This window comes from Ochotona princeps, chromosome 22 (assembly GCF_030435755.1).
Source record: "Ochotona princeps isolate mOchPri1 chromosome 22, mOchPri1.hap1, whole genome shotgun sequence".
Classification (NCBI taxonomy): Eukaryota; Metazoa; Chordata; class Mammalia; order Lagomorpha; family Ochotonidae; genus Ochotona; species Ochotona princeps.
The window spans coordinates 36,152,288-36,210,685 of NC_080853.1; the positions used below are offsets into that span (position 1 = coordinate 36,152,288).

At 56.4% G+C, this 58,398-nt stretch overlaps 1 protein-coding gene across 2 annotated transcripts; it reads left to right on the forward strand.

Moving 5' to 3' along the window:
* Positions 1–17,017: 17,017 nt before the first annotated feature.
* On the forward strand, positions 17,018–45,971 carry SMOX (spermine oxidase). 2 transcript variants are annotated; one of them, XM_058679486.1, is made up of 7 exons: positions 17,018–17,205; positions 36,793–37,026; positions 38,911–39,137; positions 42,540–42,713; positions 42,866–43,637; positions 44,063–44,223; positions 45,509–45,971. In XM_058679486.1, the coding sequence occupies exons 2-7, from the start codon at positions 36,819–36,821 to the stop codon at positions 45,644–45,646; spliced, it is 1,680 nt and encodes a 559-aa protein (XP_058535469.1). In that variant the 5' UTR covers positions 17,018–17,205; positions 36,793–36,818; the 3' UTR covers positions 45,647–45,971. The 2 variants fall into 2 exon arrangements, with proteins under 2 accessions (XP_058535469.1, XP_058535470.1); XM_058679487.1 differs by lacking the exon at positions 42,866–43,637.
* The last annotated feature ends 12,427 nt before the right edge of the window (positions 45,972–58,398 follow it).

Genomic DNA, 58,398 nt, shown 5'->3' on the forward strand with positions numbered 1-58,398 from the left:
CATCTCAAAAGTCAGACATTCTAGGAACAGACAGGGCACTCATCTAGCCGCAAGGTGGAGACAGGTGAGTGTCCCACACAAAGCTCACAGGAGAGCGTGGCCTCAGACCAGAGGGCTGAGTGCCACTCCTGCAGGATTGTTCATGGAGGTGAGAGGAAAGCCAGCAGCTGGTGCCAAAGACACCGAGTTCACATCTAAGGAAGCAGGAAATGGTGACCGAGCAGAGCGAGCAGGCAAGGCAGGGCAGACGAGGACGCACAAAGGTCCACGGAGGATGTGGCTGTGATAGCGCAGTTCCACTGGTGTGGCAAAGGCAAGTGCGGCCTAGAGAGACAAGCAGAGCCCCAGGCTGGGGCCACTGGTCCAGGCTGGCAACAGAAAGGTGTTGGTGATGGTGGGGTGGGTGGATGGAGGATGGAGGAAGAGGGTCTCCCGCTGTCTGGTGTCACTCAGGATCCAGCTATAGAGTGGGAGAGCTGCGAGGGGACGAGGGCCGGAGGAGGAATGTGGCAACTGCCAAACAAACACCCCATCCCGGGAAGCCGGCCAAGTGGTTGGGCCCAGAATATCTGGAGCGGAACCCATCTTTCTTCAGCAGCAGGAAGTGGATCGGGAGTTGAGTTGACTGTGGAATTTCCGAGCTTGGAGGATGTTCCGTGGCGTTTTATGCCTATTTATTTATTTATTTTTTCATTCATGAAGAAAGAGTTGGAATCAAGTGACTCTGACCCCCCACACACCAACTAAACATTCCCTCCCACAGAGGAAGTGCTTAATTTAGCCTGATGTTCCCTCTTAAGAAAATATCCGTGAGGTTTGAAGCTTTCTCCTGTTTGTCAGCCTTGAATACGGCAGGATGTTCAGACTCCACTCTTTGTGTTTTGATTTCAGCTGGGAGGAGCGAAGGGAACAGGTGGCAACATCTCGATCCCAGGACCAAGGGGACATCCTCTTGCAACACCCATGGGGGTTGTAGAAAGAGCGGCCCAAGCCAGCTTTGGGGGTGGGGGGGTGGAGCTGAGCTGTAGAAGACCATGTTCCTTGGCTCATCAAGGAGGTTGTTGAGGTAGAGAGAAAGGAGTTGGAAATTAAGAGTGTTGTCTAGGAAGCACTTGTGTGATGGGTCTTGGGATGACATCTCATCTGCTTGGGAAGCTTGCTCTGAGCACCGGGAGCTGGTAGGACATGACATCTGGTTCTCTCAAGAATTCGTAAGGACCGTGGCTGGAACTGACAGGAGAGAGGACCCCTGTGTGTATGGGGGTGGGTCACAGAGCCCCTGAAGTGGAGGCAGGGGTTGTCTTTTTTGTAACAGATACGGCCACACATGGGCGACAACAGGGATCGCCCAGAACCTTCCCCAGAGTGAGTGCAAGAAGAGACACCCTAAGCAGGAGGTGGTGCTGCACCCCCAAGTCTTCTCAGGACTGGCAGGAAGGTAGAGTGCATGGCCAGAAGCCAAGGTCCGGATCCAGCTGTCACCTTCACGTCCAAGCCTGTCATTTTTACGTGCTCTGAAGAAGCTGTCGTCAGCTCATGGAGGGAGAGCATCCCAGGATACAGGCCAAGGAGCAAATGTGACGGGTGCTTCTAGTGTAAAATGGGTGATGTCACTTTAACAGCAAATTGAGCATGAACAAGTAAAGGTGAGGCCTTTTCAGGGATCAAAGGCCCTGGCTTGCAGAAGCCACTCCAAGCCTGGGCTGCTCTCCTTAAAGCCAGCCCTGGTCCAACACCTGTGTAAGATTGAGTTCATGTTCAGAACCAGGAGTCCACACAGAATAAAGTTCAACTTAAAACAAGCTTTATTGGGAGTGCTCCCAGGTGAGGTTTACTGGTCTGGTACAGCCAGCCAGCCAGGGAACTTGTGCCTGGGGAACTGTAAAGGTGGGGGTTGGGAGACAAAGGAATGTGCCTTACAGGGTGCTAGAATTTTTATTTTTTTTTTTGAAAGATTTATTCATTTTATACAGAGGAGGAGAGACAGACGGGAAGATCTTCCGTCCGATGTTTCACTCCCCAAGTGAGCCGCAACGGCCGGTGCGCGCCGATCTGATGCGGGGAACCAGGAACCTCTTCCGGGTCTCCCACGTGGGTGCAGGGTCCCAAAGCTTTGGGCCGTCCTCGACTGTTTTCCCAGGCCACAAGCAGGGAGCTGGATGGGAAGTGGAGCTGCCGGGATTAGAACCGGCACCCATACGGGATCCCGGCGCATTCAAGGCCAGGACTTTAGCCGCTAGGCCACGCTGTGCCGGGCCCCCAGGGTGCTAGAATGTTACAGTCTCCCTTTGACCCTGACGAATCTGTATGTCACTGCTGGATGAGGAGGGGGCTGCCTTCTCCTGGTGCGGCCTTATAAGCCACCCTTCTCAGCCTCCTCCTAGACTGCTTACAACCTGCACCAGCAGGGAGTCAACTGGGCAAGAATGTAGCATGGGCACACGCTTCCAAACTGCCTTCACATTGAATCCAGCACAGGCATGCATTCCAAAGCCCCCCCTTCACATCTTTAGGAATTCATCTGGTGGGAAATGCCAAGGCTGAAGAGAAAATGTGCAGAGGGAGGTGGGTCAGCCCTGAGTCAGGGAAGAGAGGTTCGTAACTGCTGCCCACCCAGGGGAACTGGACTATGGCTGTGGGTTTCCATCCACCCATCTGTCAAATGAGGCCAGGACCATGTTTGTACTCTGGCACTGTGCACATCAATGAATCACACGGGGAAGTTTATCCAACCCTGATGGAGGCAGCTGCACATCCACTATAAATCCTGGACTTTGACTGGACCATTCACGGGACAGGAGGAAGCAAGGGTTTTCCTACGTAGGAGCAGAAGGCTTTGCATGGCCAAAGTGGTGAGCTGTTAGGAAGGTTACTGAATTCCACACCATCTTCTGCAGTTCCCTTTCATTCTATAGCAATAGGAGCTTTGGGCCTGGGTTTTACCCCAGCTGTTATCCAACATCCCAGCTTCCCTTGCAGCTAGCCATGGCCTTGGGTCTGGATCAGTGAGACAGGGATGGGAAGTGATGGTTACAATTCCCAGATAGGATCTTTCAAATGACATTTGCTTGCATTTATTCTACCTCAGTCTTCATTTCTGCAATGAATTTTAAAATTTTATTTCAGATTTTAAAGACTTACTTGTTGGGGAGGGGCAAGGAAAACCCAGAGCCTATGGAACTACATTGCAAAATAATAATAATGATAATAATAATAATAAATACAATAAAAACTTATTTATTTTTCTTGAAAATGCAGATTTATGGAGAGAAGGGAAGACAGAGAGAAAGGTTTTCCATCCACTGGTAGCCACAGTTTTCCATCCCCCCAATGTATCCACAGCCACCAGAGTGGAGCCAATCTGACTCCAGGTGTCAGGAGCCTCTTCCTGGTCTCCCACATGTGGGTGCCAAGGCTTTGGGCCGTCCTCAACTGCTTTCCCAGGCCACAAGCAGGGAGCTGGATGGGAAGTGGAGTTGCCGGGATTAGAACCGGCGTCCATATGGAATCCTGGCACGTGCAAGGCAAAAATTTGGCCACTGAGCCATTGCTCCAGCCCAGATCTTTTTCTTAATGCTGGTACTCTAGTTCTAATTTTGCTATTCTAATTTCTCCATGTCTTTTGGCTCATTTTTATATGATGTGTTGCATTTTCCATCTGTTTCATGGATACCATGTTCTGGTTTGTGTGTATCGGCCTAGTGACTGTTTAGTTCCCTGTTCCGCTTCTTCCTTATAAGACACTGTATGGGATTCAGCCTTGATACTCTTCTGTTGTGTGTGGAAATATGAAGTTAATTTTCCCAAACTTTTGCAAGGAGGCTGGCCGGGACTCACAGTGCAAGGTGAATAGAAGCAGGGGCAGAGGGTAGTCTCACCTAATTGTTGGTATGAGAGGCAGGTGGAGACAGAGCATGTCAGCTTTAATTTATTCTCTACATGCCTGGAATGGCTGGGACTAGGCCAGGAACTCCATCGGGAAGGACTCACACTCTGTTGCCTTCCGGAGTGTATTTTAGCACAAAACTGGAATAGGGAGTGGAAGCAGGACCCTAATCCAGTGCATTCCAACATGGGATACAAGCATCCCATCTTACACTGGGCCAAACACCTGCCCAGAATGTTCAAGACAAACATTGTAGTGCTGCTCCATTAAGTCTAGTGTTTTAAGAAAGGATTTTCTGGGCATGTTTACCTAGGTGACATAAATTCCTTCTAGGAATTTTTACCCTGAGTAAGTATGCATTCAAAAAATAATTTCCCTTCATTGAGACAATTTGTTTACTTTCAAGTTTCAATAAAGAGGGATAGGTATTTTGGTACAGCGAGTTAAGTTGCCTTCTGGGACGTGCCTCTTGCCAAATTGGAGTACGTGTTTGAAGTCTTAGCTGCTCTACTTCCAGTCCAGCTTCTGACTGAATGTGCCTAGGAGGCAAAACAAAGTGGGCCAAGACCCTGGACTCCTGCCACTGGCTCGGGAGACCTGGATGGAATTCCTGGATGTTGGCTCAGGCCTGGCTAGCTCTGGCTGTTGTAGGCATCTGGGGAATGAACCAATGGGTAATGTCTCCCCTCCCCCGCTTAGGCAGTTTTACAGCCTGTAAAAACCATCAGAATCCTTTTTTAAAAAAGATTTTTAATTTACTTTTATTGGAAAGGCAGGTATACAGAGGAGGAGAGACAGAGAGGAAGATCTTCCATCCGATGGTTCACTCCCCAAGCAGCCGCAATGGCTAGAGCTGAGCCAATCCGAAGCCAGGAGCTTCTTCCGGGTCTGCAGCATTAGTGCAGGGTCCCAAGGATTTGGGCTGTCCTTGACTGCTTGCCCAGGCCACAAGCAGGGAGCTGGATGGGAAGTGGAGCAGCTGGGACACAAATTGGTGCCCGTGTGGGATTCCTGCACTTGCACTAGGCCTATGAATATAGTTTCTAAGAAGTTATCCATTTCATTTGAGTCTTTATGGTTGGAGGCAAAGCTTTTCCGTTTATAGTTGCTCAGAGTTTGTTGTGTTTGTGATCTACCATCATGCATCTCCAATCTCCCGCTTTCAGTGTTGTTAGCTTGTGCCTTGATTCTTACATATTCAGCTGTTTTGATGATAACTTGTCTCCTGTCATTCCTCTGCCTTCCTCAGTTTCACTCTGGGATCTGTATTCTATTGTCCAGTGTCGGCTGCACACCTTGGTCCTTTTCAGCAGTTGTTCTCTTGTAATGTTAGCTTTGCTCCGTAGCTCAGCCCATGGTGCAGACCCCCATGTTTGGGCCTTGCTGGGAGAGGCCTCCAGGCTCTGGGACCTGACGAGAGTGTAGGAGGCAGAGGAAGGGGTTGGGCTGGGGTGTGTGTGTGTGTGCTAGGGTCTAGCCTTGGCTTGAGCCCTGGGTGCTCTGGGCCACAGGGCTTGTCCCACCTGGAGGTGGTGAGCTGGGACTCCTGCCCTCCCCGGGTCAATGGCTGGCTTCCTGTGCCTAAGAAGTTCTGGCCTGGAGGAGGTTGCCATCTGCTAAGTCCTCTGAGGAAGGGACAGCCAGGTGACAGGTGGGCTCCTGCACCCACGTAGGAGACCCGGAAGAAGCTGTTGACTGCCAGCTTGAGCCTGGCCCAGCCCTGGCCATTTTAGCCATTTGAAGAGTGAAACAGCGGATAGAAGATTCCCTCTCCCTCTCATAACTCAATCTTTCACACAGATAAATTAAAAAAAGAAGAAGAAAAGAAAAAAAGAAAAAGACTACGCAACAACAATAGGCAAAGGATTATGCAGACGCCTCACCAAGAAGATAAACAGCAACAGAAACCCAGGGCAGGGTGCTCATCACCAGGAGTCATCGTGGCTCAGAGGGTCAGGTATGTGCTGCAGGGGTCTCTGTCGCTGCTTGTGAGCCTGGTGTCTCATGTCAGAAGGCTGCTCCACTCTTGATCCAGCTCCCTGCTAACGCACCTGTGCCAGCAACAGGACTTGGGCCTGTTACCCTCCCAGGAAGTCCCGATGGAACTTCCGGCTCCTAGCTTTGCCCTGGCCCAGCCCTGGCTGTTGTGGTCACTCAAAGAGCAAACCAGTCCGGGATTTTTTTTTTTTTCTCTCTCTCTCTGTCTCTTCTTTTTCTCTTTCTCTCCTTATCTTTCTCTGTCAGTCTCTTCCAATACATGAGTAAATAAATCTTTAAAAACTTGACGACTGTGTTGTGATGCCACCACACACTCACTCTAGGACCCAATCATGCGATTTTTAGTATTTACCCAAGTCAAAGAAAAACTGTGTTCACACATCTTCTATATGCAAATTTATAACAGTCAGAACCTCCCCAGGCAGGAAAACAGCTGCGTGTCATTCAGCTGGCGAGTGGATCAGCCAAGGTGCACCTGCAGCGCAGCGGTCGGTAGTGAGAAGAGAGAACAGCGAAGACTCCCCATCTGCAAGGATGGCTCCCAGGAGGGAGAGACGCCGCCGGCCCGGGTCGCAAACAGTGCGTGACGCAACTGCTCTGCGTTGCTTGCAGTGACGTAACTGTGATGTGTCAAAACTTCAGGAACTGCACACGAACAAGGGTATAAACTCTAAAGCTCCCCAAAATGAGGAAGAACGCTGGCCGTCTCATTCTCTCTGCCATGGAAGAAAATGCTGCTTCCGGCACACCCCCTACTCCCACACCCACGCATCTGCTCCCTATACCAATTGCCAGAACCACTTCCTCCACCCCTCTCTCCTAACAGATGGCTTTTCCACTTTACCAAGAAGGAGTGGGTCTCTTCTCCATCTCAGATTTCCTCTCCTTGTTCATCTGAGGCTGCAGCATGACCTCGCAGTACCGCAGGACAGCTGCCTTCTAGTATGGAAAATCATTTTTAAAAAATTACAAAAAAGGAGAAATAAGCTCACTAAAACCTGTGGTGCGCTGGTGAGAAGACTGGGCGCTGGCTTCCCTCGGTGTCCCAGCATCGTCTGGGCCCTCTTCAGAACTGCATGCCAAGAGCAAGGAGCCATGCCCAAAAGGCTACACGCTGGATGACTGTAGCCATGTGGCAAACTGCTAGACAATGGAGGGAGCATGGGCCATGGGGCATTGAGGACTGGGGGGCAGGCACCTTGGCGACAGCTAAACCCCATAATGCCGTATCTGGGATTCAGTCCCCTATTCTCGGGTTCTAGCTTTCTCTTCATGAACGCAGGTCCCTACTACTCATATGGGCAGACAGGTTGGGTTCCTGGTTCCTGCCTTCAGCCTGACCCAGCCGTGACTTCCGGAGGTAGTTGGAGGTGTGATCAGTAGGTACAGCCCTTTCTTCATCTGTGTCACTCTGCCTTTGAAATAAATCTTAAAAATAGAAAAAAAAATTGACATAAGATAGATACTATCCAGAGTGAATACTAATATAAACTATGGATTTTAGTTTATGATTATGCAACAATATGGCCCATCAGCCATACTGGTACACATGATGAATGTGGGAAAGATTTGGAAAGAGGTAAGTTGATGGGAAGAAAACTGTATTCCTGTATTTTTCATGCTTTCCTGTAAAACTGCTAAACAAACAGCTATTGATTAAGAAAACGGTTAATACAGAAGCATTGGATTTTAGATGTGAAATGTTAAGACTTTTAAAGCAATTTGATTTTGCTTAAAGCTTCTTTCTTGTGTGTGAACAAGAATGACAAACCATAATTCATCAATTCGAAGTCTCACATTTTTCTTGTTATTCTCTGAAAATAGGTTGCATGTTAAAAAAGATGGTGTTTTGCTTGGAAAGCTTGATACTGGCTCAATAGTTTGGCCCCCTGACACCCAGCAGGGGTGGGGTTCCTGGTCCTGGGCCTGGCCCCCTGACACCCAGCAGGGATGGGGTTCCTGGTCCTGGGCCTTGGTCCCTGACACCCAGCAGGGGTGGGGTTCCTGGTCCTGGGCCTTGGCCCCTGACACCCAGCAGGGGTGGGGTTCCTGGTCCTGGGCCTGGCCCCCTGACACCCCACAGGGATGGGGCCCCTTGTCCTTGGTTTTGGTCTGGTCCAGCCCCAGCTGTTGTGGTCACTTGGGGAGTGAACCAAGAGATCAAAGATCTCTCTCTTCTCTCTCTCCCTCTGTCACTGTGCCTTTCAAAGGAAGAAAGAAAGGACTAAAAAAGAGGCCTTTAAAAAGTGAAAAGGATGGCATTTTAGGTTTCTTGAAACATGGTGTGACAAAATGTTAAACCCATACCCATGCATAGCTTTTTTTCATAATGCTTATTATTTCCATGAACTTTTCAGACTCTCATATTCATAGATTTCAAAGTGTTTTGCATGAAAATAAACTTATCTTTTAATTCCATTTTCATTGAGTTTTTAAAGTGCTCTTATATTGACATCTAAATATGAGTGAAATTTATTTTTGTAAATCTGAGACTATAAAGTGCTTACATTATGTCATCTCTGTGACAATCATTGTCTTTTATGTGTACTTAATGTATCTCACAGTTGATAAAATTGGTCAGGTTAGATGAAAAATTGTAGGAGCTTGAAGTATAAAACAGGTCAAGCATATGCATATATTGCTTATTTGTATTATGCTTCTGGCAGCAAGGATTAAGATTGGCATGATGGTGTAGTGGTTAAAGTCCTCACCTTGCACACCTGGGATCCCATATGGGCACTGGTTCTAATCCCGGCGGCCCAGATTCCCATCCAGCTCCCTGCTTGTGGCCTGGGAAAGCAGTTGAGGACGGCCCAGAGCCTTGGGACCCTGCACCCGTGTGGGAGACCTGGAAGAGGTTCCCGGCTTCGGATTGCTTCAGCTCCAGCTGTTGTGGCCGCCCCTCCTCTCTGTCTCTCCTCCTTTCTATAGGTCTGCCTTTCCAATAAAATATAAATATATAAATATAAATATATAATAAAATAAATGTAAACAACAAAGCAAAAAGTGAAAAAAATAACGACAAAGAACTCTGTTCTTGGGCGCAGCTGGCAACCACCTGTTTTACTTGCTGGGGTGGGGAGAGGGTTAGGTGTTCTTGGCAACAGGGGCTGCTGGAGCTTGAAGGTGTGCCTGCAGTGGAGGCCCCGCTCCACTCATTCCAGCTTCCCACCCATGCCGAGCCCGTGTGAGAGGCAGCCATGGGCGCTCCAGGAGCTGGGCTCCTGTGGTGTTCACTGAAGACCTGCCTTGAGTTCTGGGCTGCTTGCTTTGGCCCTGCCGCCTGGCCCAGCTGCCCTCATGGGCACTTATGGAGCCAGCTAGTGGGTGGTGCTCACTCGCTCAGTCTCCCTGTCTTTCAAACCGATCAGTTGTTCTAAAAATAAGGGAGACCAGAGACAAGGTTGGGCAATTCCCTAGGTATATTCTCTCTGCAGGTTCACCAGGTGCTTTTCAAAGTCTGGACAGTTCCAGAGCAGGTAGAGAGAGCCCCGCACCCATTTGGCTGCTCAGGGCTTCTCTCCCAGGAGGTGGCGTGGGGGTGACTGACTGTGTGCCCTCGATAATCTGTGGCAGACAGCTCGATGTGTGAGCCCTGAAAACTGCTAAGAAGGGAATGACACTGTGAAATCTTTAAGAATTCTGTCTCTTTGCAATGAAAGTGCTTCCCAGGGCAAGTGACAGCCTCCAAATATACCAGGTTAGGGTTTTCCCACAAGGTTAGTATTCAGTTTGAATAGTACACTCTGTGCATCTTTAAAAAAAAATTTGTTTATTTTTAGTTGAAAGGGAGAGTTAAAGGAAGGAGGTGAAATAGAGAAAGATCTCCCATCGGCTGGCTCACTCCCCAAATGGCCACAATGTCCAGAGCTGAGCTGATCTGAAACCATGAGCCAGAGCCTCTCCTGGGGTTCCCATGTAGTACAGGGTCTCAAGGAACTGGGCTGTCCTCCATTGCTTTCCCAGGCCATAAGCAGACAGCTGGATGGGAAGTGGAGTGGCCTGGACAGGAACTAGTGCCCATATGGGACCCTGGTGCTTGTAGGTGAAAAGGAATTCTCAAGCCACCCTACGGGCCTCCGAGTTTCAGCCATCTTGATCTCCACTGTTGTCCACGGTGTTGTGAAGGCTCTCTGTACTCTCCTCTCCACAGGTTCCCCCTTCCAGGATGGGCTCAGAGACCTTCTGAAGGCCTTGGCCTGTCTTTGGCCCATGGCTCAGTTCCAGTTTGCAAGGCTGTTGGGAAACAGCAGTGACCTAGCCATTCTGTGTGTGAGGCCTGAAATGAAGTCAAGCATGAGTCAGCCTGCCCCAACCTCCAGGATCTCCTGGGCCTCCCATGACTCAGAGGACGGTCTGTTTAAAGGGTAAGCTCTCCTCCCCGGAAGTGGGCAGCCCCCAGCCTCCCTCCACCTGAGTCACCAGGCCTGCGGGTGGGGCTGGGTGGAGGGGGAGCTCCAACGGAGGCACAAGCACCACCAGGCTGAACTTGGGGAAACCCAGTAAACTGCAGTGCCGGTAGACTCAGTGGAGCTCAAAGGGAAGATGAGCCAGGCCTTTGGCAGTACGTGTGCTACAGACACACTTTGGGATTTCTTTTGTTCCTGTGCCAAATCAAGGGAGCCCTGGGGATGGCTTATCTTTGAGGATTTCTAGGACAAGCTGTAGCCTGTGCAGGGCCTGCTAGTGGGTGGAGGGAGTGGGGAGGTTTCTGTGGGATTGGGGTCAGAGTGAGGCCTGTGGAGGAGGGGGCTGGACAGGGGAGGTCTGACTGACAGCCTAGGCTGGAGGCAGGTGGGCTTGGTGAGCAGGAGGGCCCCCTTGGAGGGTCCGATGAGGCTGGATGCAGGTGGGCTTGGTGAGCAGGAGGGCCCCCTTGGAGGGCATGCTGCATCTGCTGCAACCAGAACATGAGACCTCGGATCTGGCAGACCCCAGGCCATGGTCTGTGGTTTCTGTTTTCTCTCCCACCTCTGCTCCTGTCCTTGTTTGTCCTTTTCTGTCTCTCCGCCTCCGCCCCACCCTCTCTCTTCCTCCCCTGTCTTCTGCAGCACGCAGGGTGGTGAAGGCCGCCCTCTCTCCCGTGGGCTCCTTTCCTGTTTAGGTGCTGCATGGCATCTGTTTACAGGGGCAACTCATCCTGTTTACTCCTCACTGACACAGTGGGTTGGGGTCAAGGGCCTGTGTGCCCTCCTGGCCCCCTGAGCTGGGGTGGATCCAGGCTGCTGACACACACAGGAACACCCCCTCAGCTGCCACCAGGCCAGCCTGTCCAACTGGAGCTGAGGGGAGGTCCAGGGGCCCTCTCTGCTCTCGTGTTGAACGGCGGGCAGAAGGTTACCTGGCAGTAGCCAAACCAGTGCCCACGTTATGGCTCAGGGCTCAGATGGCTCCTGCCTGAGGCCAGTGTGCAGCGAGAAGGGCAGTGTTCAGCTGGGGCTGGGGTGGGGGGCTGGGGTTAAGTGAAGTCTGAGACTCCTGGCTCTAGGTGGGGAGTTGGCCACACGCCAGAGGGCCACATGGTGGGTGCCTTCCCAGACCCCCCACTGCCCTGCCTTTTTGGGTTGGGGACTCACTGCTCTTGGCTGTCCTGTCCTGGTTGGGTGTAGGGTTAGAGGTGGGTGGAGGTTTCTAGAGGTTGGTGGCGTGGGTGAGGGAAGAGGGCAGGCCTGTGGGAAGAGACGGTGGGGTGATGGGTACTCCATCAGCAGCACTCAGGGCCTCAAGGCAAGGAGGGTGGATTTGGTGGCAAGGCCCTTGCTGATGACCCAACTCCTGATCTTGGTATCTACCCTGCCAGGTAAGTATTGATGACCCAACTCCTAAACGCTGAGTGTCAATGCCCAGGGATAAACAAAGCAGGGGGTCCAGAGGCCTCTGATAACCTGGGGGTGCCTGAGGTCAGGAGGCCCCCCGGAGCTTGGCAGGAGTATGGGCTCCCGGCAATGCCCAGCTGAGCCCCAGCTGGATCTGCCTGCCCTGAGCGAGCAGTTCCTGGCTTGTGGCAGATTACCTGTCAAGAGGCTGCCCTGGGGCCTTTTATTCTTTGCAAGGTACCCTGGTTACAGGTCGAGTTGTGTTCCTTCCCCCACCTTGTCCCCCAACAAGAGAGATGTTGGAGTTCTAACTCCCCTCAGTTCCCTAATTATGTGACCTGATTTGGAGATGGAGTCCTTAGGGGGGTAACCAGTTACAGTGAAGCCATCAGAATGGACCTTAGTCCTCCATGATTGTGTCCTGCTGAAAAGTGGCAATCTGAAAGCAGGAGGCACATGGAAGGAGGAACTCTTGTGAAACAGAGGCTCCACAGGTAAGGGGCACCAGGAGGGCCGGCAGTCCTCCCCAACGCCCAAGGGACACCAGGAGGGCCGGCAGTCCTCCCCAACACCCAAGGGACACCAGGAGGGCCGGCAGTCCTCCCCAATGCCCAAGGGACACCAGGAGGGCCGGCAGTCCTCCCCAACACCCAAGGGACACAAGGAGGGTTGGCAGTCCTCCCCAACACCCAAGGGACACAAGGAGGGCCGGCAGTCCTCCCCTAGGCCAGGAAGAGGCGTGAGACACAAGGAGCTAACCCTGCTGACGTCTTGAACTTGGACTTCCACCCTTGGGAGCTGTGAGAGCAAGCATTCCTATTAATTTTCTCATGGGAGGCCTGGCCTGCAAATGCAACACTCTGCTCTTTCCATCAGCAGGAGGAGGTGACTAACCTTCTCCTTGAATCTGATCCGGCCTTGGGACTTCGGCAGAAACCATGACTTTCAAATTCTGAGTCTACATCTGGGGGTACTTGGCATCTTTCATGTTTATCCCTGAGAAGTCAAGCTGCTGTATTGGAAGGAAGTGCAGGTCACCCTGCCAGGTGCCCCCCAGACAGAGAAGGTATCTGCACGGTTCTAGTCCCAGCCAAACTGCCACCTCATGTCGCTCAGCATCCCACAGGGCAGACAGCTGAGCCCTGTCCACTCCAAGAATTGTGAGAAAGAAGAAATCGTAACGGGTCAGTGCTGTGCTGCAGCAGCCCATACAAACTCTGGTTCCTTCAAGTCTTGGATGCTCCATTTCCAATCCAGCTCCCTGCTAATGGCTTGGGAACACAAAGAAGGTGAACTAAGGGCTTGGGCCCCCTGTACCCATGTAGGAGACCTGGCAGAAGCTCCTGGCTCCTGACTGGCCCTGATCCAGATAGAGTTAGTCATTTGGGAAATGAACCAGCAGATGGAAGATTCTCTCTCTCTCTCTCCCATTCCCTCAACTCTGCCTTTCAAACAAATAAATGTTTAAAAACCCTTAAAAGAAAAAAAAAAAAAAGAACCGAAGAGAGAGCCCCTCTGTTGTGAGGGTGTTGTGCCAGGCAGCGGTGGACAGCTGGAAGTGTGTCTGCACAGTGAGGACATGTTCTGCTGTCCCCACAGTGCCACGCTGGCCACTTCCTCACGCAGGGACTCCGGGGACAGCAGACTCGTTACATGCACTGGCAGATTTTTGCTGGTGTGTCTTTTTTCTTTCCAAGTTTTAGTTTTAAAAAGATTTCTTTATTTTTAATCAGAAAGGCAGATTTACAGAGAGAGGAGAGAGGTTCACCCCTCAAGTGACTGCAACAGCTGGAGCTGAGCCAATCCGAAGCCAGGAGCCAGTAGCCAGTAGCCTCTTGTGGGTCTCCCACATGGGTGCAGGGTCCTAACGTCTTGGGCTGTCCTAGACTGCTTTCCCAGGCCACAAGCAGGGAGATGTATGGGAAGTGGAACAGCCAGGATGTGAACCAGTGCCCACATGGGATCCTGGCACATGCAAGGTGAGGGTTTAGCCATTAGGCTAGTGCACCAGGCCCTCACTGATGTACCTTTTTGGCAGGCCCTGGGTAATGCCAGCCCCTCAATGGCAAGGCACAGGGGAAGGAGTGTTTTTGGTTTTGAGGCATGGATTAGAGGAGAAGGCTTCATGTTTGGAAAGGCCCTCAAGTATAGAAGGATGTTTGGCATCCAGAAAACACAGTGAAGGTCTTCGACAGTGGTTTGGGGGGACTTGTGGTGCTTGGCACACACAGGACTTAGCTGGGACTGACGCTAGGGGTGGGTATATGACTCAGGCCAATCAATGCCAACATCAAAACTTCCATGGGTGGTTTGGGGTGATGTTTATAAACTTTTAAAATTTATGTACTTGAGGAGGGAGGGAGAGAGAGAGAGCGAGCAAGCACTCCTTGTCCACTGCGTCACTCCTCACATGTCTGCAATGGCAGAGGCCAGATCATGCTGAAGCACGAAGCTGGGAATGCAATCCGGGTGTCCCAGGTAGGTGACTGAAACCCAGGGTCTGCATTGGTGGGGAACTGGGGTCAGCGGCTGGAGCTGGGCACAGGTGCACCATCTTAGCTGCTAGGCACACGCTCCCCAGAGCTACCAGAACCGGTCGGCACCAGCCAGGTGCAACCTTGGCCTTTTGCTGGCAGAAAGGCAGAGCTGGGGCTGTGAGCATGGAGCCGCCTGCTCCGGCAGCCAGCCTGCTATGGCAGGGAACAGCCAGAGGGGTGGGGCAGAGGAAGGCCAAGGCTGGGAGACACTGTGTGCCTTTGGGTCCCCGAGTCAGTCATACCATCGGTGCCTTCTGTGTCACGAACATGAACATCTGAAGACAGACTCCTGTTCACGCCAGCCAGCTCCAGGGATTTCCCTTCAACTTACTGTTAGTGGTTTGCCGGCTACGCTAACTCTTAGGAGTAGACACTGCTTCTTAATCTCAATTGACAAGTGATAAGATCAAAGCAAAGAGAGGTTAAGAAACTTCCCTAAGGCCACATACCCCAGGAAGAGCCCACTCAGCAACACTTTGCTTGCTGGCTTGCTTGGGTGATGGGGAGGTTCACTTGTAATACGGAGGATGTGGGGGCAATGCGGAGGGAAGGCTTGCACGTGGAGGGATCAGCTCACTGAATCAGAAGACTTTTTCTGCTGAAACTTCCTTTGCTGCCTGCTCCCTCCGTAAGGGCACATACGACCCAATTTCTTTTTTTTTTTTTTTGACTTTTTTTTTTATTAATTATTATGCATTATGTGACAGTTTCATAGGCTCTGGGAGTCCCCCCACCCCTCCCCACGCCCCTCCCCCCTGGTGGATTCCTCCACCTTGGTGCAGTATTACAGTTCAAATTCAATCAAGATTCTTTCCTTGCAAACATATACCAAACATAGAGTCCAGCTACTTATTGTCCAGATGGGTTGAACAGTTTCTTGGGGAGACCATTTCTGGTCCAAAGTTAGAGCTGGTAGAATATCATCCCAGTCAATTAAGAGTCCCAGTATAACATTAACAGCAATTTGTAACATTATGGAATTGACATGGTTTTGCGTAACCAGTATGTTAAAAAAAAACAAAAAACAAGTTCTTAACCACAACCTATGATTTGCTCATTGACATTTCAATTTTAGTTTGTATACAGGACCGGCTGCTATATACCTTAAAATGGCTATAAGGTACCATTCAGCTGTCTCGTGTCTATTTCATTTTAGTATTTAGCCATTTGTTGTGTTGAAGTATAATTTTACTGATCTTGGCAGATTTTAGGATAATCTAGACTGGCTTGTAACTCTAACAAGACATTTGTCAACAATTAAGGTGCAGAACATTTTTTTGGGGGGGGCTGTGCAGGAAAGTCCCCAACACCATGGTGAAGAGTGACTAATCTTCGTGTCCCACCCAGCGAGGCATGAGCAAATCCATGCCAGCTCTTTCCTGTCAGATTCCAACCTCTACTTTTTGTTGTTTGTCTACTTATTTTAGGTTTTTTTAGTTTGTATGATTGTTTGTTTGCTATGAGGGGTTTTCGGAGCGATCCTGATGGTCATTGCAAGGGAGGGTGGGGGTCCAGAGGTGGAGCCAGGCTCGGACCAGAGAAAGCTTTCCTCCCTGGTCCCGAAGGACGTTTATTGTTCTTCTGTTTCTGCGGACCGCTCAGGGCTTCTGGTTGTCTTTCCGATGACGTTGGTTTCTGCATGGTAGAGTTTGGACTTCTTTCATCCCCTGCAGAAGCTCCGGTTGGGGGTGGGTGACCTCAGAGTACTCGGCCTCTGAGGGCATCCAATTCCCTGTGGCCTCCTTGGCAGTTGGGATGTAGTCCTTGTTGCTCGTATTAATAGTTTGTGGTGAAGGTCTGGGAGTCTTCATGGTCGGGATCCAGGCTTTCTCCTTGCCACCTGCTCCACCCTGGAGTGCCCCCCTGCTCCACGCACATGACCTCCTGTTAAGAGGTTGCATACGACCCAATTTCTACAGAGCCAAATCTCGACCCCTCTGGCTTCTGCACCTCCCGCTGTCTTCTACTCTGAACTTGACTCTGTACCTCCAGGGACAGTGCCCTGGAGGAGGCCTGGGTCACGAGGTGTACCCTTCCCAGCCCCAGGAAGAGATGGAGCAGAAATCCCCACTCCTCCTCCCAGACCAGACCAATAAAACGGTGCACAGGGTAGCCAGGGTTGCAGAGTCTCCACGAGGGAACTAACAGACACATAGTTTCCAAAGAACTCACATCTTGTGTTAGGAAGAAAAAGAAAGTGACCCTCACACTCCACATCGGCGTCGGTTCTCATTAAACCAAGGCAGTGGCAATGCGAACTGGCGCATCCACTTCCAGCTCTGGGCTTTGAAAAGCACGCACGCCCCCTCCTCCAGCGGTTCACGCTTGGACCAAGATGCGGGGAGGACCAGGAGACAGCGCGTGATGGGGGGCTTGACAGCATCGACGGGGGGACAGTTCAGACCTCCAACTCCGGAGCGCGACCAGGGAGAGGACCCGAGGGAAGGCTCTGGGGGAGGAGCAGGTGTGCCCGTGACTTTTTAAAGGACTGATTCCCAACTCCCCGGGTAAACTGAGGCAGGAGTCCCGGCTCCCATCTTCGTCTCGAGGCAGTTTCAGGTTAGGGCCGGGTTGGCTACGTTTCCTCCGGGGCTAGGTGGACGAGTCGGCGCCAGCCTGAACGGTGGCCAGCGCAGGACCGGCAGGTCCCAGGCAAGGTCCCCAGCAGCCCCGGGCTGCGGTGGCCTCGGCTAGCCCGCCCTCGGCGGGGCGGACCCGGGGAGGAGCTCGGCGCGTCCCCGCCCAGAGGCGGAGCCGGAGGCCGGGCCGGAGAGGACCGAGCGGGGTGGGCCGGGGACGCGAGGCGGAGCGGGGCCCCACACAGGCCGCGGCGGCTGGCTCGGGCCCCTACGGTCCCGGCGGCGGCTGGAGGAGGAAGCCAGGCGGCTGGAGGAGGAGGGGAGGCGGAGGAGACCGAGGCCGAAGCGCCGCTTGCTGAAGACTCACTTCCCCGGCTCAGCAGGGAAAGGTAGCGCGATCCGCCATCCGGTCCCGGCCGCGGTCCGCAGCCCTCGACCGAAAGCCGGCAGGGGCTGCGGCTGCCGAGGGAGGGCGAGGGGTCCCCGGGGCTCCGACGGCGCGGGGCTCGGGCTCTGGGGTGCGCGGCGTTCCCGGGAGGCTCGCTAGAGCCGTGGGCGCCGCGCCCCCCTGGCTGCTGTGGCAGGAGGCGGGGAGCAGCGGCGGTGGTCCCCGGGGGCTGCGAGGACCCGGGCTGGGAGGAGGGCAGGCCGGACTCCCCCGAGCTGCGTACGGGTAGGGAGCGCTCAGGACGCCCGGCGCTCGCGCTCCGTGGGCGCAGACAAAGCCGGGCGCGGACTCCCCGCGAGGACCCCGCGGCCCCGGGGGTGGGCGTCGGGCAGAGAGAAGGCTCCCGGGGCGACGGCGGGGACTAGGGGAGAGGCTGTGCCGCCTCGGAGCTGCGGCCGTAGGGGTGGTCTCCTGGAGGTCCCCCGGTGGGAGTGGAGAGCCGCGGCTCCGAGTGGCTGGCTAGGGGCTCGCAGAATGCCGGCATGGAAGGAGGTGGGAGTTGGAGGGGGTCCCGAGAGAGGTCCCTGGCCTGGTGTTGGGGCTGCGGCTCTTGGAGAATGAGTGAGGGTCTTGGAGACTCCCTGCAAGCTGGCAGCAGGAGGGGGGCCCGGAGGTTAAGCTGGTGGCTGTCACCTGGGGTGCACTCTGCCCACAGGTTGCTGTTGGAACCAGGCAGGGTCTGTGCCGACAGCCTGGCCTCTGTTGGGGCTCAGAGTCACCTGGAGCACCGGGGCAGGAAAGTGGACAACAGCAGCAAAGACACTTGGCTGTCCCTGCTTGCTGAGAAGGGAGAAGCAGGCCTGTGCCACAACCTGCCCCCCCAGCTCCCTGTCCCCACGCCTCAGTTCCCTCCACTTTGTCCAGTGTTGAAAGTGTCCTCTGTCCCCGCTGCACCCCAGCCTCATCTTGCGCTCTCCAGGGTGAACGGGACTTATTTTTGACACAGAAAGTGGGGGAGCTGCCTGTGTACCCCAACAAAGGCAGACCTGTGGAGGCTGCAGCTCCCTGTCCTTCCCTGAACTCTGCAGCTCTGTCCACCACTCCTGGCTTGGGGTGCTGGGCTTCCCACCCCCAGCCAGGGAAACATCTCCCTGGACTCCTCCTGGGTTTCTTCTTCCAGTGTTGTTTACCCCTTCTTTAGGCTTCTTTGCCCGCAAGTGTTGCCTCAGCCCTCCATGTAGTAGGGCGCTTGGCTCTCCATGTTTTGGGGTCCTGGGCTCTCCACGTCCTGGGACCCTCAGCCCTCCATATCGTAGGGCCCTCTGCTCTCCATGTTGTGGGGCTGTGGCTCCATCCTCGGCCTCTTCCTCGCCTGACTCCCTTCCTTGCCCTGCCCCTCTAGTGCACCTGCCCCCACCCCCACGTTCTTTCTTATGATTGACTTGAAGAGTGCAGCATTGGTATGTAAGCATACAGATCTTGAAAGTCCAGCATTTTTGGGCTCACTACTCTAAGTACAGCTTTCATCTCTGGCCCCCGCCTCCCTAGGCCCTCACTCACCTGATGATTTATGGTGCCCTGGGTGACAAACAGTTCAGTCTGGGGTCAGACAGCTCCCTGTGTGCCCTCCCTAGCTGTGGTTCCCTGCCCCCACCCCCTTCCCACCCCGCCAGCCACACCATTTTAGAAAATGCCCCACAGTCCACTCCCCACTCCCCCACAGCTGGTCCGGGAACAAGTTATCTTGCCTCCCTGCACAGAACCCGTCTCTGGCCTGGTCTTCGTACTCTGCCGACACCAGCTGCCACCCCGGCCGCCATACCAGCCACCCCTCTCCCCTCCCTGCCTTGGTTCCATCTCAGCAGGGCAGCAAGGACTGTGCAGAGATAAAATCATTCCTCTAAAACCTTGAGAACTCCCTACTGCACTTGAATGTAGCCTTGAAGCTTTACCCCCTGACTTCCCCAGCCCTCTGACTACCACAGACCATCCCAGGTGGCCTTGGCCATGTCCCCCTCCCCCACCCCCACGCATGCTCTCTGACAGACACATCTGATTCACCCATGCCCCGGGAGCACCTGAGCTCCTCTGCCCCAGGACATTTGCGTATGCTCCGTTGTTTTCTTAATCTGGAATTCACTTCTAAGGCTGTTTGCCGGCAGGCTCTGCTCTCCCTAATTTTTCATGTGTCAACTAAAATGTGCCTCCAGTGTCTGCCCAGCCTCACTAGAGGCTTTTCCCTCTGCCCTTCACCATGGCACCTGCTTGAGTGTCTCATAGTGTTGGTCCTGCTCTGTAGCTGCTTGCTATAATCATGTTATCCTTGGCTTTGCTGAGACCTTGGCTGGATGGCCCACTGCTGCCCTGGAGCATCCAACACAGACCACCATGGAGCTAACACTCCCAGAGTTTTGAGCTGGGTGGGCAGGTGGGGTGGGGGTGCGAGGGGAGGTGGACACAAAGAGGTGGGTTTTGAAGTCAGCGCAGGAGCTCCTTTTACTCCCAAGTGACCCTGAGAAGTTTTCTTTGCTTTCTACTAAAATTTTTGTGCAGATTGCTGCAAGAATTGGAAGGGGCCCCGGGATGTGAGAAAGGGAAGTGGGGAAGGTTTGGGTGACTCCAGGCCAGGCCTGCAGGTCACGATGGAAGCTGGGCTTGTGGGGTCACAGTAGGCTGAGGGGAAATCATGTCATTTGCTTTCTTCACTGGGAGTGCTGACTGTACCCACAGAGGCAGTGTGTGTGTGTGTGTGTGTGTGTGTGTGTGTTGGGAGGGAGGAGGAGGCGAAGGCAGCCTGGACAGCCAGTGACTGAGTTAACCTGGGGTGCCTGCTGGGGCAGGGAGTAGCACGGGGCTGGGGATATCTGTCTAGACTCTTCCCTTAGCGCCTGCAGCTGTCCCACTGATCCCGGGGAGCCGCGGGAGGCTGATTCCTGGGTATGGGACTCTCAGGATAGGCAGCCAAGGACCAGACGCCCTCAGAGCCAGGCAGGGTGCACCCAGGCCACATCACCATGAGCTGAGTGCTGGAACCCGTGTCAGGCTGGCCTGCCCAGAAGAGGCCTAGACGGGTGGGGAAGGAGGCGGCCTGACTGGGAGAGGTCAGGCAGACGGCCGGAGTGCCGGCCAATGCCTGGGTGTTCTTGCTGATGACCAGCCTCTTTCTAAAGATGTTGCAAATATTAGCTCCGTTAATCCACTCAATAGCTCTAGAAGGCAAACTTTGCTCCCATTTTATAGAGGGGAGGACTGAGGCCCAGGCAGCTGCATAGCCATAGAGTGGAGCTGAATTCCGAATCTGTAATACACAGTGCACTCTGCTGCTTTGCCCGTGTCTGTCAGGTCTGGGCCATCGAGGACTTCTGAGCATACCTAGGGGGCTGGGCACACTCCGGGAGGTAGGCGTGGGTATGCCCGGAGCTGGCCAGGAGGCCCCACGTCATGCCCCAGTTTTTCTCCCAGGAGGGGCTCTGGACCCGGGCCAGGGGATTGGCCTCGTACACACTGCAGCTTTGGGGCCCCTTGGGAGGTCTCCTGCTTCTGGAACAAAACCAGCTCTCTGCTGGAGATGCCACCGCCCTAAGAATGCCACCCTCTGGGCTACGTGTGCTTCCTGGGAGAGGGCGGAGTGGCTTGGTGGGGCTCTGCAGCAAAACCCACCTGTTGGATTCCAGGTAGAATGTTGCAAGGTGGTGGTACTGGGGGCTTGGCTGTGAGGGCCTTGCCTGGGGGTTGAGCTGGGTGCTGGATGTGGCATTTTCGTTGTCACTACTGGTCTTCCCAGCATACTCTTCCCATGAGGCTGTGTGACAGCCTGCTCCCTGTGGAGCCGGGGCTGGGCAGGACACCAGGTCTGGGAACATAGGGGCTGGCTGTGGCCTGCAGGCTTTCCTGTTGGAACCTGAGGTTGCCTCTGGGCAGGTGGCCTGACCTCCCAGGGACATGGCTGGCTACCCGAGGAAGGGCTTTCTGACCACACAATGTGCAGGTTTGTTTGTTCCAGGGCTTAGGGAATCTTTTTCAGCTACCTGGGCAGGTCATGTCCGCCTGGCCAGACAGAGTAGAAGGTGGGGTTGGACCAGCGGGCATTCTTTTCCACACTGGGGAAGCCAAGGCACAGAGAAAGCTCCCTGAAGCTGACAAGGCTGTAGTTTTTCAGGAGGCACCCTCTTTCCTTGGCAGGAGAGCATCAGGTAGGTCTGCCCAGGCGCCCACATCCCAGCCTGCCGGGTGGACGTGAGGGCTGGAGCTGAGCCTAAGGCAGGCCGGCCAGCCAGGGTTAGGGGTCCACCTGACCACCAGCCGCTGGCTTCCGTGCCGTGGTCCACACCTGGCGCCTCCTGTGGCCCAGTCTGGGCAGCAGACCTGCTCTTTACTTTCCAGGAATCACAAGCGAGCCGTGCCAGGAGGAATGGAAAGAGGTGCAGTTTGGGGCACCTTGCTGGAGGAGCTGCTGCTTCAGGAGGGGCCCCAAGGCCTGGGCAGCTGGGGCCCAAGGGGTGGGGGAGAAGTCCAGGCTGGAGAGGAAAGGCCTGGAATGCCAGACTGCTGAATCCTGGGGAGCCATGGAGGGTTACAGGCCATGGGTGCAATGGCCAGATGAGATACTGGTCTGTAAAAGAGCTTGTCAAACTTGCGGATGCCCGGAGCATTAAGGAAACGTGTAGGTGGGTCCCGTCTGGTTCAGAAGGTCTGGGATGAGGCCCGGCACCTTGCATTTCCAGCAAGCTTCCCACCCCCATAGTGCAGTTGGGTAGCCAGAGTTTAGACTTGGGGTCACAAAAGGTAGGTGCTGATTCGATGGGAACTACATCAGATCAAGACTCCTGGGGACTAGGTCGAGGGAAGTGTTGGAACTGCCAGGGGTGGCAGGGGCAGGATCCAGGTGAGCCTGGGGTACATACAGGGCAGAATGGAGTGTGTGGAGGACGTGGGGTGCAAGGGTCACTCTGCAGAGAGGTGGCGTGAAGTGAGGGGGGCTTGAGTGTCAGGTGTGGGACACAGACCTGACTTCCTAACCAAACCAAAAGGGTCTCCCGAGGCCACGGTGGGGTGTGTGCCATGACAGGCTCCGGGCAGGGAGGCATGCAGGCAGCACGGGTGCAGGGCACGTTATCTTTGCCTGCAGCCGGCCTGGGGCCACAGGTGGCCCATCTGTGTGGAGCACTCTTCCTCCAGTGGGGGCGGGGCCGGGAGATCCCGGAAGAGCTGGCCTGGCCCAGCAGCTCCAGCTGGGACAGCGTTTCTTCTTGGTTCCTGTTGCTCCGGCCACTGGCCCTGCGTCCCCCGACGGCTACTTGAGCCAGGGCCTTGTCCCTCTGCCTCTGTTCCTGCTATACCTGGGGGCTGGGGCCTGGCTGCTTCTCTTTGCTCTGGCCCTTACAAGTGTCTGGTCTCTGAGGCTGCAGCCGCTTTCTGTACAAACTGAGGGGGTCCAGTGCCCTCATTGGGAGGGGGGGGGGTGGGCCCAGGGATAGGGTGGGTGGGGTGCAGCTGGACACATCCTGGGTTCAGGTGACTATGAAAGCACGCCAACACGTGATGGTGTGGAAGGAGCAGTGAGCTTGGAAACACTGTGTGGTTGGCTTTGGGGTCTCTGAAGACCCCTTTCCCAGGCTCTGCCTGGCCTGGGGCAGGTGTCTGAGGACACGGGGCAGGAGGATGGCAGGGTGTCAGACCGAGGAGGCGAGGAGGGAGGTGGTGACAATAAGCATCCCATGGGTTGGGGAAGATCAGAGCTGAGCTTCCAGGAGTACTGCCCCGTGCAGGGGGCCCAATATGAGCCATCCTCCCTTTTGGTCCTGTCCTGGCACCACCCTGTAGCATCTAGGGTTTGGAGGAGAAGCACTCCACTGCCTGTGGGTCATTGAAGAATGCTGAAGAACGTGAAAGGTGCCAACAAATCCGGTAGAAAAGCAAAACTCTGTTTAGTGTTTCCCAAATCTCTGGGATCCTGGCTGCCTGCTTGTGAAGCTTGCCTGCTAATAGCCTGCTACCCACTGCTCGGAAGAGCTGAGATGGGAGCCACGGACAAGGCAGGTGGTTCCAGAAACATGAGGGAGGAAAGGCAGGGTGGAGGGACAGTCTCCAGGGCTGGGCTGGCAGAAAGGGGTGCTGTGTGTGAGTGGCAGCATGGGTGGGTCCTGGCCTCTCACAGCTACAGCTCTGTCTGTGGCAGTGAGAAGGGACCCGAGGAGGACCTGCCCGATGCTCAGGGTCTCACGGTGGTTGGGCTCAAGCTGTCTGGATGCTGGATATGCCTACTGCCCTGTACCGCCCTGCAGCCTGTCACTGCAGGGGTAAATAGAGTGGGTGCCTCGGTTTCCTCATTTGCACTCTGAAGGTAACAAAATCCCTCCCCCCCACCCCTGGCGGTTGCTCTCTCCCAGGCATGCTGGACAGGGCCACAGGGTAGAGCTCCAGGAGGGCACCAGGGCTGGGGCCCTTTGTCATGGAGTGAGAGGCAGGCAGGTCAGCAGGGGCCAAGTGGAGTGTGGGCCACAGCAGTCCCTGGGGGAGAAGGCAGGTAAGGGCAGCCAGGCAGGCTTTCTGGAGAGGTGTGGGCAGGAGATGTCACAGGCTTGGGTCTGGATTCAGAGGAGGATCCAGTGTAGAACCCAGGCGGTTCGCTAGGGCCCGGGGAGTGATGGAGAGGCTTTTGAGCATGGTGGTGGTGCTGTTGGGGCATGCGGCAGTGGGGGTGGCATGCTCCCTCGGAGTGGCTGTGCCCATTCATTGCTCGGAGCACAAGAGGGTCACTCGGCTCCCGTGGCATTTATTCTCAGGTTCTCGCAGCTCTGAGTCATTTTCCCCAAAAACTAAGGAAGGGACAGTGGCCTTCCTGGAAGGGGGTAGAATTGCAGGGGTGCAGTGGTGGGGCCAGCAGAGTGACTCCCCTGCCTACCCGCTCCTGCTGTTTGTGAGGATTCTGTTCAGTAGCTCAGGTAGGGTGGGGTGTGGCATGTCAAGCAGGCCTGGGGGAGGAGCCTCAGTGTCCCTGTTGCCCGGTGGGTGCGCGGGTGGGTGGCCCTGGGAGAGCAAGGCTGGTGGGCTTTCCTGCTCAGTCCCTGGTGCACTGTTCTCTAAGATCCAGGGCTACAGGATAAAGAAAAAAAAAAAAAAAAAGAAAGAAAGAAACAAAGCGTTTGGTCTGCAATCAGGGTGGCCTGGCCAGGGCTGGCTTCCTTTTTCCTCTCCCTGCTTCTGTGGGGTGGAGGAGGCAGGTGCCAGGTAAGGCCAGGAAAGCAAACTTCTTCAGGAGTTGTTCTTTACTAGAGATCTGAACCCAGAGCCTTGCCACCCCCTGCTGACTGTGTGCCAGGCGCTGGCAGAGGCGTGCTCCCCTAGGAAGCCTCCTTAAGCAGCCATTTTTCAGCTGGAGACACTGGCAGTGCCAGCACAGGGCAGGGTGTGGGGCACGCTCACCTGGTCCCAAGGCTCTGCCCTCATTCACCTTGCTGCCATGTCCACATCCAGACATGCCCTGAGGTGAGGGGCGATCCCATCCCAAGTCAGCTACGACCTAGGTGGTGAGAGAGAGAGCCAGTTCGCCCACGGCCTCTCAGAAACACGCCACACACCCATGCTTTGCCGTGGTAGACACCCAGGAGTCCTCAACGCCCTGTGCTTTGGAAAATGAACTTAACGTCAAACACAAGACTGAGCTTCGTGAGTTAATCTGAAAAGATCTGCAGTTTTTAAAAAAAGTCAAGGAAAGGTAATGAACGTGACTGCTTTGTTGGAATTTAAAAAGTAAGGTCCAGCTGAGGCTTCATGTCCCCGGCATGCATCAGGGGCGCCAAGTGTCGGCAGGCGGGTGGTGGACCCCTTGGCAGTGTGGGCTGTGGGAAGGAGGATGAAGGGAAGACCTCGGCTGTGTGTTCAGGGGGAAGGAGCAACATGGAAGATGACAGAGCTTTGAGTACAGCCTTGCTTGATTTTCAGAGCTGCCGGCTTACTTAGGCTGCCTTTGAACTCTACACAAAAGGGCTTGGAGAAGATGCTCATTGTCCCAAGTCTGTGGGTGTTTAATGGGTGAAGTCACGGGCCCAGGCGCCGCGTGCGCTTGCATGCAGACAGTGCCGGCTCTTCAGGCCTGCCTGGGGCTGGGTGCTGGGACCTGGGTGGAGCTTGAGGAGGAGCCCTTCTGCTTGCTGTGTCCTGTGCACTGGTTTGGGGAGCACAGCTAAGATACTCCGGAGCCCTTGGGACGAGCCTGTGAAAGAGCAGTGTCCTGAGGGGAGGTACGACCTAGTTCTTTCAATCTTCAGGTAGAAGTGCTTAGACCATATCTCTGGCCCTATTTATGGAGGCGGAGCGGAGGGCCGAGGTGCTGTGGCCTGGCATGGTGGAGCTAATGCCACGGAAACCTGAGCCAGCCCTAGGGGGGTGGGTAGAGCAGACTGGCCGGCCAGCTGACAGCTCATCCCAGGAAGCGCCCGGGCAGGGAGGCAGGTAGCCTCCTCCTGGTGGCAGCCCCAGCTCTTGGCAGTACTGCTTGTTTGAGCTGCCAGGCTGCGCGACGACTCCTGCCTGCCTGAGTACCTGGCACCATGTGTGTGCTGTCAGTACTTGCTAAGGGCAGGGCAGGTACTGTGCCAGGCTGGAGGAGGCCTTTGGGCGGGTCTGCTGTCCCGGAAGCTGCATGTGGGGCCCAGGAACGCCAGCCAGGGTGAAGCACAGAGGGGAGCCCTCACTCATTCAGGGTGGCCTCTGGGAACCTGTCTCCTCATCTGTGCAGTGGCCAGCAGTGTGTCCATGAGTGTGACCAGATGCAATGGATGGAAAGTGGCCACCAGGGCAGGGCCTGACACAGGAGAACAGAATTTACAGATTTGGGAAGGATTTGGGAAAGGCTTGGATTTGGTGTTATTTTTGTCATTTGTGGCCACACAGTTCACCTTCACCCTGTGACACACTGTGTGGCCTTGGGGAAGGCACATTTGTGGGAAACAGCTGATGGTGGACAGGAACCCCTTACCATGCACACAGGGACCCCATGGCTCCGGAGAGGGGCTCGTAGGAGACCCCTCCCCTCCCAGGGGCTGGAGCCCATTTGACTTTGTGCAGTCACGAGGGGCCACCACGGAGGGGAACTGCGTGGCCGCCTGAGCTGCTCTCCCAGCCCCAGTTCTGAGTGCTCTCCCAGGGGGTGGAGCAGACTGCTGACTTGGCGGTCCCCCTCTGCCCCACAGCAGCCAGGCTGCGGCTCCTGGCAGCGAGAGGGGAAGCCATTCCCTCATCTGCCAGCTTAAACGTGCCTGCCCATCAGGCGCCGAGTGCCCGTCTGCAGGTTGGGTGGTTCTCTGGGTGCAGGTGGCATTGAGGAGACTGAGTGACCAGGCCTGAGCTGTGAGTGGTGGGGCTGGGGACCTGCTTGGCCCTGCGCTGGGAGGTGCTGTCTGTCTTGCCTTCTGGCAAGAGCGCCCAGGAGGGAATGAAGCTTAGGGAGCAGAGTCTTACTCCACTGTGGGAGGTTTTGTCTTTCAAGAGCCTGACCACTTGACACAGTCAGAGCTGGTGTGGGATCATCCCAGCCATGTCATGATGAGTCCTCCTGATTCGCGCCGCACAGCCGACCCTTAGCGATTCTCCAGGAGGTCACCAACAGCATTGTCCTCTCTCCAATGTCCCCTCCCAGGGAGGCCTGCCCTGCTTTCCCGACATGAGCAGCTAGCTGTCCCCTGTCTGGGTCCTTCCCGAGCTGTTAGAGCTTTGAGGCAGAGTTTTCTCACAGGGGCTGCAAATCGTGTCTACAGTCACTGTTTTAAATTTGATTGATTTATTTGAAAGTGAGACGGAGAGATCTTTTATCTACTAGTTCTCTCCCCAGGTGCCCACAACAACCAGGCCAAAGCCAGGAGACCCAAACTCAGCCTGGGGCTCCCAAATGGGTGGCAAGCACCTGGGCATTGAGCTGTCAGCTGCTGCCTCCTGGGGTGTGTGTGAACAGCAAGCTGGCCTCAGAAGCTGAGCTGGGGCCTGAACCTATACTGTACCATAGGGTGTGGGTATTGTAACAGAAGGAAAAGCACATCCCCGGTCAGCATGCCCCCTGCCTGTAGGCCTTGTGTTCTCCCAAGCTGTGTCTGCTGGGCACCAGTCATGCTGCAGGCTCACGATGCAACTCCGGGTAAAGCCTCTACTCAGAACACCAACATCACACCGGAGCACAGCTGCTCTGACTCGATTCCAGCTCCTGTGAATACACGTAAGAAGGCAGAAGGCAGCGGAGGGTGGTCCAAGTGCTTGAGCTGCTGTCCCCCGTGTGGGAGACCCGGGGGGAGTCTGAGGCTCCTGGCTGTGGCTTGGTCTCTAGCCCTGACTGCTTGTGGCTACTTGGGGAGTGAACCAGTGGAGACAGGGTCATCTCTGTCTCTCCGCTTTCCTCTGCTGCCCTGCCTTTTGAAGAAGACACAAAGGAAATGTAAAAGCAGGTGTGGTCATCCCAGCCCACACACCCTGGGCTCACCCAGACCCTGATTAGTTAGGCACCCATCATGCACAACCTGCGGGGCCTGGGCAGTCTGCTGAGTGACCCTGTGGTCCATCTACCTGCCCTTCTGGTTCTGTCTGTGGGTTTGTATGGGAGACTGGACAGATGCTAGCTGTGGGATATGTGCCTTCCCATAGGTACATCTGTCCCGCCTGTTACCTGGACTCTATGCTGCTGGGGGCTCACCTGTGCCGCTGGGAGCTGCTGGGGGCGGCTCACCTGTGCAGCTGATGCGTGGGAAGCTCGGGGCATGGCTTCTGCACCAAAGGGGTGGGGACTGGGCATGGCCCTGCAGGGAGGAGGTGGGAGATGCCGGGGGTTGGGGGGGACCTGCTGTGAGAGGCCACGCCCATCTCTGGCAACAGCTAAAGCAGCCCAGGGAGGTCAGGCAAGTGGGTGCAGTGGCAAGGGACTTCGTCACCTGTGGACAAGCCATCTGCAGGTTGTGCCTCTGAGCCTTTGCAAATGCGGTTCCTACTGTCAGGAGCTCAGGCCTCCCTCCTGGAAATCCTTGGCTCCTCTGCTGGCCGCCTGTAGGTGCCTCTCCATGTGCTGTTCTGGATTTGCCAGCATGACTTGTACTTTAAGGTCTGTGGCTGGGAGCTCAGGGCGGGGCTGTCTCTCTTAGACTGATTTTTTATTGGCAAGGCAGAGTTGCAGAAAGAAGACGAGACACAGAGAGCAAGCGTCTGTTTGCTGTCTTACACCCCAGGTGAATGTAATGGCTGGAGTTGGGCCGGTCTGAAACCAGGAGTCAGGTGCCTCCTTCAGGTCTCCCATGTAGGCAAAGACTTGGGCCATCCTCTGCTGCTTTCTCAGACACGTTACTAACGAACTGGATCAGAACAGGTGCCCATGCCAGCGCTGCGGGAAGAAGATTAGATTGCTATGCCTCTGCGCCAGCCCCAGGGCTGCCTCTTTAATTCCTTGCTGTGTCCTCCCCTCCCTGGGGGAGAGGCCAATGCAGTGCCAGGCAGGACCGTGTCTTGTGGGCAGAGGGGGACACAGAATCTACATATCTAAGCCCCTCTGAGGACATCAGGTCAGGCCCCAGGGGAGCGGAGCAGGTGTGCTGGGACCTCCCACAGTCCCCGTGAGGAAGCAGAGACCTTGCGAAGCGGCTCAGACCGCATCCTGGGGCCTCTCAGAGGGAGCAAGGGAGCAGGTCCTCTCAGCGGACAGCCTGAGTGGCCCTTGGGGATGCGGAGCCTGGGGTGGGTGGAGGCTCCTGGTGGGAGCACCAAAGGACCCTCCCCTCCCCCCGGCGGCCCTGGGCACTGCCAGGCCCCCACTGCCCTCTCTGGCTCCTCCTGTCTGGCTTACAGACCCCCTGTGTCCCTGGTGCCTGCCCCAGATGATTGATAACCCCCCAGCCTCGGGGAGCACCTGATGGCATCCGTGCCTGGGCCCCACCCCGGAGACTCTGTGATGACCCCCAAGTGACCCCAGCCTGCTACTTGGGAGGAAGTTCCCATCTGGCGTGGGTCAGGCTCCCTGCTTCCCACAGCAGAGCCCTGCATGTCAGCAAAGGAGGCAGCTGAGCGGGCTGGGGGCTGACCTGGGTCCCACCTCAGAGATGGCTGGGGTAGAGAGCATGCTGGGTAATGAACAATCCTCCCACGGCTTCCCCACCCCCCCCAAATAGCAGTGAGCATTTATTCTGCTTGCAGGTCCCAGGGGACGGGAGTTTGCAGCAGGTCTACTGGGTGTCTGAGCTCAGGGTCACTCACGCCGGCCAGGGATACCGGCCATCATGCAAGGCTCGCCCAGGACATGGCCACTAGCTTGCTGGGGGTGCCCTCATATGCTTGACACACGGTTCAGTTGTTGGCAGAGGGCGGTGTCGTCAGGGCATGGTGGCTGGCTTCCCCTGGAGCTGGGAGACCAAGGCAGGCCCAGGGTGGGAAAAGGGAAGCCGCGGTGTCTTGTGTCTCGGAGATGGCATTCCACTGAGTCCGCACTAGCCTGCGGTTCCTGCTGTGTGCTGCAGAGGGGACCTCTCGGGGTGGGGGTGCTAGCAGACCAGGGTCCCCGCAGAGCACACAGGCGGTCTTGGCCAGCACCTACAGCAGGTGTGTAGGCGAGATGCCCCTTCATTCCCTTCCCCTGTTCCTCCTAGGCCATAAGGACACAGCAGTTTCTCCAGGTGGTGGGTGGCTCTCTCCAGGGATTGGTGCAGCTGTCCCAGAGCGAGCATGCAGGGGGTTTGTGATCCCTGCACCGACTGGCCTCCCTCTGTGAGGCCCCCGTCCTGCCTTCCCTGGGGTGACTGCCACCTCATGTGCACACCGAAGCCTGTAGGAGCATGGCAGACCCGTTGCCGTTTCATGCCTGACTCTGGACCACGCACATGCCTGCCTTGGTAATCAGCCCTGTGAGGCTGGCACCAGGTACTCCGCATCCTCATGCTGCTGGTTGAAGGCTCTGAGGGAGAGCTGTAGGGAGAGGAAGCTCGCGCTCAGGCCCCTTACCTAACAAGCAGTGGGGATTCAAAGCGTGGCAAGAGCCGGGGTCAGACTCTAAAACCTGGGAGAAAGTCACAGAACTATGGGGTATCCCTAACGGGGGGAGTGTTCATCAGGTTGGGTCATCAAGGGCCCCATAAAGAAGGGTGCTTTTGTGATTGTCCAGGGTTTCCGGAGGGCCATGGTGCCTCAGAGCAGAGCTGGCTCCTTGGTTTTCTCTGGAACTCCTTGAGTGTCAGCCCCGACAGGAGATCTTGCCAGAGTGTCCACAGCCGTGGACACTCCAAAACCCCTCCAAAACCCCCTGTCAGGGGCCTGCTCTGCTGTCGGCAGTGCCCAGCTCTGTGGTCTCTTGTACACTTCTGGAGCTGGAGTCAGGTCCAGGCCAGGTGATCTCATCAGCAGGCTTGCTAGTGGGGGGACTGCAGTAGACTCTTTGGGTCCCAGGAGGTTGGCTGGACAGCTCTGGGGTTGGGACTGAAGTCAACTCAGGAGTGGCAATGGCTCATTTCACATATGGGAGAAATGAGGCTCCAATGCTAGTGTACTCTCCCATGGAGCACTGGCAGTTTCATCATCTCTGGGGGGATCTAGGAGCGGCACAGTCACCTTTAGGTCCTGACTATGTGGATGTGCCTGCCTCTGCAGAGGCTGGTATACAAGGGGGTCAGTGGAGTCCTGCTTGTGCAGAGCTAGCTGGGACAGGCATGCATGCACGCACACGTACACACACACACACACACACACACACACGGGGAGCCACGGCATTGGGCAGGGGCCATGCACGTGGACACGGATCCGGGCGAGGCTCCCACGTGACTTAGAGCCCCAGTGAGCAGCCCCAATGTGCTGCCCCAACACTACATTTTGCGGAAGGTGGCATCTGTAGGATGGACTTGGGGTCAAGCATTTGGCATGTGGGGCACCCAGGGGCCGGGAGGAAGAGTCAGCCCAGCCTCCGTGTGGCCTGTCCCTACCTGCCCTTCTGGAGGACATGGCCGGGTGGCCCCAGCTGAGCCCAGTGTTCATGAGAAACACCCTGCCCGCACTTTCTCAGGCTGGTTTTGCCGCTTCCTGAAACAGGCTTCAAAGACTCGGACATTCATGCTTTTAGGAACTTTACCCCTAGGACAGAGACGTGGGGCACGGAGGCATTGTATCTTGGAGACCAGTTCAGGTGCCAGGCAGGCGGAGGGGGCCCTGCCCACTGGCGGCCCCTGGGGATGCTGTGCTGTTGCCCTTTCTGAGCTTGCAGTTGGCACATGATCCCTGGTACCACTTGCCCTGTCACTGCTGGGTGGGATGGTCTGGCTGAGTCTGTATTGAGCTGGGGGTCCAGGTCCAGTCTGATATGAGGGAGGTCCTGAGCTCAGTCAAGGTTGGGGTCCCTGGCCAGGTGGGCTCCTGGCCCTGGCACAGCAGACAGTTCAGCCCTGTGTCGCCACCCACTTCCTTTGCAGCTGGCTGCAGCGTTGCCTGGGCAGCTCCATCCGGTCTTCCCAGCAGGGCTGGCAGAGAGCTGTACCCCTCCTTTGGACGGACAGTGGGCTGGGGGTGAGCCATTACTCGGGACGTGGACATGTGTGCCCAGGAAGTGAAGAACAGACCCCGCATCTGTAGGGGGAGTTCAGAGGCGTGGGGTCCAGAGAAGGGAGGACCCTGGGGGTACACCTGGACCCAGGTCTCTTCCCCTTTCCTGCTCGCTGGGGCTCAGCACATCCTGCCTGGTACACTTCCTCTGGCCGGCCTGGGTGAGGCGGCTGCGGAGGGTCTGGCTGGGAGGAGGTGGGGCACAGTCCTTCTCCGGGGTTGAGGGTGGGAGGAGCTTGTGCAGACACAGAGCCCCTTTGTCTGGGTGGCCGTACAAAGCAGCTGGTCTGGGATTTCTGGGCCTTTTTTTAACATTGGAAGAATAATTGCATTGTCTGGGGGGCCTGGAGAGCCCTCAGACCCTGGCAGGCCAGCCAGGCAACTCAGGGAGGCTCCCCTGGCCCAGCCTCTGGCATCCTGCCCACATGAGAGGCCTGAAGGAGAGGGTGCTACTCCTTGGGAAACTGAGGCAGGAGTTTCTTGGGTGGGGAAATTGGGAGGGTGTAGGGGAGCTGCACCCTGCTGCCCGTGACACCAGAGCTGTGGACAGGCTGCCAGGAGGAAATGTGGGCTTTGAAGAGTGAGTGGGTGTGCTGGGCAGGCATGTGAGCCATGCCTTCCTTTGGGCAGAGGGTGGAGGCAGGACCCTGGCACAGACAGGGCCACCTGTGTGGGCGCCTCTGGAGGGGTGTGGGCACCCGCGAGACTGCAGTAGCCATTGTTGGAGAGGGAGGGGGCATCTTTGGGTTGCAGGGTGAGGCTAAGCCACACTCTTTTGTTGAGGGGTACCTGCCCCTGGCTGTGACAGTTCAGTCACCTCAAGCCTGGAGCTGGGCCCTGCTCCATGACAGTGGGAACAGGAGCTGCAAGGCTGCTGGGTTTCCTGGGGAAGAAGCCCAGGCTGAGGGGTGGGAGGAGGCAGTGTGGGTCTAGTGACAGGGGCACACTAGGACCTGACGCCCTAGCGTGGTTGCTGCTTCGGGGTCACATGGGACAGGCCTGGTGGTACTTGAAGCCTCAGAGCTGTGGCCACAAGTGCACGTCGGCCGCCGCCATGCCCTGCCCGCGAGAGCCCAGGCGGGTGGGCTTTCTGACTAGACTGTTCCCCTCAGGCCCTGGGCCAGGCAGGGCTAGGGAGCTGTGGCAGAGTCAGTTGGGGGTGTTGGGGGGGAGAACGCAAGCAACAAAGGCTGCTGGGCCAGGGGGAGGGGCTGAGCCGTGAGGCCCTGCCCACGCTGGTGCATAGCAGTGAACCAGCCGAGCCCTCTGGCCTGGCCACACTGGGGCTGGGGAGTGGGATTGGGTCAGAGTGAAGCATCGCAGAGAGAGGCTGCAGGACTTGTGGATTAATGGGGGGGGGGGGTAATCGCTGGGAAGTGAGACACTGCCTCTAGGCCCTGGACCTTGGTGGGAGTCAGAGGAGCTGTTGAAGCCTGGCTGGTTGGAGGAGGGTGGCAGGCAGCAAGGGGTGGCGGCACACAATGGAGCATGTGTGCCCACTCTGCTCTCCAGCCTGCTGGGTTTTCTGGCCACCCTCCTTGGGGGACAGGAGTTTGCTTGCCGTTTTCCCATCTCCTCCCTGTCTGGCTTCCAAGGCAGGGGCAGGCGGAGTGCAGCTGTGGGCACTGGGCGGCAGGGGGAGCCAGAGAAGCAGTGTGCACGGGGAAGTTAGCTGGGGGGAGGCAGCGGGGCATCACCAACAGCGAGGGGGCACTCACCCCCAAGCTGGCTTCATTCCTGGCCACTCCCGGGTGTGGCTGCCCTCCGGACCTGTTAGCACAGCCATTGGGGGCCGTGGCACTGGCATTGGGCAGGAGGCCCTGGGCCCTCCCAGCACCCCCTTGCCATGGAAGCCAGAGTAAGCTGCTGGCACCTCCTTCCTCCTCCCTCCCTCCCTGCCCCTCGCCTGGCTGAGCCAGCACTTTTTTCTTCTCTCCTTTATCTGCTCAAAAAGCACAGGGTGTTCCGTTTTCTCCTGCGAATGCAGATCAGGCAGCAGATGCTATTTATTTATTTCTTTCCCTAAGGCAAAGGGGGGAGAGAAAGAGGAAAAAGGGGGTGTAAGGCAGGTTCTCCCATATGTACAAAAGAGAAATACCCCAAGGGACAGGAAAAGCTGTGCCCCCTGGAGGTTGTGTCCTTGTCCGTCTGCCCCTTTCAGGGGAACTCCGGAGCGCCGGGCTGGGCTGGGGGATGGACATTGCAAGCTGGCCCTGCCTGCCCTCTGTGGGGGCAGGACTGAGGGGTGAGGTGTGAGGATCTGGGGTGGGGGGGTCACGTGGCCCCCCGCCTACCTCCCTGGCGGCCAGTGACATCTGCTGTAGTTCAAGGTCTCTGAGGCCCAGCCTGACCTGGGGAGGCTGGGGTCTTCTCGCGTTTGTCCTAGAGACACAGTGCACTCCAGAACCCCCTCACCTGCCAGGACATGCAGGGCCAGCCCCCCGAAAAGGCTGAACGTGGGTGGCAGCGGCCGAGGGCCATACGTGGCTCTGGCAGGGCTGCGCGGCGCACTGAGAGAGTTAATCCTCGTTCCACCTGCGACCCCGAGTCTCCAGAAAGGCTCCCCGCTGCACAGCTAACTCTCAGAACCACTCTGCCCTTTATTGCCCAAGGAGAGGTGGGTGCAGGCAGCGCCACGTCGGCGGGCACCGGGGCCGGCGGCCCTGCACCGCAGCTGCCGCGTGTTTACAAACCTGACGCCGGTGCTGCGCGCTCGCTGGCCGCGCTGGCAGACATCCGGTGGCCGCGTGGGCCTGACCCTTGCTCCCCGCCAGGCGGCCGCGTGCAGGCGGCCACATCCTCACCTCTAAATTTAGTCCCAGGAAGGAGAGCTTTAGGGAGGGAAAGGGAGGGACAGAGAGGAAGGGACTCGGGCCAGCCCAGACCCTGTGCTCTTCCAGGGGCGGGGCTGGGGGTACCGGGAGGAAGGAGGGCTGGCCTGCGGGACCCCTGGGGTTCTGAGCCTTGGAGGGACCTGCCTGTTGAGGGTGCGGGGCGGGGGTCATGGCCTCGGGCGCCACCTTCCAGCCATAGGAGTGAACCACTTCTGTCCTGGGCCATCTGGCCTGAGTTCCCAGGGGTATGTGTGGCCCAAGAGGTTGCTTGGGTGGGTGCAGTGGGGACAGGTGGGGACGCCGCACAGCTTGCCAGCCAGAGTGTATTTCCCCAAAAACCTATGGTGGGGAGCCAGTGCCAAGGGACGTGTGTGTGTGTGGAGGGACCTGCAGGAGGTCCATGCGCCCACCTGTGATTGCCTGTGGATGCTGGGGGACCAGGGAGTGGGTCAGACACAGGGTGGATGGTGCACATCTGGAACGTCCCACTCCAGGGGCGCCACCGCTACCACCACCATCCGGCTGGGTGCACTTGCCCTTGTGGTCCTTCCTGGCCCTCTTCTCCCCTGGGTCTTTGTGGAGCCCCCAGAACCTGGCTGCTGTGGCTCCCAGCTTCGTTTCCTCTTTGAGGGGCAGGAGTACAGCTGCCATTCTGTGTCACATGGCTCTATTTATTGCTTTAGAATGTTCCAGCTTGTGCTCAGTATTTTCATCACTTCTCTGGGTTGCTCCAGGTTTTGGCTGTTTCGGGTGAACCAGCTATGAGCTTTTAGAACCAGGTCTGTTGGACAGATTGGCTGCCCCTCTTGGGAGTGGGGTTCTGTGTTCTCTGGGTCAGGGCAAAGCCAGGTACCGGCAAGTCCGTGTCCCTCTCCCACGGGGGTTGCAGGGATCCGAACACCTGAGCCATGGTCTGCTGCCTCCTTAGGTGTGCTTAGGAGGAAGCTGGAGTCCAGAGCTGGAGCCGGGGCTCACTGTGGCTGGAATGCCCACAGTAGGCAGCAGTGTTTATTGCCCCAGCTGCTGCTCGTAGCCGTCCACCTGCGTTAGGTGCCCTGTTAGCTCCATGACCTCTATCACTGACATCTAAGTTGCTTGGGTCGGAGAAGCAGCAAGGATGGGTTCAGACCTGAGTTGTTGCCCCGCCCCCCAGCAGGGCCCCCAGACATCTCCAGACTCCTAGGTATTCGAGGAAGAGAAGGGCAGCTTCCCCCAGCCTTGGGGACTCCCTCCCCTGCCCCCAGCAGGGCCCCCAGACACCTCCAGACTCCTGGGCATTTCCAGGAAGAGAAAGGCAGCCTTCCCAGCCTAGGGGACCCCTCTCCCCTCCCCCCCACGCCACCTCCCGGAGCCTGGTGTCTGCCAGCAGGCTGGTTTAGTGTAGCCGTCAATTTGCTGTCTGGCCTTGGGCGCCGCTGGCCCCTGTGGTGGGCTGTTTCCTGGGCTCTGTGGTGCTTTGTGGTGGCGCAGCGGCTGGCTGGCTGGGGAGGACAGCCTACCAGGAATAGCAGATGCTTGTCCAACACTGGCCTTGTAGCAGTTTGGGGCAGGTTGGGGGAGTGGGCGGGATGATGTTCTGCCCACCAAATTGCCACTTCAGTGAGAGCCCAGCTGGGGGTGGGGGGTGAAAAGGAGGGGAGCAGAGAGAGAGAGAGAGAGAGAGAGATCCTTCAAGCACTAGAAGGAAAACACTAGGGGAGAGCCAGGCCAGGGAGGGGTGGGGGCCCACACTGTGTGTGCCAGCCTCCTGGAGCCTGTGTGAGCACCCTAGGGCTCCTGGGGCTGTTCTGGGGTCCGTGTGAGTATCATGGGATCCATGCATGTCCTGGGTTCCGTGTGAGCACCCTAGGGTGAGCTCAGGCTGACCCCCGGCAGCCATGGCAGCTTGAACCGACCCTGGGCCAGCATCCCCGTGGCCCATTTCTCCTGTCTCTGGCCCTCTTGGTGGTCATCTCTTTACTATCTCTTCTCTACTTACGGGTGTGTGGGCAACACTTTGGGAGATAGGTCTCCTGCTTGCTAATGGAAACCCCAAAATGCACCCCGTTCTTGCTCTGTCCCTCCTGTCCCCCTTCTTCCCAGACGTGGGAGGTGGAGCTCCTTGCTGGGGCCCTCAGGGATTGAAGGGGAGGACACAGACATGGCGTGTGATGGGGCCGCAGAGTGGCTGCCGGGACGGGCGCCCCATGATGCACTGCCCACAGGTTCCTAGGAGGCGAGTGCGGACGGCATGCAAAGTTGTGACTCCAGTGGCGACAGCACGGATGACCCTCTCAGTCGTGGCCTGCGGAGAAGGGGACAGCCTCGTGTCGTGGTGATCGGCGCCGGCTTGGCTGGCCTGGCTGCGGCCAAAGCGCTTCTGGAGCAGGGCTTCACCGATGTCACTGTGCTAGAAGCATCCAGCCGCATCGGAGGCCGTGTACAGAGCGTGAACCTTGGTGAGTGCTGGCCGTGTGCTGGCCTCCCTGCTGGAGTCCCTGGGTAGCATGCCTATGCATTTTCTAGAAACTTCCTTTGCCCTGTGGGGTGGTAGAGGGTTAGCAATGAGGGGTTAAACTGGTAGGGACCACGATTGACCCAGCTGCCTAGTGGCTTGCAAGTGTCACTGAGCTCTCCTGGGTTTAAAATTATTGTTTACTTATTGGGAGGGCACCGTTTTGTAGAGAGAAGGAGAAACAGAGAAATCTCCCAAAATGGCCACAGCTGGAGCTGGGCTGATCCAAACCCGGGGGCTAGGATCTTTGGGTCTCTCATGTGGCTGCAGGGACCCAAACACTTGGGCTATCCTCTGCTGTTTTCCCAGGGAGCTGGATCGGAAGTGGAGGAGCCGGGTCTTGAACCTGTGTCCTCATGGAGTGCTGGCATTGCAAGGTGGCACTTTGTCTGCTATATACCGCAGCACCAGCCCCCCGGTGGCAGGTTTTGTGTCTGTCCCAGTTCCCACACCAGGCAGCTAGGCTGAGCAGATCTGGGTGCCCCCTTGTTCAGAAAAGTGAATGGCTGGGCTGAGGGCACCTGGGCACCTTCTCTTACCTTGTGGTGATGTTGTTCACATAAGGGCCTGCCTTCGAGCAGTGCCGGGAGGCAGGTGTGAGCTTGCCTGCCTCCCGCACTGGCTGCTGGCAGGAGGATAGATGTGCCAGCCTGGGGTGGGGGCTGGGAGAGACGCTGCCTTTCTTTGCCTGTCTGGGAGCCTGAGGGATGGAGGCCACTCTACTTGTGCTTCTCCAGTCTCCATCTGACCTTGGGGAGGCGGAGGTTGGGAAGAAGGTGAACCTGTCTCAGATAGTGAGAGGGCCCTGGTGATGGCAGGGGTTGGGGAAGTAGTGAGGAGGAGGGTGAGGATGGTGGAGGAGACTCCCGGCAAGGAGAGAGGAGTCAGGTGGGGTGTGTGCCTGTGTCACGTGCGCAGTCACGGCGCTGAAAGGCAGGCGGCAGCATGAACAGGCAGTGTTACTCTGGTGCTGGTGAGAGCAGGTGCACAGGACCAGAGGCTCCAAAGATGAAGCCATGCCCAGGGTGCCCTTTGGGTGCCAGATGCAGCAAGGCTGGCTGAGATGGAAGAAGGCAGGGAGCAGTCTCAGATGAGGGTCTGCTCTGGGGCACCCACCTGCTGGCAGAGCCTGAGCATGGAGGCTGGGCAGGAACTCACTGTCTGCCAGCAACCCCGTGAAGAGGGCACTAGGCCTTCAGTCCACCCTGTCCTGGACAGCAGGGCCTGTGTGTCACCGTTTGGAGGCCCTGGGAGAGGCTGACTTGCAGCTGAGGCCCGAGGCTCTCCTGTCTTTACTCTGGGGCACCTCCATGCAGATGGGGGTGAATGTTAATAACTGGGAGACCACAGAGAGGACCGCCGGCTCAGGGGTACTGATGCTGTCCAAGTGTGACGAGCCCACCACATAATCAGCCACCCCAGGAGGCTGCAGCAGAGCAAGTCACATTGCTCCCCGGACTAGAGGGGAGAAATTGGCCAAGTCACATGGCAAGGGGCATGTGTGCAAGGATAGGATGACTTGCCGTGAACGTATTGGCAAATAAATCGTCACATTTATCTTGAGTCAAGCCTGCATAAACGAAAGATACTAAAAAACAGAAAGTTGCTCTTTACTCTCTTTTTCTGACTACAGCTTTCCTGGACGGGAATCAGGGAGGGGACTGACTGTATCACAGGTCGCAGCAGAGACCTTCCCAGGGGAGATGTGGAGTTGGCTTGGGACCCCTAGCCTGGCCTACCAGAGTGGGGAGGAGGTGGGATGGGGGGAGGCCAGGGTGGAGCCCTCTCTGAAGCAGGCCTCTCTAAGGGCCTGTCTTGTCGCTGTCAGGACACGCCACCTTTGAGCTGGGAGCCACTTGGATTCATGGCTCCCACGGGAACCCTGTATACCATCTAGCAGAAGACAACGGGCTCCTGGAAGAGACAACCGATGGGGAACGCAGCGTGGGCCGCATCAGCCTCTACTCCAAGAATGGCGTGGCCTGCTACCTTACCAACCGTGGCCAGAGGATCCCCAAGGACGTGGTTGAGGAATTCAGTGATTTATACAACGAGGTGAGGCGGGTGGCAGGGGGAGGCTTAGGGAGGCTGTGAAACAGCAGACAGGGTAGGGAGGGGATGGAGGCGGTGCAACCAGGGACCAGCAGGTGCACTCTAACTCTGAGGATTAAAGACCACCCCCAACACCTCCAAAACGCCTTCAGCATCTTTTGTTGGACTTGGGCACCTGGTGGTGGCTCCTGGCACTGTTGTTTTTAGGAACTCTTAGAAATTGCAATTTCTAAAAGTTTTATGTTGCTGGTTTTTGCTGGTTTATGGAAATATAACTCATTTTTATGCATTGATGTTATCTGCCTTGCTGAATTAGTATTTTAACTCTAATAATACATTTATTGTACTAACGATATTCTTGGAATTTTTTGGAGTTTTCTGCATGTAATCCTAAACAAACAAACAAAAAGTTTTTTCTTTCTAACATTCAGACCAACGTTGCCCAATGAGGCTTTCCACAATGTTGGGATGCTTTATTTGTTCAGTGATTTATTTAAGCGCAAAAATAAATATTGTCTAAGAGTCAGAGAAGGGACCGGTGCTGTGGCAGGTGGGTAGAGCTGCCACCTGCAGTGCTGGCATCCCCTATGGGCACCGATTCAAAGTCTGGCTGTTGGGCTTCCCATCCACTGGGGCAGGCAGTGGAGGATGGCCTGTGTACTTGGCCCCTGCGCCTGTGTGGGAGACCTGGAAGAAGCTCCAGGCTCCAGGCTTTGACCTGTCCCAGCACCAACTGTTGTGGACACTGGAGAGTGATTTGAAAGATGGAGGATTTCTCTAACTGCCTTTCAAATAAATAAATTTTGTCTTTAAAAAAAAAAGGCAGAAGGAAAAAAAAAGAAAGACGGGAGAGGAAAAAGGGAGAAGGGAAGACCCCATGATGCTGGTTCACTCTCCCAGTGCCTGCAGTGGCTGCAGGTGGGAGATGGGACCTGGGAACTGAGCCCTTGTGTCCTGTGAGGGTGGCACAGACTCACCTGGGTGGGTAGAGCCACAGCCTACTCCCTCCCAGGGATGTGGGGCCTGGAACCAGGGCTCAAGAGCAGGTTGTCTGAGAGGAGGCACAGGTGTGGGGGGCCATCCTGACGGAGCCTCGTTCAGGTTCTCTGATAGGGGATACAGAGGTGAGGCCATCCTGATGGAGCTTGTTACGGCCTGCACAGGCCCGTGGGGATTGCTCCCCGACACATCTCCAAGAGTTGAAATGCAGCTAATAGAACCAAGGAACCAATTATTTCATTCTGAATTGCTAAGTGCCACTGAGCTGGGTAGCATAATTCCAGACTGTTTTTTTGTTTTTCTTGCCTTCTTGTCCTGCATGGTGTGGAAGTGTAGTGGCCTCGCATTAATTTTTAGTGATTTTCCATGGCATCGTTTTGGTTTCCCTGGTCGTTAGCTGCAACCTCCAGGGCCGCCCAGTTGGCCTGCTGATGAGCCTTGTGAGGACTCTTCTCATGTTGGGCCTAGGACAGGAGCAGTGACCCGGGGCTTGGGACAGCCTCTCCCTGTGGAGGACGGGCCTCCTAGGGTCTTGTGTGTGTACACACAAGGCATGTTGCATGCAGCCCTGTGGAACTGGGGGTTCTCACTCGAGTGTGAAGATGGTGCATTGTCAGCCACCAAAGAGTTGAGTGTCCCACCGTGGGTCAGTCCCACGTAGTTCTGAGGGCTTCAAGCGTGGGCGCCTCCAGATGGCCCCGGGCTTGCTCTGTGTGCCAAGCTCTGTCAGAGTGTGAGTCATGGCACGTCAGGTGGAGGAGGTAGGGCATCTTGGGCAGGTGATGTGGCCTTCGGGAACCTTACACACCACCCCATCTGTGAAATGGGTATGGTTGTACCTACTGCACAGTAGAAGGGAGGGTTACATGAGCTCCCAATGCAAAGGGCTGATCAAAAATTGGGCTGTCTAGTTATAACTGATCTGTCCTGTTTTCCTTGAGTGACATCAAAGATGTCAACCTCAGATTTGGTGATGCTGTGCTAGCCGGAGGGTCACCCCTCAGGCTGGGGTGGGCTTCTGCCTACGCCACGTGTTGGGGCCTCAGCAGCTGAGGAGATATGTCCTCCCTTAGTGTGGGAGGGAAGGGCCCTGGCTTGGACAGGAGCCAAGGGCCCTTGGTGAGGACTCTGCTGGCCTCCAGCTAAGGCCAGCCAGCAGCACCTGGTGACTGGAGGCAGGAAGATCAACAAGTTACTTTGTTTTGTTCCTCCTGGCTTCTGCTTGAGAAATATGTTTCATGCATGCTTCTTGGGGTGGGGATCAAGAGGCTGGGGGTGCTTGGCTTAACCATGGTCCTTCTGCTTGGGGGACCCAGGGCCTGCCCAGGTCTGGACTGCAGGGTGGATCTGGTTGTCCCGAGTGGGTGGGACCCAAATCCACTTCACCAGCCTAGCCAGAGCTGTGGAGCCCGGGCTCCAGGTGGCAGGAGTCACAAAGCCACCTGCTTGTGGCACCCTCAGGGTTGCTGTGCAAGGGACCAAGGGCACAGTGGTTTGTGTTGGCTCCCCGAGCCTAGCTCATGCCTTGCTACCCCATGGCACTAAGGCACCCTCAGCTTCCTGCACATGTCTGTCTGTCCTCCAACCTGCCCCATCCTCTGCCACCCACCCCACCGCCCACCCAGATGTCTCCTGGCTCTGCAAGGCCCTTTGGTACATCTCACCACCCTGGGCACTTCCCGTGATGGCACAGCATGGTGGAATGACCCCATTCTAGAAGGTCTCTGTGGCTGAGTGCGACGCTGGGTGGGGCCGGGGGCTGTGGGGCCTGTGCTCACTGTCACAGTCTGGGTGTAGCTGAGTCTCGTCAGTGTGTGTGGAATGATTTCTGGGGCTCAGACCTTCCCTCTTCAGGGAGACCTGCCCTGTGCCCTGTGTCGGGGGGTATGACAGGGTGGGCAGGTGGGAGTGAGGGACCTCGTGTCGGGGGGCCATCTGTCTGTCAGGGAAGTGTGGGGTCATCCCTCCCACGGTCTGTCCTCCCCTCTCCTCTCTTTTCCTTCGAATGCCTTCGTGGCCCTGAGGAAGGCAGTGCTTTGCACGGCCCCAGGCCCAGCCATGGAGGTGTCAGGTGCCTTCTTGCTCCCTGTACTCACAGCACTGGCCAGGCACAGCTGCAGTCTGTTCTCTTGGGCAGGGTGGCAGCAGGGTGGCAGGGTCCTGTGAGGACTCTCTGTCTCATAGCACTCCCCAGGGGCGATCCCTTCCCCATAAATGCCAAGCGTTTCCTGGGTTCTGAGCTGGAGCCCAGCAGCCAGGAGGCCAGCTGCCCAGGGCAGCTTGTCATACCCCAAGCCCTGCCTCTGGGGGCACAGCCCCAGTGCAAGGGGGTGCCCATGACCTTGCTATGGAGGCTGGCAGAGGACGTGGTGTGTGTGCTCAGGTGTCCCGGGATCTCTCTGGCAGGTCTATAACATGACCCAGGAGTTCTTCCGGCATGGTAAACCAGTCAACGCTGAGAGTCAGAACAGCGTGGGGGTGTTCACCCGGGAGCAGGTGCGCAGCCGTATCCGGGACGACCCCGATGACCCGGCGGCCACCAAGCGCCTGAAGCTCGCCATGATCCAACAGTACCTGAAGGTATTGTGGCTGTCGAGTGTCCAGGTGCTGGAGCGAGGACGACTGATCCTGGGGGGGACGGGACCCCGCCTGGAGGGCTCTGCTGCTTGGGGTGCTGTTCCTACCTCTGCCCAGCCCCCTGGCGTCACCCGGCTCTCTGGGTCCTCCCGCAGGTGGAGAGCTGTGAGAGCAGCTCTCACAGCATGGATGAGGTGTCCCTGAGTGCCTTTGGGGAGTGGACCGAGATCCCCGGCGCCCACCACGTCATCCCCTCAGGCTTCATGCGGGTCGTGGAGCTGCTGGCTGAGGGCATCCCAGCCCACGTCATCCAGCTGGGAAAGCCCGTCCGATGCATTCACTGGGACCAGGCCTCAGCCCGCACCCGGGGCCCCGAGATTGAGCCCCGCGCCGAGGGTGACCACAACCACGACACTGGGGAGGGCAGCCAGGGCGGGGAGGGCCCCCAGGGCAGGATCAGGGGCGGAGTGCAGGATGAGGACAAGTGCTGGCCAGTGATGGTGGAGTGTGAGGACTGTGAGGTGGTCCCAGCAGACCACGTGATTGTGACCGTGTCCCTGGGCGTGCTCAAGAGACAGTACCCCAGCTTCTTCCGGCCAGGCCTGCCCTCCGAGAAGGTGGCTGCCATCCACCGCCTGGGCATCAGCACAACCGACAAGATCTTTCTGGAATTCGAGGAGCCCTTCTGGGGCCCCGAATGTAACAGCCTGCAGTTCGTGTGGGAGGACGAGGCTGAGAACTGCACGCTCACCTACCCGCCCGAGCTCTGGTACCGCAAGATCTGCGGCTTTGACGTGCTCTACCCGCCCGAGCGCTACGGCCACGTGCTCAGTGGCTGGATCTGCGGGGAGGAGGCGCTTGTCATGGAGAGGTGTGACGACGAGGCCGTGGCCGAGATCTGCACCGAGATGCTGCGGCAGTTCACAGGTGCGCTCAGCTGCCTGGCTGCTGCCTCCCGCCCCGTGGCCCCGGGGCAGTGGTCACCGCTGGCTGCTGTAGCCCGGCATTGGGCTCCCAGGAACTCCCTGAGGTTAGCAGCAGGCCCCTGTGGTTAGCAGGGGCACCGTGCATGTCTGTAATGCCTCTTCAGATGGGACAGTCAAGGCCTGGGGATGATGCAGCATTTTGCTGGGGTCACGTGGTACTGGCCTCCCTCTAGCTCCTCTAGGCCTCCCTCTAGCTCCTGGTCTGTAGCAAGCCACGGATAGGGATGGCAGTAGTCCATTTGGCAGGCAGGGAGGGAGGGCGTCTTGGCCATGGAGGGGGCTGGCAGTGGTCCGTTTGGGGGGACATCTTCCATGTGTAGCCATTTCTTATTCTATATCTCCTGTTCTTTTCCAACTGCCCACCAGGGAACCCTAACATTCCCAAGCCACGGCGAATCCTGCGCTCGGCCTGGGGCAGCAACCCCTTTTTCCGAGGCTCCTATTCCTACACGCAGGTGGGCTCGAGTGGCGTGGATGTGGAGAAGCTGGCCAAGCCCCTGCCCTACACGGAGAGCTCCAAGGCAGCGGTGAGTATGGCTGGTTCCCAGGCCCGGGACTGTGTTGTGTATGGATCCAGTCTAGGCCACAAGGACTGGGGCAGAGCAGGGCTCTCTGAGGGTGCTGAAAGGTGGGGTGGAGTCACGCCCCCTGGGAAAGACTCTACTTCGCATCTGGAGGAAGAAATGGACCCGCAAGGAAACTTGGAAATGCCTGTTTGCATTTCTTTGAGAGGATGGGCCGAGAGAGTGATCAGGCTAGTTCGTATTCACTGGTCTACTTCCCAAATGCCCTCAGTGGCAACCAGCCTTGGGCTGAGCCGAAGCCAGCAGTTGGGCACCAAATCAAGGTCTCCAGCATGGATGGCAGGAATGCAGCTCCCGGGGCCATTGTGGCTGCATTCCCAGGCCTGCAGTGACAGCATGTCAGGACTAGGCCCAGAGTCCCATCTGGGAGGCTGGCACTACCTGGTCCTTAGTGGAAACTTTCAAGGCTTTCCTGAGGTTACGGAAACGGTGCCATCACCTCTGCTGGCCTGTACAGCAGCTGTCAGCTGCCCTTATGGTGTGAGCAATTAAATTCAGCTCAACAAATCAGGAATTCAGACCTCTGGTTGCACATGTCAGAGCCACGGGAGGCTCAGGCTGCCCCTTCAGGGTGTGTAGCCAGAGTGTTTGGGGCATTATATAATGTTCCATTAGACAGCCCTGAATGGAAATAAGCTTCCCTGATGTATTTGAAACAATGAAATTGAGACTATCAGTCTTCCTTAAATTAATGCCAATTGTACGCTCAGAGAAAAAAAAATGTAATATGTATTTTGACCAGCATATGACAGATTTCAGGTGTTCCCATTAATGAGTACACCCAGTTAATGTCAGAGCCCCAACAGAATTATACTTAAAAGAGTTATGTTTATTTATTTGAAGTGAGTGGGAGAAAGAGAGAGAGAGAGAGAGAGAGAGAGAGAGAGAGAAAATATGAGAGAATCTCTTCTCTCTGCTTGCTCACTCCCTGGCTGTCTGTAGTAGCTGGGGCTGGGCTAGGCCAAATCAGGAGCCCAGATCCTGGAGTCCTGTACTTGGTGAAAATTTCTGTCCATCACTGGTGGGCCTGCTGGGTTGTGCTCAGGGACAGAAGGTAAAGAGTCGCTGTGTAATGAAGTCCTTGAGAGACCCTTCAGGCTGCCACCAGCTTGCTAAGCCAGCCCCTCGTCAGCTGCAGCAGCTGGGACAGACGCGTGCCGCGGAAGCACAGCACGTACAGAGCGTCAGTGGCCGCTACTTCAGCCGCGCTCTGCGTCTCCCTGCCCAGCCCATGCAGGTGCTGTTCTCAGGGGAGGCCACCCACCGCAAGTACTACTCCACCACGCACGGTGCTCTGCTCTCGGGCCAGCGGGAGGCCGCCCGCCTCATCGAGATGTACCGAGACCTCTTCCAGCAGGGGCCCTGAGGGCTGTCCTCACTGGCCAGCGCGTCTCCTCCGCCACTAACTCGTGACCACCTGGCCCTGTTCTCTGCTGCTGTGGACTCCTAATTTCCTAACCCTCTATAGAATGGGTTTTTAATCTTCTGTAGACACGTCGACACCCCGCCAGGCTCAGACCTGGCCCTGTAGCTTTTCCTTCTCTCCCGGCCAGGCTGTGACCCCGGGTGTCCTGGTGGTGGCTCTCTGCCTTCCCTACACTGCCTCCCTCTCCCCGCTTGTCACTGCAAGTGCCTTCAGTACTTTCATTTTGGGATAATAAACGAGGCCGCTCTTCCTGCGTGCCTCAGCTTCTCTTTTCGGTTTCCATGTGTCCGTTTGCATGTGTCTTTAAATCACACCCCGTCTGAGTGGCCATGCTAAGGGGCACGGGCTGACTGGGCCCCCTGGTGGAAGGGGTGTCCCTTGGCCCCGTTGAGTTGTGGCCATTGCCTTTCTGTCCGGGAGGTCCTTCAGGAGTGGGGGCCTCTCCTGCCCATCCTTTAGGATGGCCTGGGTCTACCTGCTGGCCCTTTGCATGCCATAGGCCTCATGGGCTGAAAGAGTGCTCCACAGGAGGGGACCCCGACTATGGCTGTACCCCAAGTTCCGAGGTACCTGAGTGGTCAGGGTCTCCTGGCCTCCGGCCATGGCTGGGGAGGCTACTTTTGAGCTTCTGAGAAGGTGAGTAGTTTGGCCATTTGTGGGGCAGGGGTTAGAGGATGGGCGTGTGTGATGAGTTGCCTTCTGCTGTGTTCCTAGGACCTGACACCTTCTGCAGGGTTTGGGGCAGAGCAGGTGGGAGGGGAGACTGATCCTTTGTTGAGTGAGAACTCTCGCTGGGACAGCATGCTTGAGCCCTGGCTGCTGCACTCCCCATCCAGCTCCCTGCTCACGTACCTGGGAAAGCAGCAGAAGGTGGCCCAAATGTTAGGTCCCTGCACCCACATGGGAGACCTAGAAGAAGTTCCTGGCTCTTGGCTTCAGTTTGGCCCAGTTCTGGCTGCTGTGGTCGTTTGAGGAGTGAGTGAAGCAACAGATAGAAGATCTCTCCCTCTCTCTAATTCAGCTTTTTCAAATAGACAAATCTCTTTTACTAAATAGAGGAAGCACGCACGCTGCTGTGTGTCTATGAGGACATCCACATATATCCCTCTGCACAGTGCCTGACATCCCAGTGATGGCCCCTTGGGTGTGCCCTTGCCCTTGTCCCAGTGGTGGCCCCTTGGGTATGTCCTCGCCCTTGTACCAGTGGTGGAGATGCCCACGTGTTCCTGCCTGTACCCCACATGCGCCCTATACGCACATGCACATTGCATTGTTCAGACACAAAGCAGTGGTCCTGCTTGGCTGGGGTTGACAGGCCAGAAGTCTTCATGGAGTTTTCAGTAAAGATGCAGGCCCAGCTGCTGCTGGCGGAGCTCACGTTGCCTGCATGTCACTTGGTTCTGGTGGAGGCTCTCACACCGAGAGCTGTGTGAGTCGCTGCTCTTCCTCCCCCTTCCCCAGGCACTGCTGCCCCTCTAGGCAGCCCTGGGTTGTTAGTGTGGTGTGTGCCTACGCCTGTGTGAAAGTCAGCATGAAGGTGTACCTTTTTCCATGTGTTTTGCACAAAAGGCACAAGGATTCAGCCAGCCTGATAAGCTGTGGGCCTCTTCCCATCACAGCGCTTAGGGTATATGTAGATACGATGTTGGTCCAAATGGATCCATCCCCTTTCTGGCCATCACCTCCTGGGATGCACTGGGTGGGAGCACTGTTTCACCTCCCTCCCCTCAGATCCTGGATGCTCCCACCACCAGCAGGTATACAGACAACAGCAAGCCCCTCACAGATCCTCGGGGTCACAGCTGAGAGTCCACGGAGGGGAAGGGGCTACAGTGTTGAAGAGTCCTCTGTGTGGGTTTGAGGCAAGGTGAGAACACTCCCACGGTGCCTGGATGTCAGCATGAATTGCTGGACGCGGGCCTGCTGATTGGACAAGGACCTCAGCTGGGGTAGGCGACTGCTCCCTGGGGGAAGCAGAGCCGCTGACAAGCCCGCTAGCTTGGCCAGGCGTGCACAGGTAGGAGTGACGCGGGCAGCAGTGCCGAGGTCTGACACTCCAGTGAGGGCTCACCCTCTCACCCTGACCTGGTCAGGAAGAAGGGATGCGTGTCACCCGTGGGTCCAAGACTGAAGTGTGGTGAGCACCAACGTGAGCCCACCAGTGAAGATTCTACACTGTGAGACAAGTCTTCGAAATACTGTCTGTAAGGTGTGAGAGGCAAATGAACTTCATGTTTAGACCTGGGTTGTCTTCATGTAGAAGCTTGTGGAAGTCTTCCCAAATGCCCCAATGAGTCACAGTCCTGAGACACTGCTTGTTCCAGGTGTTCAGATAAGGACACTCAACTTGTGGGATAAGATGAACAGATGTTTCCAACAAAACGGATGGATGCTTCCAACCATTGCGCTGAAAGAGAAGACAAACAGGACACTGTAGAACGTAGGGTTGTTCTGACATGAAGTTCAAGTTCTACAAAGCTCCGCAGTTGGAAATGAGGGAGTGGGGGCAGGGACTGGCATGAAGGAGCCTGGGGGACGTTTCTGGGGCAACATAGATGTGCCTTATGACCTGAGTGGTGGCTGCTGGCCACATATAAGGAGACTTCCAGAAGTTCATGGAAAATGGAACTAAAAGAATTTAAAATGGCATTAAAAAAGTGGGCTCCGGCCCGGCGGTGTGGCCTAGTGCCTAAAGTCCTGGCCTTGAACGCCCCGGGATCCCATATGGACGCCGGTTCTAATCCCGGCAGCTCCATTTCCCATCCAGCTCCCTGCTTGTGGCCTGGGAAAGCAGTTGAGGACGGTCCAAAGCCTTGAGACCCTGCACCTGTGTGGGAGACCCGGAAGAGTTTCCTGGTTCCCAGCTTCGGATCGGCGCAGCACCGGCCGTTGTGCTCACTTGGGGAGCGAATCATCGGACGGAAGATCTTCCTCTCTGTCTCTCCTCCTCTCTATATATCTGAGTTCGTAATAAAAATAAATAAATCTTTAAAAAAAAAAGTGAGCTAAACCACTGTTTGTGAGGCTAGCATCCCATTTCCCAGAGCTGGTTTGAGTCCTGGCTTCTCTGCCTCTGACTCCACTCGCTGGAGAGGCAGTGGAAAAAGGCCAAGGGTGGCCTCTGCCACCCCTGTGGGAGACCGGGTGGAGCGCCTGGCTTCAGGCTGGTTCACACCTGACTTCAGCCTGGTTCACACCTGACTTCAGCCTGGTTCACACCCGGCTTCAGCTCGGTTCACACCTGGCTATTGTGGTCTTCCAGGAGAAAGCCAGCAGATAGCAGACTCCCTCCCTCTCTTCTTTCCTCCCCCTGCATCCCCCTCTCCTTTCTCCCTCTCCCTTCCCCTCCTCCCTCCATCCTCCCCTCCCTCCTTGTCTGTCAAAATAAATAATTTTTTGGTAATTATTTTGATAATCTTTACATAGTTGATTAGGGCACATAGTCAAGGGCTACAGGAAAGTGGTTAAGACCATTGTTTCCACATTATTATTTTCTATATCTGGGGTAAGAAAAGAAATCAAGGGAGAAGCCACACCTAGCCTCCCCTCGCATCTCAGAGTCCCTGACTCGGGGCATGCTCTGAGGGTCTTGTGGTTTTGATAGTTCAACAGTTCTGAACTGCTGCCAGTCTCGCCATTCCAAGCATGATGAAATCTCTCCCGAATCCACTAGCGGATTTTCACTGCCAACACATGCCTGGGGTAGTTGATTGATTTATTCTGTCCTCCATCCTCTGTTGTGGTACCAGGTGTCCTCTTCAGGTTCCGATGGACTGCCATATCCTCCATGTGCACCTGGTCATGCTGTCCACTGCTGTCTGAGCCTCTGAGGAAGCTCGGCTTTGACACTTGTACTCCAAGGTCAGACCATGGAAGCTGCACTTCTCTTCATGGTTGGAGTTCTGAGATCAGCAGTTCAGTTGGAGGAATCCCCAAAGAAACTTTGTCTGAAGTGATCCCAGATGTGATTCTTCTGTGTGATTCTTCTGTGTGCTTGCCATCGCCTTAGTCAGCTTATGCTGGTGGTTGCAATTGCTGGGTCAGTTCTGTTTCCAGGCCTGTCTTCCATTGGAACAAATGGGTATTGCAGTCCAGCCTGGTTCTGCCCACCACACACTCGGCCCTCACGCAAACCAGTGGGAGCTGCAGCCTAGTCGGAGTGATTCCCCATAACCCCCACCAGGCCTTCCCCCTACCCTGGTTTCCATGCTTGCCAGTATGGACAGAGGACTTGTCCAGTCTGTCCCACATCACATTGAGCTCTCATACGTGTCAATGGGCATTGAAGCCTAGTTCAACCCAACCAGCCCTACTATCCAACCCACACACATGCTGTTGGTTGCCATTCTGTCTAGCCACCCCTGCCCCTCTCCTGGTTTTCATGCTCTCCTGTGGGAGTGGTAACCCAAGAGGGAGGTGCCCACTATTTCCCTTCTGGGCCACTCCCACTCCCAGAACATGTACTCTCCAGGTGGTTCTGCAGTTTAACTTGACAGAATTAGCCCCCAGTGCCAGGCTCTGCCAGTTGATGCTGCAGCAAAGCCCAAGCAACCCTCACCCACTCTAATTTATGCTTGCACCAGCAGGAACAATCAGCCCAGCCTGACTTTTCCTTGATCTAGCTCACCTGAGGCCCACAGGTGTTGTAGTCCTACCTGGTCTGGTCTGCCCCCCATCCCAGCTCACGCTCTCCAGTAGGAGTGGCTGTCCAGGAGGCGAGCCCTCCACATTCCCCCTACCAGCGTTGCCCCCTCCCTCCCTGGTCCTCACATGTGCTTTTTGGGTGCTGCCGCCCAGTCCGGCATGGCCCCCCTCACCTCAGCATTAACCAGTGGGTGCTGTAGCCTGGCCCGGCCTGGCCCACCCCCAATTCCAGCTGATGCTGGTGAGGGTTACAGCCTAGTCCAGCCCAGCAGTCATCCAATCCCAGCCGTAACGTGCATTGGTATGTGTTGCGGCCAATCCTGGCTCAACCCACGCTCTGTTCTGGTGCAGGGTGTCCTCTTAGCTCCCCAGCCAGACCTGTTCCCAGCCATAGATCACACACATGCCAGTGGCTCCTCTGACCCAGGTTGGCATAGCCCCTCACCTGCCTTGGCCTTTGCCAAAATAAATAAATTTTTTAAAGAGAAATTATTTGTGTACATTTTTTGAACGTGTGGAATGAATTTTGTACCTTTTTCGGAACCTATACATGTGAAGGATCTTCAAAAAACTATGTAAAAGAAAAAACTCTGCAGGGGTAGCCACAGGCTAATCCTCCACCCAGCATCCCATATGGGCTCTGGTTCATGTCCCGACTGCTCCATTTCCATTCAGTTCCCTGCTTAAGGTCTGGGAAAGCAGTGGAGGATGGTCTAACACCTGGGGGCCCTGCCCCTGTGTGGGAGACCTGGAGGAAGCTCCTGACTTTAGCCTGTGACCATCTGGCGGAGTGAACCTGCGGATGAAAGAACTTCTGTCTGGAAATCTGACTTTCAAATGAAAAATTTAAAAAATCCTCAGGAAGTAAGAATATGCATAAATCTCAAGGCCTTATCCTGTACTTGAACTCTTCCGTGGATGTTTCATCACAGTGCCCGTATTCGCTAAGGCATATGCTGCAGATACGCACTTGCCCCGTGTGTAACTCGACTGAAGCAGTGGGGACAGTCTGAAGCCCATCCTGGCACACAGCCTTGTTGGCCCAGCTCATTTCCTCCTGTCTGAAGAGGTGTGGCCTCTGCAAGCAGATAAGGGGGAGGGCTCGCTTCTGCAACACTGGCTGCGTTGATAAGGGCTGACCCTGAGTTCACAGAGAACAGCACCCTTCACCAACCCAGTGCCCGTGGCCTCCAGACCCTGAGTTCACAGAGAACAGCACCCTTCACCAACCCAGTGCCCGTGGCCTCCAGACCCTGAGTTCACAGAGAACAGCACCCTTCACCAACTCAGTGCCCGTGGCCTCCAGACCCTGAGTTCGTAGAGAACAGCACCCTTCACCAACCCAGTGCCCGTGGCCTCCAGACCCTGAGTTCACAGAGAACAGCACCCTTCACCAACCCAGTGCCCGTGGCCTCCAGACCCTGAGTTCACAGAGAACAGCACCCTTCACCAACCCAGTGCCCGTGGTCTCCAGACCCTGAATTCACAGAGAACAGCACCCTTCACCAACCCAGTGCCCGTGGCCTCCAGACCCTGAGTTCGCAGAGAACAGCACCCTTCACCAACCCAGTGCCCGTGGCCTCCAGACCCTGAGTTCGCAGAGAACAGCACCCTTCACCAACCCAGTGCCCGTGGCTTCCAGAAACTCGCATCTACTGCCCTGTGAGAGACGTGGGTGCTTGTCACAGCGCAGTAAATGAAAGCTTCCAGAATATCTTGCATGTAGCTGTGCAGCTCAGACATGTGACCTCAGGGGAACAGTGTGAGAGGAACCTGCCAGGGACCACGGGATACCCTGATGCAGGAGGGGTGACCCAAAGCCTGCCAAAAGCTGCCGCCACGTCGAACAACCGCACAGTGAGTCACAGCACCAAATGATGGATGAGGAACTTTCCAGAAGGGAGGCAGGCCAGCACAGGATGAGCTCCCTGCTCTGGCTAACTTTCTGAAACAGACGTGGCCAGGATGGACACTCAGAGGGCCCTTCAGGGTGGTCGACATGGGAAGCTGGGCCACCACCTATGTCCACAGTTGCCCTTTATTTTCATTGTCTGGCTGGAGCTAAACATGGAGGGGAGATTCCTGCATGAGCCTCTGCAGAATTGGAGGTCTCGTGCTGTGAGCAGGGTCGGGGGTTCAGTGTGATGTCATGGGTGAGTGCATTCAGGGGTTCTGATATGATGTCACAGACGAGTGTAGTCAGGGGTCCAGCTGTGATGTCATGGGTGAGTATGGTCAGGGGTTCAGGTGTGATGTCATAGGCGAGCGTGGTCAGGGGTTCAGGTGTGATGTCATGGGTGAGAGTGGTTAGGTATCCAGCTGCGATTTCATGGGCAAGCGTGGTCGGGGTTCAGGCGTGATATCATGGAGGCCTCACATGCCTTGCCTCCCAGGGCCTGCATGCTGTCCCCTTTGCTCTCTCGCTGGCGTGTAGCACTGTGCTGAGGTTGCCAGCGTGGTCTGTCCTGCCCACAACAGGTCTAGGGGCGAAGCTCCCTGGCTCCACTCATCCTGGGTTTACCCATGGCCTGTTGGAATGAGCCCTCAAGCAGCCCCAAGGTGCAGAGTGAGCTGTGCGGCTCAGCTCTTGGCTAACTGATGGTCTGTCTGACTTCACTGTGGAGCGCCAGGAGCTGTGCTCTCTTGTAATGATCGGCTGGGCTGTTAGCTGTACCTTCTCCTGATTGATGTCACGCAGAGGGTCCCCAGGCAGGATCTCCCAGGGTGAGAACGGGATGTCTAACCTCAGGCTAGGAATTTAACACCAGCAGGGAAGGGTCTGTCTGCCCTGCTTCACTCTGCAGCTAGAGGAAATAGAGCGTCAGGTTACTTAATTAAAAAAAACAAAAAATCCCCAAGTTAGCAAAATTGGAAATGTTTATTTAAGTGGGACAAAGAGAGCTAGCTCCCATCCACTGATTCATTCCCCCAAATGCCCACAGTAGCTGGTCAGGCTGAAGTTGGGAGCTCCACGTGGGTTTCCTGTGTGGGTGGCAGGGACCCAAGCCCACCCGTAACCACGAGAAGGTAAGTTCTGTGCTCAGTGCTCAGTGTCTGAAATAGTGCCTGGTGTCACATCAGGTTATTCACGAAGGCTGGCAGGATGAGTGAAGCCCGACATTCAGTCAGCGTGCATGGGGCCCGACTCCGAGACGCACCCTGGCCTCTCTCCCCGAACCCCACTCCAGCCACCTTGGTGCCCTAGCTTCCCGACTACCCAGAAGTCACCTCGGGGTTGCCACCGATCGCTCGACCCACCAGCCTGTCTCCGTTCCGTGGGGTCCAGTGCTGACGCAGGCGGATGCGTGGCTCTACTTACTGCTGCGTCCTTGCCATGCCTGCCTAGCTCTTGCATGTCCCTTCTTCCCACTGCCCAGCTGCCTTCCTTTCCGTCTGCTTCCCTTGCTCCCCTGGACAGTCAAGCCACCCAGCAGCACTCTCTGTGGTTGCTTTACTGGGTCCTCACTGACCTCAGCCTCGCTGCTGCTGGTGGGAGACCCGGGGAGGGCCAGACTGGCTTCCCTTCCACCACGGCTGGGAAGGCCGGGCACCTGCTTCCGCCGACCCGTGTCCTCTGGCGCCATCTAGTGGCCATGTGGAAACACTACTGCGTTGCCTGGGCTGAGGACTGAGCAAACACACAACCAACCTTATTGCTGGATAAAGCAGTAAGATAACTTATTCTACGATATCATTGATTGTTCATTGTCAATAGTAAGAAGCAGGCCTTCTGTCCCTTGAGATATTTTCTTTTGTTCATCTTCAGACGTTCAGTGATTTCCTTTTTTATGCTGGGCTCTGTGCAGAAGTCATTTACTTATGTCTGAAGTTGGTTAAACAAATGAGCAAATAAGAAACGTGACCGCATGCTGTCTGGGCATAGGCTTGCCTACCACCCGTGTGTCAATGTGAGGAATGAACGCTGTGTCTGCTGTGTCCCGTAAAGTTGGAGGAGCTAGAGTCCCATAAGCCACAATGGCCGCAGGTACAGGTAATGTGAGGATGCGGCTCTCTGTTGACCACGCTTGCGTCCAGCGGGATCCGCACACAGGCCGAGCAGAAGCATTCCCAGTCATCACCCCGCCGAGCCTTACTGTGTCTGGACTTTTGACACCTTGGACCCAAGTTCACGTATGTTTTGGGCTTCACCCACCCATATTCTGTCATGGTTGACGTTTTAGCTCATAGATGTGTTTGAGAGCTTCATTCATGCAAGTGTGTGTGCACTAATTTACATGCATGCATCCGGTCTCTGGTGGACATTGCCTTGTTTCAGCTTTTTGGCTCTTAAAACCAGTTAGAGGGAGCTCAGAGCGATGGCTCAATGGTTAAATCCTCCCCTTGCAAGTGCCAGGTTGCCATGTGGGTGCTGGTTCATGTCCTGACTGCTCCACTTCCCATCCAGCTCCCTGCTTGTGGCCTGGGAAAGCAGTGGAGGATGGCCCAAAGCCTTGGGACCCTGCACCTGTGTGGAAGACCCGGAAGAAGAAGCTCCTGGCTCCTGGCTTCAACCTGGCCCAGTCCCTGGCTACAGGCATTGGGGGAGGAAGCCAGGAGATCAAAGATGCCTCTCCAACTCTCGTGGCCTCTCAAATCAATAAACACACAACCAGCCAGCAGTACAACTGCAAGTATTCTAGCACGCTGTCCAGCGAATATACACGCGTTTCTGGTGGGAGAAGGGCTGACCAGCTGTGGGGCAAGCAGGCTTCTTTTCGTAAGTGTGAGGACTCCCCGTGGCCATGTTGCACACACATGGCCTCTCCCCCACCCCTCTTCCCAGCTCATTACTCACCTTGGTTCTCCGCTCTCACGCACAGACTTGTGAAAACTTAATGCAGCCTCCTTTTGGTCCTGGGGCCTTGCAGACCCCATTCCTCCCCAGCTTCTCCAGAGGGTGCTAAGGGGCTCCACGACTGGCTCAGGACAGATACCCAACATGGTGAAGTCAACCTTGCTTCCCTACTCCGATCCTCCACAGTGCAGCCACTGTTGGGTCCGGCCAAGAGGGAGGCGTTGGTGATGCTGGCCCACGGCCAGGGCCTGTGTCCTTTCTGTAGAGGGCATCGCTCTGCCCTTCTCCCTCCTCTCCTTTCCTAGATGCACTCCATGTAAGGCCACATGTTTGTGTCACATCTTACACAAGTCCCGTGTGTAAGCTGGGTACTATCATCGTGGTCCCAGCCTGGGGGCACCCAGCCTGGGGGCCCCAGGCTTTCCAGAACACCATGGAAATGCAGAACTCCAGGCTCCCCCTCTGCTCCTGCACTGGGAACCTGGCTTTCCTAAGATCCCAGGGGCGGTTGCAGGCACACTGCCGACTGACTCATCACCGAAGACAGTCGGCTGCGCTGTGTCTCTCTGCAGGGAGCATGAGTTCCTTATACCCCAACTGTTGTCACCACGGTCACCGGTTCTCAACCGTCTCCTTCCGGAGAGTCTACCTGCCTTTAGATGACCTCCCAGATGGACACTCTGTTTTGGTGCCCCCCCCATTGCTGTGTTTCATCCCCCAGGACCCACCCCACTCCCACCTGCCTGCTTCCTCCCAGAACCCAACCCAGTGTTTAGCCAGTGAGCGCTGTGGGATCCTCCCCCTCCCCGGGACTGATGTCCCTTGGAACCCGGGGACAGATCAGGCCAGGGTCATGTGCATAGCGGGTCTGGGGGCCTCTGTGACAACCGCACATGCTATCTGTTGCACAGGCCTCCTTCCTGGGGGCTCCAGGCTCTGGGAGCTCAGCCTGCCATGGCCCCGGCTTCAGGCTTTTATCTTCTGCTGCTTCTGCTCGGTTCTTCCAGGAACACAGCAATGGTAGGTTGTGCCCTGGAGTCCCACAAAGTAGTCCCTTCATTTCCCTGCTGCCCTCCAAGGGCAGGGTGGCAGCTGGGAAGGAGGGTGAGCCTATCACCCTCTGGGCAGGCCCTGCAGAAGCCCCGCACCTCCTGGAGGCCCCAGAGAACTGTTTCAGGCTGAGCAGCTGTGGGTACCGGTTTAGCCTTTGCAAGCATCTGGTTTTCTGCTTCCCCAGAGCCACAAGGAAAGAAAAAAAAAAAAGGAAATTCTTTCCAAGTGGATGGAGACCAAGTAACCCCCTGGGGGTGTCAGAGGATGGGAATAGAAGCAGGGTCAGGAGGGCGTGGAGGAGCCGCAGATCTGACAGGGCACCAAGCGAGAGTGACCCAGGTCCTGGGCCCTGTCCCACAGAGGCACCAGGGTGGCAGGTGCCCTTGGGAGCCTGCAGGAGCCAGGGTTCTGGGGGCGGAAGGACGGAGGGTTGAGAGTATAGCTAGTCCCCACTGGGGCCCTGGTGCACCTGACTCGGTGTTTGTGGGCCCCCAAATGGACTTGGTCAGTGAGTCCAATTCACCAGCTGACCAGGTGTGAGCCCTCCCGGCAGGGGGAGGGGCACGGGTGTCCCGGACTCAGTGTGGAACCGGAGGTCTGTGTACAAGGTCTCGGGTGTGTGTGTGTGTGTGTGGGGGGGTTGCTGCAGACTCTAGAAGGACCAGTGCCCTCAGGAGTCACTTCGGCATGAGTGATCACTGAGCCAGTGGGGAGGGATGAGACTGTATGGAGAGGGAGGAAGGGAGGAGTGAAGCTGGGGGGCACTGACAGGCTGGGAGAGAGGGGTCTGTGGCCCCCGGCAAGCTCTGGGTCCAGGTGCTGGACAGCTCAGGAAGCAAGGGCCGCTGCCAGGGTGGACTGTGCAGAGACCCAGGGGACTTGTTGGAGTGGCCCTGGCCCCAGGACGGGTGTGGGAAGCAGGGCACAGCAGGCGGGAAGAGCCCAGCTCTGGAGGGAGGACGCACTGGAGCTGCAGCCCTGGGTGGCACACGGGAAGACAGATTTGTAAGGCGGAGGCACTTGGGCAAATGCCAGGGTCCCTGCTCGTCTCTGCTCCTTTCCCACTGGCCAACTCTTCCTCACTCCAGCCCCACACAGCAGTTCCTGCTTCCAGTGTAGCGCATTGCAGCCGCTTGGGGACTGCCTGTATCTGCTGAGCGTGGGTGGTGGGAAGGGGCGTGTAGAGGCACCTGAAGAACCAGCAAATGGCACAGTGGGTGCGCTTCCTCCAGATGGTCCCCACGTCACACTCGCAAAGATCTCCTCCCCACCCTTGCAGGACTGTGGCTTCTCCCTCTAGGCTCTTTGGCTTAGAGGCTACAATCCTTCATCCCAAGGCCGAGGTCAGTAGCAGAGAGCTTTATGGAATAGCAGAACAGGGTCCCTGATGCACCTGCTGGTGCTTGGAGCCCTCACACACTTCCTGTAGACTTAGTCACTGCTTGGGGTAGTGGGCGGGGAGGGTACCAGAGCAAGCCCTTGTGTGGCCAGAGGCTGTGGCTGCTGATCTGCGATGCAGATGGGTCCTTGGTCCACAGCATGTCCTCAGCCAGCTTCCTGTCCCTGTTCCCCGCTGCGGTCTGCAGGGCACAGGCCCCAAATCCTCCCAGTGAGGACTTCCGCCCACCCTGCTCACTTGTGCCCACTGCGGATGTCCCATGGATGCCAACACTGGTTTGCTCAGACACCCTCCCTACGTCCACACCTGCAAGGACAGGGCTGGCCCAGCTGGATGCAGTCCTCTGACACTGGGGTCATTGACCTAAAATGACCCTCCCAGGGTCAGAGCTCCCCAAGGTGCCTTCAGCCAGCTCTGCCTGTCCTGCAGGTAACACAAGAGCACGGCCATCACTCTCAGATGGTTTGGATGTGACGATCGAAGCACCTGCAATCAAAGCTAACCAGCACGGTTCGCAAACAAGGTTCTCTTACCAGCCACTTGCACCTGCCAGTTGGGGCTGGTCTGTTCTCTCAGGGGCTGGCCATGTGGTGTGGGCCACACAAAATCGTAGACTTAAAAATGAGCCTGCTTTCGATCGACTGAATGTTGAGTCCTGCCTGTGGTTGCCTTGGCAGGACTAGACCGAGGAATATTGTGGAGTTTCATTTGGCCCAGGGCCTGGACATTCCCCCACTGCCCCCGGCCGGGTACCCATCTTCTTCTTGAAGGTCACGAATGGACACATCTCGCGAGACTGAA

Excerpts from the sequence above, each read along its gene's own strand:
- SMOX (XM_058679486.1), top strand. The coding sequence starts at position 36,819 with ATGCAAAGTTGTGACTCCAGTGGCGACAGCACGGATGACCCTCTCAGT. Across the intron at positions 37,027-38,910 it reads TGTACAGAGCGTGAACCTTG|GACACGCCACCTTTGAGCTG; the intron begins GTGAGTGCTGGC and ends TGTCGCTGTCAG. Across the intron at positions 44,224-45,508 it reads CGGAGAGCTCCAAGGCAGCG|CCCATGCAGGTGCTGTTCTC; the intron begins GTGAGTATGGCT and ends CTCCCTGCCCAG.